General features: G+C 50.8%; 2 protein-coding genes and 1 long non-coding RNA gene across 3 annotated transcripts; 2 read left to right on the forward strand and 1 right to left on the reverse strand.

The window, feature by feature from the left end:
- Positions 1–26,473: 26,473 nt before the first annotated feature.
- Positions 26,474–28,724, reverse strand: CALML3 (calmodulin like 3). The gene has a single exon (XM_003257601.4). The coding sequence runs from the start codon at positions 27,649–27,651 to the stop codon at positions 27,202–27,204; it is 450 nt and encodes a 149-aa protein (XP_003257649.1). The 5' UTR covers positions 27,652–28,724; the 3' UTR covers positions 26,474–27,201.
- Positions 26,491–38,376, forward strand: LOC115836651. The gene is made up of 4 exons (XR_004031649.1): positions 26,491–26,604; positions 28,318–28,432; positions 30,555–30,767; positions 35,095–38,376. It is a non-coding gene; the product is annotated as an uncharacterized LOC115836651 (long non-coding RNA).
- Positions 38,377–53,259: 14,883 nt separating this feature from the next.
- CALML5 (calmodulin like 5) lies at positions 53,260–54,085 on the forward strand. Its single transcript, XM_030818474.1, has one exon. It carries the CDS (start codon positions 53,387–53,389, stop codon positions 53,825–53,827), a length of 441 nt encoding a protein of 146 aa, XP_030674334.1. The 5' UTR covers positions 53,260–53,386; the 3' UTR covers positions 53,828–54,085.
- Positions 54,086–70,423: the final 16,338 nt, after the last annotated feature.

The following is a 70,423-nucleotide window of genomic DNA, read 5'->3' on the forward strand; positions in this document are numbered from 1 at the left end:
TCAGCTGGGTAGAGATGGACAGTTGTCAGGGCACAGCCTGTCCTTAGGGGGTCCTAGGAATGGGGATTGGGGTGAAGAGGAGTTCAGGAAAGAGGGGTGAGGCATGGGGAACCTGCTGGCTTAGAGGATGCAAAGGGGCAGCTTTTATGGACACTTTATGCAGGTCCCTTTCATAAAGATACTTGCCCAGCCTGAGCAGAAACCCACACCCTGGAGTTTGTTCCTTCCCTGTGGGCACCCCCTGCTCCCGCAGCAGCGGCTCTTTTCAGTGGCAGAGGCTGACTCTTTTTGCAGCTTCTCCAGCACTTGCAAATGCTACTTCCTTGCACCCACTTCAGACACTTCACAGCTGGAACCCCTTCCTTCAAGGTTAGGGGCCCAGGCCCACAGCCTTTGCCTCCAAGTTTCCACATTTAAAGAATCCCAACCTCTTTCCTTTGCTTCCTCAGCCTCAGGAGTGACACCTCGGAGCTCTTGTTTACCTCTTTAGCCACCAAGTTAGTAATTTTATACCCAGGCAAATGTGTACAGGAATCTTCCGGATCCAAGTGGCTGGTGTGGGCGTTGTCTTCTGTCTGAACCCTGGCCCTTGCCTGTGCAGATTCTTCCTCTCCTGTCCGGGAGAGAAGAGACAGTTTCGATGTCATGTGGAGACAGGAGGCTGTGGTCAACGAGGGGAGGCTGTGGTGAGGGGTGGTGTTCTGAGTCACTTGGCTGGCTTGGGAATGTGAGCTGGGCCAGGTACACCTTAGAGAGCCTGGGTGGTGCTGGGGACCTTCAGGCTTTGGAGTCCTGGGTGACCCTGACAGGTACGTGTATCCACATCTCCTTGGCCCCTGTTTCTGTTGCTAATATCCCTGCACAGACGCCCCCGGCTGGCATTTACAGATTCCCAGCAGTGACGCACAGGGGCTTAGGTCTAAATCACTGAGCCCCTTGCACAGCGGCCTTCTGGTCCCCTCTGCTGTGAGGCAGGACCACCTATGAGCCCCTGTCTTCTGGGGGCCACACTAGGCCTAAAAGATGAGGCCGGCGGTGGGGGTCTGGCCTGGAAGATAAGTGTGGTGAGTCACCCGAAGCCTGACAGATTCACTTAGACATGGTCCTTCTGCTCCTAGGCTGAGCCCTCTCTCAGGGACCCTCCTGCCCTCCTGCACCTTTCACCTGGCCTGCCCCAACCTGTTCTCCAGGCAAGCCCAAACCATTTCCACCTGGTTTGTGACTGTACTTGCAGAGAGGGTCTTTGCCGAGGTAATTAAGTTAAAATGAGCTCATGTGAGTGGGCCCTGAGCCGGTCTGATGGGTGTCCTTACAGGAAGACATTAGGACTCCTAGAGGGTGACTGCAGGGGTAGGTGGCTTGGAGGACTGGCCGTGCAAGGAGGCAGCAAAAGGGCGGCCATCTGCAAGCTGAGGGCAGAGGCCTTGGAGGAAGCAGCCCTGCCACCCCTGGTAACTGTGAGCGCATCTGTCTCTGTTGGTCAAGCCGGCAGCCTGGGGCATTTTGCTAAGGCTGCCCCAGCTGCCTAGCGCAGTCACCAATATGTCCTCGAGGTTCTGGTGTGCTCTCCGGACTAGTTTCCTAGGGTGGCTGCAACAAATTGCCACAAACACAGTGGTTTAAACCACACAAATGTCGCTCCCACAGTCTGCAGGTCGGAAGTCCCAACCAAGGTGCCGGCAGGGCTAGTTCCTTCCGGACCCTTCAGAGGAGAATCTTCCTGCCTCTTTGGCTTCTTGAGGCCCCTTCCTGGCAGTGCTTCTTTCTCCACTGACTCCTACCATCAGCACTGAGTCCTGCCTGCTTCTTACAAGGTGCTTCTGGGATGACTCCCGGTGCACCCAATAATCCAGTGTCATCTCTCCAGATCCAGGTTCATAACCCAATCTCCCCACAAAGGGAGGTCACGTGTTCCCGAGCTCCAGGGATCAGGAGGAGGGCATCTTTGGGGGTGATACTATGCAGCTGACCACACCCTCTCTCCACCCGGGCTCCCACACCCACCCTATTTTGCAGAACTTCAGAGGCCACCTGGGATGTCAGAAGCTTCCAGGAACTAGGAGGTAGCTGCATCTCCTGTCCCCTCCCTGAATCACCTTGCTGGACTCCACGGTGTGGTGCAGACAAGAAGCTGCAGGGGACAACGTGGAAGGAAGCGGGGATGGAGGAGATGGAACAGGATGGGCTCTGGGCCTGGCCAAGCAGGATAGGGCTGAGAGTCATCTGAGCACAGGTGGTTCAAATGGCAGAGACGCTCCACAGTGAGCCGGGAAGAGCTTGGGCTTTCGGGCCAGAAAGCGCAGGTTTTGGCCATGGCTCTTCTGCCACTCACTAGCTGTGGGAGTTTGGAGGCGTTACCCAAGCTCTGAGCCTTACTTTCCTCATGTAAAAAATGGGAATAATGGTAGGGTTAAATTAAACTAAATTTGGTCTGAGGATGCCTCTGCACTTTGAGTCCAGCTGCAACCTTAGTAGCAAATGAACTGCAGCCCTAGCTTAGGAGTGTACTTTTGTAAGAAATAGCCGAGTCTTAGCCAATCACAGCAGCTGAGCTTCTATAAATTGCCGGCGGCTGCTGAGTAGTCCATGTTCAAACGAGGCAAACCAAGCTGTGACCAATGAGCCGTCTCTGCAGCTCACTTCCATTTTCTGTCTAGAAACACTCCCTGCCCACAGTATGGAGCGGAGCTCAGCCCTTGGAACCTCTTCTGGTCTGAGGGCTGCCCACTTCATGAATCCTTTGCTTAATTAAACTCAATTCATTTCAAATGAAACTCAATTGATTGCTAGATTAATTTAAACTTCATTCGTCTAAAGTTTTCTTTTAACAGTTCCTACCTTGTTGAGTTGTCGTGGGAATTAAGTGGAAATTTCTTTTTCACATGGAAAGGGTTTAGCAAAGCCTGGCACTTGCTGAGTGTTCAGTGCACACTGGTTATGATGACCACAGTTAGTATCTCCATCCTTGGTCTGTTCAGTGCTACAGTATTTGGGGGCCAGCTATGCAGTGCTGCAGCTGCAGCTCTGTGTGTGTGTGTGTGTGTGTGTGTGTGTGTGTGTGTGTGTGGAGGGGGCTGTGAGATTGGTGGGCCCAGGAGAAGATGACTACTACCTGCTGCCAAAGATTCTTTTCTGCAAGGGAAAGCCACAAGTCACTGGCCCCATTGTGGACTTTTAAAAGGCCTTCCTTCCTTTCTGTCTTATTTCTGGGGAATCCATGGATAGGAAATGGTACTAAACTGACTTCATCTCTGTACCCTGATGCCCCCATCACCCTTAGAGTTTACACCCTTGATGAGTCACTTAGAGTGAACTGGGAGCTGTGTACGAGGTGACGTCACCCTGAGATAGAGCTCTGTGGTCACTGGGAGGTGGCTGTGTGTGTTATCTCCCTGTGGCATGTGAGGAGGCGTGTGTACACGAGTGTGTGTGTGTGTGTGTGTGCACGAGTGTGTGTGTGCATGTGCGTACATGTGTGCATGCATGTGCATGTGTGTCTTTGTGTGTGCAAGTGTGTGTATGTGTGTGGATAAGGGAGAGGGAGGGAGGGAGCTGGGCTGTCTCCCCTTCCCCCCAGGTGGACCCTGCAGCTCAGAGCCAGAGGTGTGAGCTGAGTTTGGCGTTTGTATGTTGCTTGAGTTGGAATTTGAACTCACTCCTTATCCTCCATGCTGGGGAAAGGATGCCTGTCCCCAGGACTGACTAACGACATCAGGCCTGGCTATTGAACTTCCTGCTCTGCAGATCCCGGGTTCTGAGAGGATGAGGAAGGGATGAGCGAAGGCTGGGGGATCTCTGAGTGGGGGTGGACTCAGTGAGTGGAACGAGTAAAGGCACTGGGGGTGGACTCCCTATCTGTGTGACTGCTGGCAAAGTCCTTGACCTCGGCTAGTCTGCGTTGCCTGATCCAGGCAGTGGGGGCTCGGTCCTTTCCCTCGGAGGCGTGGTGAGGATTCAATGAGCTCCTTTCGGTAGAGCTAGCTCAGGAGCATCAGCCGTAACACCTGTCCTGGAAGGTGCTGGGTGCCTTCTCCCTTTATTGTGTGCCCCCCTCTCTCCGCCCCCTCTTCAGCCCGGGTGCAGACGAGGCCTGAGGAAAGTCTCCCAGAAGGCAGCCTGACCGGGGCGGTGCCAGCTGGGTTCCTGTTTGCCTAAACCCAAGCGGCAAGCTCTTGAAAGGAACCTAACAAACCGGACAGAGAGCTTTGTTTTTTTCCTCATAGCAAAGGAGACAGAGAAGTTTGCTGAGTAAGTCAGACACCATTAAACTCACAAAAAGGCTCTTTGTTCCGGCCTGAGAGGGGGTGAAAAAAATAAGCGCAGTGGGGCCGGGCGTGGTGGCTCAAGCCTGTAATCCCAGCACTTTGGGAGGCCGAGGCGGGTGGATCACGAGGTCGGGAGATCGAGATCGTCCTGGCTAACACGGTGAAACCCCGTCTCTATTAAAAATACAAAAAAATTAGCCGGGCGTGGTGGCGGGTGCCTGTAGTCCCAGCTACTCAGGAGGCTGAGGCAGGAGAATGGCGTGAACCCGGGCGACGGAGCTTGCAGTGAGTGGAGATAGCGCCACTGCACTCCAGCCTGGGCGACAAAGACTCTGTCTCAAAAAATAATAATGATAATAGTAATAATAAGCGAAGTGGTCGAAGGGCAGGTGTTTGCTTCCGTGTTCTTGGAATGTTTGGGTTGGGCTCACCCAGCTCACTCTTCCTGCTCTCCCCTATCTCTGAGTCCTCTGCCCCTGGTGATCCCACCTTTTATATCAAAAAATTGCACAACGGCCCAGCCAGAAGGAACGGCTAAGGGCTTTTAGTCCAGCCAGAGTTTCACTTTTAAAATGATGCTACGTAGTACTTAAGTTAGACGCTCCCGCAGGGCTTTCCTGTGCTTTTTCTTGTTGGGAGTGATGTGACCGAGGCTCTTGCCAAAGGTCAGTTAGTTGCTGTCTGAGCTGGGCTTGGGACCAAGCCCCTAGTACCCAGCCTGTTGTCATTTACTATCATCCCTAGTGCTAGCTGTGGAAAAGTCTGCTTGATTCTAACCCTTTTGTCTCTAGTACAGTGAGATCTATGCTAAGATTTGTTTGTCCTCATTAAATTATAAATTCTTCCAGGCAGGTCACTATGTGGCTGGTGCCCCCCTGCAGTTGTGCAGTGTGCAACCTGTCAGACAGAACATGGCAGCCCTGCTTCTGGGGTTAATCCAATATTATTGATTCATTCTTCCAGCAGATGGAACAATGCCTGTGGGGGGCAATTATGCCTTTGCTTCTAAAACTGGTGCTTGTAATGCCCAAAAATCCAGTGTAACTGAGCCCAGCTGTGCTGAGAGAAACCAGCAAGTGGGCCAAAAAGAAAGGGTCTCCTCCTCTCAGACACACTGGCTGCTGGAGGAGACCTGTGTGTTCTTGTGGCTAGGCTAGGTGGCTGCAGGCTCATGGGCAGGGGAACCAGTCCTTAGGTGGGCATTTCTGGGGGCTCTCATGGGGTGGAACTAACCAGCCAGGCCCAGTCCTCTCCTTTGGCAGCCAGAGAGGGGAGAATGTCAGATGTTTGTGCCTTGACTCAGCAGGTGATGTCGTGAACATTTATGAGCTTTTCTTCCTCTGGGCTCATTTCTTTATCTGTTAAAAGCAGGCAGGGCAGTGCCCGGCCTGCACCTGCCCAGAAGGACAGACAGAACATAAAAGGGTGGGGTGATTGTGAAATATCACTGGGTATTGTTCATGTCACAGCTCCTGGTGCAGTGTGATGCCCAGGACTTTGTGTGGGCAGGGCTGGTGCTGAAGTGCAGGAGAAGACTCAGCTGTGGCTGACCAGGCGCCGACCCACACGGCTGCTGTGTAACTGACACCATTAACAATGGAAAGCGTTGCCTTGTTGTCTGTTTTGTGCATCCATGTTTTCATTCCCATTTTTAGTCCACATCTCTGGAGGGCAGAAAATCCATCTTATGCTTCTTTTTCCTTCAACCGCATCCTTGGGAGGGTGGTAGATAGAAGACAGACATTCTTTACACAGGTGAGGCCTGCAGGAAGAACCAGGGCCAGTCCTCATGGTATTCACACACCTGGAGAAGGAGGCTTCTGTGACTTTGTGTGTGGTGACAACGCTGTGCTGCTTGGTCTTCCGAATGGTTGGACAGGCTTTGCCATGTGCTCCAGGATGCCCAGAGCTGCAGATTGGCCTCGACTCCTCTAGCCTTGCCAAATCACTCAGGTAGGTCAGCCCACTGGTACCTTTAGCCGGCCAGCACCGTCCTGCCCGTGTGGGGCCATGCCTCTGTTGGCTGCACTGTCTTTCAGGAGGGTGTCCTTGGCTCTGGCATGCTGGGCTCCCAGAACAGAACTGCAATGGTTTTCCTCAGCCTGCGTTCCTGACTTCTGTCCAGCTTGTGGTCTGCCTTGTGGCTCCCTTCCCTGGGGACTGTCCCCTCTGTCCCTCACCGGGAGGGTCATGCCTGCCACACACTGCTCCTAACAACCCACCCTGTGATGGCTCTGGCTGGTGACCCGCAGCTGCTGGCCAGGCTGGGCTGACCCCGGATGGCTGCAGGTCAGCAGAGCACACGCCCCACCACGTTGGGCCTGCTCTCAGATACGCTGCTGGTGGACTGACTCATAACTAGCGCTTCCTCTCAACAAAAACAAACACCCAGAGAGAGACTCAAGGGCCCTCCTTGGCTAAACAATTCTTGAGATTGAGTTGGAAGGGAAAACCCATTACACAAAGGGCTTTGCAGAGGAAGAGGGGAGAAGGTGAGAAGCCAGAATAAACACAAGAAGACCCAAGCCGCCCAGGGACCGGGAGAGGGACTCCAGCTCAGGTGGGTGGGGCCATGTCCACCTTTTTGGGACTGAGACACTGAGCACATTTGCTCAGCGCTTTCCCTCCTACAGCTGTTAAAGCTGGTGCTTTGAACCTAGCCCTGGGCAGGGTCCTTGCTGGCTCCGGGAACCTCCATTCTTGCTGGGCTGACCCTTTGCACAGCGGGCTAGGGCAGCCCTGGGTGTGGGGCTGCAGCTTACAGACAATGTGATCATGAAATGAGGAAAGTGTGGGTTTTGGAGTCTGCGAGACCTGGCTGCAAAGGCCGCTTTGCTGGTTCTAGCTTTATGGGCTCAGGCAAGTGACTTAAACTCGCAGAGGCTCAGTTTCTTTATCTGCGAGATGGGTGGTGATGCCTACTTGGGAGGTTGCTGTGAGGATTAAAGATGACCTATGTACAGTGCTGGAACACAGGAGGCACTTACTACCTAGCAGCTAATCTTACTTAATTAAATATCTTCCCCTCTCAAATAAACCTTCTGGGTCTAGTAAAGAAAGTTGAGTAAGATACAGGCCTTCTCCACTGGACACACACAGCTCCTTGGGGACCATCTGGTGGGATCTCATTCCCAGGCCCCAGGCTAGATGCTCGTCAGCACCCAGTGAGGCCACAGCCCTGATTCCAGGTCACTGGCCCACCTCTGGTCATAGTGGCCTCTTCTGTCTTCTCCTCATCCCAAAGTTAGGCAGGACCTCCCGTGAACCAATGGAAAAATGCCCAGTGGTCCAGATGCCAGCATGCTGACCAGGGAGCAGGCACAGGTCACCTTGGGCTCGGTGTGGGGTCCATCAGCTGGCCAGGGGGACCTCACTGTCCTCCTGGTTGCAGAGGAAGGCACTGGGCTTGTGGGAAGAGTCTTAGAGAAAAACTTTGCAATGGGGCATGGCCACAGGACTGAGGGCCAAGCAAAGACTACTGATGAGAATTTCTGTGGGGGGGAAAGTTTCATTTCAATGGAAGGAAGAACTTTTATCAGTAAGAACAAAAACTTCACTATTGAAGGATAGATTCAAGGGCACCTTCACCTTCTTTGTCCCTCCTTGACTTGGCCACTGGTGGTAGTGTGTGTGCACATGTACATGTGTGTGTGTGTGTGTGTGTTGTTCAGCATAATAAATAACACATCAAAATCATGCAGTGCGATCGAATTCATATGAGAAAAAAATTTGTTTGTTCTCAAGTTCTGTGAAAGTAGATATACCTGAACCAACCAACCACGGACCTCCAACTACCAAGTTCTGCCAAAAGTTGTGACACTCAGAGGACAAACCAGTTAAGCAGTGTTTGTCAAAAAATATTCCCTGGGTGTGTCCACATCACAAAAGCATGTCTACACCACATTGCTACATCGATCTTCAGAATGTCTGAGTGAAGTAGGCAGGAGGGTATAGTCTTCCTTTTGCAGAGGAGGAAATAACTTGCTCAAGGTTACATGGCCAGCAAGTAGCAGGCTTGGGAGAACGAGGTCTTCTGGCTCCTTCACAAAGCCTGATCTAGAAAAGGAGGGGGCTGCCTCGTGAGTCCCGTGGGCCCAAACTGAGATCAGATGACTGAAGATCAGATCATGGAGACCTTCTGGAGTTCATAATTGTACCATGAAAGCATCATCCTGCACAACAGTGAGAGCAGAAGTTGGCACAATTTTTAGATGTGTAATTCGGCAACATGAATCAGAAACCATAAAGGTGACTATGTGCTTTGACCAATTATTTTCATTTCTAGGAGAGCATCTTCAAGAAATAATCAGAAATGGGCACCAGGTTAAAAAGTTACACATAGGGTTACTGTATGACCCAGCAATTCTGCTCTTGGTGTATGCCCAAGAAAATGAAAACATGTGTCCACGCAGAAAAATTGTATGTGAGTGTTTATAGCAGTACTATTTACACTAACTGAAAAGTGAAAAGAGCCCAATATTCACCACTATTGAAAAAATAAATAAAATGTGATCTATCCATACAGTAGAATGTTATTCTGCTGTAAAAAGGTGTGAAGTAGTGATATTTGCTGCAACATGGATGACCCTTGAAAACACTATGCTAAGTGAAAGAAGCCAGGCACAAAAGACCACATCCTATGGCTTTGTTTATATAAATCCAGAATAGGCAAATTTGTAGAGCTGAAAATAGAGTAGGGTTGCTTAGGTTTGGAGTAGGAAAGTTGGGAAGATGCAGATTCACTGCTAATGGGTATGATGTTTATTTTAGCAGAACAAAAATATTCTAAAATTAGATTGTGGTGAGGGTTATACAACACTGAATTATTTTTAAAATGTTGAACTGTACACTTTAAATGAGTGAATTTTATGGTATGTGACTTATATCTCAACAATTTTTTTCTAAAAGAAAAGGGCACCAGGATGTTCTTCTCATCAGTTTTCATGATAATAAAAAAATTTGAAACAATCCAAACCCATAAGGAAAAGAAATAATCAAATAATTATAGTACACCCATAGTTGATGTATAAAGAAGTCAAAAAATATAATACATAAAAATATTTTAGACGATGAGAAAATGCTCATGAAATATTATTAAAAATTATAAAATACAAATGTATGTTTAGTGTGATTCCATTTTATTTTAATTTTTAAAAATTAAATGTTTTATCTTTTAAGAAAGAATTTTAAGAAAGAATGCAGAGATCCTGTGTATCTTTCACCAATTTCCCCAGATGGGAGCAGTTTGCAAAACTGTAGTACAAGATAGCAACCAGGACATGGACCTTAATACGGTCAAGCAACGGAACATTTTCACCACTGCGAGGATCACTTGTGTTGCCCTTTTATAGCCATGCCCCCTTTCTTCCTGCGCCATTCTCACCTTAACCCCAGGAAACAGCTAATCTATTCTCCATCTCTATGATTTTGTTATTTCAAGATTGTTATAAATGGAATCATATAGTGTGAAACCTTTTGGGACTGGCTTTTTTCACTCTACATAATTCACTAAGACCCATCTAGGTTGTTGCACTTATCCTTAGTTCGTATTTGTTTAAAAACCTGTACACAACGTGTATAGTAGCTTTATTTGTAATAGCCCAAACCTGGAAGCGATCCAGAATTCTCCAGGGAAACCATCTGGCCCTGGAGATTTCCTTTTTTAGGAGGTTAAAAATTACCAATTAAATTTCTTTAATAGTTAAAGGGCTATTCAAATTATCTACTTTATATTTGGTGAGTTGTTGTAGTTTACGTTTTTCAAGGAATTGGTCTATTTCATCTAAGTTGTCAAAATTTATGTGGATAAAGTTTTTTGTGGCATTCCATGAGTATCCTTTTGATATCCGTAGGGTCTATGGTAATATCCTTGTTTTATTTCTGATATTTGTAATTTATGTCTTTCCTCTTTTTTCCTTTGTCAGTCTTACTAGAGGTTTACCAATTTTATTGATCTTCTCAAAAAACTAGTTCTTGATTGATTTTCTCTATTGTTTTTCTGTTTTCAATTTCATGGAGTTTGGTTTTTATTTCCTTATTTCTGCTTTCTTTGGATTTACTTTTTTTTTTAGGTTCTTGAGGTGGAAGCTTAGATTATTTATTTGAATTTTTCCTTTTTCTAATATATTCATTTAGTGCTATGAATTTTCCCCTCAGCACTGCTTTAGCTGAGTGCCACAAATTTTGATATGTTGAATTTTCATTTTCATTCAGTTCAGTATATTAAAAAATTATCTGGAGACTTCCTCTTTGACCTCTGGGTTATTTAGAAGTGTGCTATTTAGTTTGCAAGTGTTATGAGATTTTCCTATCGTTTCTCTGTTATTGATTTCCAGTTTGATTCCATGTGATTGGAGAACACACGCTATAAGATGTGAATTCTTTTGAATATGTTGAGGTTTGTTTTGTGGCCCTGAATATATTCTACCTTAGTGTATATATCTTGAAGCATGGGAAAATGTTCATGATATATTATATAAAAATATAAATTATAAAATGTATGTTTAGTGTGATTCCAATTTTATGTTAACTGCCCTTTATTTTCCTCCTTATCCTCTTCTGAATTATCTAAAGTTAAGAATTCTACCTTTTATGATCAGAAAGTATTTTTTAAATAGAAACAGCAGTGGGTAGTGTGTCATAAGATATAAGTTTAAAAACTGGGCTCTCATTTTCTTACAATGTGAGCCAGGCACTGCATCTCATTTTAGCTCATTGAGCCTCATTTCTAAAAATCTATAAAATGGGAATAATAAAATGCCCACTTTACAGAGTTATTGTATTAAACAGTCGAAAGCCAGCATTTATTAAATGCCCAGGCAGTGTGCACATGGTATGGTGGTGTTTCTATTACAGTGAGGAAGCTGGACTCTTTTATCTCTTGGGTCCCTGGCAACTATTTGCTTTTAAGCCTCTGTGATTCTTTCACTGAGGAGCAGACAGAAGTCTGAAACATATTGTGTCTGTGGACAGAACTCTCCACAAATTGCTGTTCTCCAGATATTTCTGGAAGCCTGGGAGTATAATTAGGAGGTAACAAATTTGGACTTTTTAGCAATGTTCCAATTTCAAATGTTCTGTCCTCTTGCTCCCCTAGTATAACAGTAATGTTTTCACCATGCAATTTCATTTCTGGTTAGAAAAATGTGGATATTGGGTTAAAAGATTCACCTGAAAGGGGAAGAAAAATTCTTGGTTGTCTGCCATACCCTTTACTAGAAACCTTTCCCCTCTTCTTAGGCCTATGATCGTTCTCCAAAGCAGGTGATTGTAATCAAACTCCCAAGAACCAGGTTATCAGTAAGTTTTACAGCCCTAATTTCTCAATGGCAGGAAAGGAGTGGGGCCTGTAAGATGAGTCAAGGAAGGACAGGGTTTCCTTGGTATTACTTAATTTTAAAGTCCTTTTACCTGCCCACGCATGACTCCCAATCCACCGCTGGGCTGGCCTCCAGAAGAACCGCTGTAGGAGCTCTCACCCTGCTAGGGCCACCTCCGGTCTTCAGTCTGGGTCTTCCACCCTTCCTTGGCCAGCAGACAGTCTTCTGGTTTTAGAAGTGCCCTTTCTTCCTAATTGTGTGGTATTCCCTTCCAAATCCACCCTCTCCATGTGGATGGAGTCTCCTTGACCAAGAGATCCAGGGTCCAAGCTTTTCTAAGGATATTCCAGAGGATACTAGGGTCTATTCAGCCAATGAACCCTTAGCCCTGCTTCCAGACTCAGTGTACTACCATCCCTCTCAAAGCTCCCTGTTCATCCAATGTGTAGTATCTACTGATAATTCAGCATCCCGTGCCAACCAGTCATGCCTCCCTCTGTGATCTTAGGGTGGCAGATGCCTATTTATACATTGCACTTATTTTATTTTACACCCTTTATCACCTGGGTCTGTGAGTTTCTTGGGTTCAAGGACTTTTCTCATTTGTTTTTGTTTATTTTGATCAAGGTAAATATATAGCATAAAATTTACCATTTTAGGTACACAATTTGGTGGCATTAAGTATACCATAGTCTCAATGCCTTAGTCTCAACACTAAGTCACATGGAATCAAACTAGAACTGTCACAACCATCCATTTCCAGAATTTCATCATCCTAAACAGTAACTCTCTACCCATCAAACAACAACTCCAGCTGGGCGCAGTGGCTCATGCCTGAGGTCCTAGCATTTTAAGAGGCTGAGGTGGGCAGATCACTTGAGTCCAGGCATTCCAGACCAGCCTGAGCAACATGGTGAAACCCTGGCTCTACAAAAAATACCAAAATTAGCCAGGAGTGGTGGTACACGCCTGTAGTCCCAGCTACTGGTGACGGGGGAGGCCTGGGAGCTGAGGTGGGAGGATCGCTTGAGTCTGGAGAGGCGGAATCTACAGTGAGCCAAGATTGCACCATTGCACTCCAGCCTGGGTGACAGAGTGAGATACTTTCTGAAAAACAAAAAAACAAACCAAAACAAAACAAAACACCCCAACAAACCCATTTATTTTTGCATCTTCTGTCTTCTATGTGAGGACCTTTGCCTAGCACACATCCAGGCAGACATATTGTCCACAGACATGAGACATATTGTGAAGGTGCCCTTGAGTTGTGCAAGGCAGTGGTCAAGCTCCCATCCCACTTCTTAACACATGGCGGGAACTTAAATGTTCTTAAAATTGAACCAGCCGGAAAGCAGGATATTATGGGCATACTTTTAAATCCTTGGCTCTTGGGGTAAGTAAACTACCCTCAAGAAAGACCTTGAAGACTTTCACCCTGGGGAGAAGATCTCTCTTTCATGGCCTTCCAAATTCTGCAATCTGTGGCATTAATTCTGCTCAAATTGATTTCATTTGTCTAATATTTTCAGGGCGCCTAATGAGACAGTGGGCTGTGCTACGTGACTGAATCAGCAGCTAAAGCAACGAGGCCTTCCCCTTGGGGCGTCCATACCCTAGGGTCGGGCGATAGGAACTTCCTTCCATGTGACTGAACCAGCAGCTAAAGCAACAGGGCCTTCCCCTCGGGGTGTCCGTACCCTAGGGTCAGGCGATAGGAACTTCCTTCCATGCGTCTATGCAGCTCTTGTCTTTGAAATCATGACTTTAATGGTGGTGATAAGACCACAGAAACTTTTGCTACTTGAATCCTCTCAAGGGCAGGTTAGAAAAAGTCAATTTTGCTAGAGAAATGGGGAGACACAGAACTCCTCCATATGAAATACATCATCCATGTTTTAGGACAAAAGAGCAGGTATGTGGATATGAAGTGGATGGCGCCCTCCTCCCTTCAAACGCAGCCCAGCGCTCCTCTCCCCTCCTCTCCTGCAAGGCGTCTGTGATTCCTCGGGCTTGCCCTGGGCTCTCCCTTCTCAGACCAGACGCCTCTGTGGTCAGCGTTGTGCGTCTGGTTGCTTACATGCCCCTGCTTGTTTACATTGATTGTTTTGTGTCCACAGATCCTGGAGAATGAGCTATTTGAGGAACAAGACTTAACTTTGCTCTGCATAGCTCATCGAGGACTTCCCAGCAGAACTTACTCCCTGAGTGATAAAGCATACAGGGCATAGGTTTCTGTAGAAAGTCAGACAGAAACAGATGGAACTAAAGAATACACAGTTAGAGGGATCCCCAAATAATTGACTCGTGCCTGTCTCTTTGGCTTCTGCATTATGTCTGAGATACAGAATGTACCTGGAACATTCCCCTGGAGGGCAGGACCTGTGAAAACAGGAGCAGGAGGAGCTGGGATCAGCTGTGCTTGCTCCGGGTTCTGCAGCCTGAAGGGAAAAGGCTCCTGAAGCTTTCTTACCACAGGAAGGAAAAACAACTTGCATTAAGGCTGTGTCCCAAGATCAAAGACATTCTTAAACAATGAATGAGTAACAGGGAAAAATATGTTAGGACAGAGTGGAGGTTGGGTTGTATTTGGAAAGAAGTGGGAGGTACCGAGCAAAGATAGGGAGAGAGGGTCAGGAGTAGAAGAAACAGGCCAGGCACGGTGGCTCACGCCTGTAATCTCAGCACTTTGGGAGGCCGAGGCGGGTGGATCACCTGAGGTCAGGAGTTCGAGACTAGCCTGGCCAACATGGTGAAACCCCATTTCTACTACAAATACAAAAATTAGCTGGGCATGGTGGTGCATGCCTATAATCTCAGCTACTCTGGAGGCTGAGGCAGGAGAATCACTCGAACCGGGGAAGCAGAGGTTGCAGTGAGCTGAGATTGCGCCATAGCACTTGAGCCTGGGCAACAAGAGTGAAACTCCGTCTCAAACAAACAAAAAAAGGAGTAGAAGAAACAGAAGACACAAAGGCAGTAGTTATGGAGAGAGAGCAAAAACAGAGAGCAGCGAAAAAGAGAGAGGGCAGAGATCTAGATGTAGAGAGATGGTGAAAGGAAGAGAGAGAGGGAGGGTGAGTGAGAAGGAGGAGGAGGACAAAGGAAAAAGAAAATGGGAGAGGAGAGAAGTGGCAGAGCAACACAGGCTTTAAAGAGTGAAGAATGGACCAGGCGCGGTGGCTCAAGTCTGTAATCCCAGCAATTTGGGAGGCCGAGTGGGGAGGATCACTTGAGCCTGGGAGTTTGACACCAGCCTGGGCAACATAGTGAGACCCTGTCTGTGCAAGAAAAACTGTAAAACTAGCTGGATGTGGTGGCGGCGGCACACACCTGTGGTCCCAGTACTTGTGGGGCTGAGGCAGGAGGATAGCTAGAGCCTGAGAGATTGAGGCTGCAGGGAGCCAAGATTGTGCCACTGCACTCCAGCCCGGATGACAGAGCTACACCCTATCTCAAAAAAATTAAATTACCTTAAATTAAAAATTAAGAAAAGTGAAGACTGGAAAAACAACAATGAGAAGATTGACAAGAGAATTAAAGGCAATGAGAGTTGAAAATACAAAATGGACAGCATGAGAAGTCTGGCAGAGAAAAATTCCCATGTAGGGAAATTGGGTTGGGTCACAGAGAGGAAGGCAGGAGGTCAGATTGAAACACAGAAGAAAGGATTTAGCGTCACAGCATCTTTTATTGGCCATTATAAAGAAGCCTGACTTCAGTCTGTGTTTATGGCTCTTGAACACAGACCTGAGGCAGCCTCTAGGGTGCAGTATCTGGGCAGCTGAGATGACCTTTGTCCTCTACAGGGAAAATGTGGTCAAGAATATTCAAAGGGCTGGGCGTGGTGGCTCACACCTGTAATCCCAGCACTTTGAGAGGCTGGGGTGGGCGAATCACGAGGTCAGGAGTTCAAGACCAGCCTGGCCAACATGGTGAAACCCCGTCTGTACTAAAAATACAAAAAATAGCTGAGTGTGGTGACACACACCTGTAATCCCAGCTACTTGGGAGGCTGAGGCAGGAAAATCGCTTGAACCTGGGAGGTGGAGGTTGCAGTGAGCTGAGACCATGCCACTGCACTCCAGCCTGGGTGACAGAGCAAGACTCCGTCTTGAGAAAAAAAAAAAGAATATTCAAAGGGCTGGAAATAGGGTAGACATTCACCATTCCTCCACCTGACTATGCAGCCATCGTGATGAAAACTTGGCTTCTGTTTCAGACCTTCTTTTGTGGGACCCCTCCCGAGGCTGTGGGAGGAGCCCCACAGGGTATTCATATAGGCATATGTTTTTGTAAAATTTGCAAAACTAATGTTTCAACTGCTGTCAGCCAGACTGTGGTCCTGAGGCAGTCTGCAGTCTCTCCTTGTACATTTCTATGATCTCCAGAAGCTCCCGTGTAGACACAGCCGCAGGAATGCTCCTACCACACACGGGCACCGCGGCATGAGGGTCCTCTGGACCTGTGACCTTATTGTCATGGGATGCATCCCACAGTGCTGGGCCCTAGAAGGACGGTGGAAGTGGAAGAGAACTGAGATTTGAAATGTAGGCAGCCAGAGGCTGGACAGTGGAATTCTCACAACTATTAGACATAAGACAGCAAGTGGAGGATGTGTTTCCTGTCAAGGCCTGATAATCAATCACAGCTGAAGTTCTCGCCTGTCAGAGCCACAATAATGGCGCTTATACAATTACAAATGCACCGTGCACCGTTTTTGTCCTCTCTTGGATCCCACAGCCAGTACTGGAGTGATTTTAGTTCCAAGATGTGTGTCACACCTGTTTGTATGTTGTATTAAACAGCCCTGCCTGAAGGCAGGAGGCTCTCTGTGCCTGGTAAACAGCACAGGGCTGGGTCCACAGCAGATGCTCAACAAATAATTGTAAGACTGGCGAATGGATGAATGAATGAAATATGCATTGAAGTAAATCTCTGATTTTTCTTTTTTTTTGAGACGGAGTCTCGCTCTGTCACCCAGGCTGGAGTGCAGTGGCACAATCTCAGCTCACTGCAAGCTCCGCCTCCCTGGTTCACGCCATTCTCCTGCCTCAGCCTCTCCGAGTAGCTGGGACTACAGGCGCCTGCCACCACGCCTGGCTAATTTTTTGTATTTTTTAGTAGAGACGGGGTTTCACCGTGGTCTCAATCTCCTGACCTTGTGATCCGCCCACCTCGGCCTCCCAAAGTGCTGGGATTACAAGCGTGAGCCACCGCGCCCGGCCTGATTTTTCATTCTCTAAATGCCATCCATATATCTTTGTGTTCACTAAAGCAGAAGAGGCCATAGCAATAAAGATAGAATCACTACTTATGAGGGGGGCCATTCTCTTTTCACACCTACTACCTTCCCTTCCAGAGGGCTGATGCAGGGTTAGAAATGAGAATGTGAGGCCAGCCGCGGTGGCTCACGCCTGTAATTCCAGCACTTTGGGAGGCCGAGGTGGGTGGATCACCTGATGTCAGGAGTTCGAGCCTGGCCAACATGGCGAAACCCCATCTCTACTAAAAATACAAAAATTAGCTGGGCGTGGCGGCTGGCGCTGGTAATCCCAGTTACTCTGGAGGCTGAGGCAGGAGAATCGCTTGAACCTGGGAGGCAGAGGCTGCAGTGAGCTGAGATCATGCCACTGCATTCCAGCTTTGGTGACAGAACAAGACTCTGTCTCACAAAAAAAAAAAAAAAAGAAAGAAAGAAAGAAAAGAGAATGTGGAAGGGAACAGATTCCGGCATCACACTCTCTTTGCCTTGCTGAAGCCTCTGTGTTCTAGGTTAAATAAATCTCTTTTTAGCCTTCTTTGGAGTTTCCTGAGGTCCCTGCAGGTTTTTTTTTTTTTTTTTTTTTTTTTTTTTTAACAGAAGGCTTGGTTATTGCAAAACCTCTTTGCATGTTTTTGTTCCCTTTCAGTGGAGACTCTGTTTGCCAATAGAACTAAAGTTTCCTCACAGGTTTTGGGTTACAGATAGGGTCTTACTCCATCCCCGAGTCTCCTTTGGGAGCACAGTTTTTTAAGAGCTGTGACTGTGCAGAACCGGGGCTTGCATAAGGCCACCAAGACTGTGGATTCAGGAATGGAAAATTTCCTTTTAAAATTAGGTAGGGGAGTTTGGAGCAGGATTTTTATTTGGATAGCCTAATTCTTGGAAATGCAGCTGGTATCCCTTGGGATATTCCATAAAAACTTTCACGCATAGCTTCAGGCATTTACTTATTCCTCGTAAGCCTTGATGGGGAGAGGTCTCCACACAAAGCGCTGTGATCAGGACTTCAGGAAACACAAAGAGGCTTTTTCATTCTGCGCAGGCCGGGTTCCCACACAGGTGAACTGTTCTGCAGTTTGGTTGCCCCTGCAGACATCTCCAAATCTGTGCTATGGTGAAATTCCTCCTCACGTCGAATCAAAATCTTCTCTGTTGATGTTTAAGAACACTTTTTTGTTTAAGGCCATTTGGTTTTTACAGGAAAAGAGGAACAACTCTTTACCTTCTGCCTAATCTCCCTTTCTGAATTGAAAGACTGTAATCGAATTGCTGTGAAGTATTTTCTTTCCCAAGAGAAAGAATCACAATTCTGTGAGCTTCTGCGCTTTGGCGTGGTGATAACTACAGGCGGGAAGAGTGTTGGGGAGTGTTGAGAGTCTCTGGCAGGCTGACCACACACTCTGGGTTGTTAGAAGCTCTTTCCCGACTACATCCGTCATCTAGGCCGGGAGAGTTCAGGGAAAAGTTCTGGGGCTTCAAGCCTGCTGTGCAGAGGGAGAAACTGAGGACCAGGTCCAAGCCGAGCCCAGCCTGGCTGACGGGTCCTGTGGGTGGCGCAATGTGAGGCGTCGCTTGGTATCTGGATTCTCTTTGGTCCACGGGCAGCTGGCATCACTTATTAGTCACCCTTCATTCAGTGTGTAACCTGACAATATCAGCGGTGCTTTCTGGACAAAGAAGCTAACGGAAGAAAGCCAAAGTTGTGTCATCAGGCTGGGCAGAAACGAACGCCAGCCCATCAGCAAAGAGCCTGCTTTGATCTTCATCGTGGGAGGATGGAGGGTCTGAGGAAGCAGCGACACTCTGCGTCTGGGTGTGGCAGGCTCTGCCCTGGGAGATCAGGGGGACATGGTGAGTGGGGCAGGCACATAATTTGGGGGGCTTAGTGCAAAATGAAAATACGAGGCCCCTTGTTAAAAACTCTGTAAGAGTTCAAGACAGCAACAGCAGAGCCTTAAGCCAAGTGTGGGGCTTTCCTGAGAAAGGGCCTGTGCACCTGTGAGGGAGCAAGGTGGGGGCATGTGGTGACCTTCCCCGCTGTGGACCGTCTCTCTCCACGCTCCGCACCCTCCCTGGGGAACCTCATCCATTCTTCTGTTTGGAAATCCTATTACCTGAAAATCAACGAAAACCTAGAATTTATCATCTGATCCCTCCTCCCATGTCCTCCAACCATCAAAATGTAATTGCAACCCATTTTCCTTTTTCTGATGTCTTATGCCCCCGGTTGCAACAACCTTGCTTCAAGCCCAGCTCTCTCACTTGGGCCATTCCCAGGCTTCCTAATGAGTTTCCCTGTCTCACTCCGACCCTATCTTCATCCCCTAAGAGCTGCCAGCGTGCTCCCCATCTGCCTCCTGCACATGTGTGACCCACGACTGTCCACTGCCCCTGGAGTCGAGCCCAGGCTCTGCAGGATGGCAGCAGGTGGACCTCATTGCCCAGCACGCCTACCTCTCCACCGTCCTCACCAGCATCTCCTCCCAGAGCACACCAGGCTGCCCCATGCATCCAATCCACACACGCACTCAAATGGCCACTAAGCCAGCTTCCGCTTTAGATCTTCACTGTGAAGATGCCAACAAGAGGAGCTGATGCTTTGGTGGGGAGCAAGGTGGAAAGGAAACCCTCATTGGAATGGATCGAGGTGAGTGCCCGGGTTCCAGATGTGCAGGTGCAGGGTCAAGGCCGGAGCTCAGGGCTTGGAAAGTCAGGAGGGGCTTCCTGGAGGATTTGATGTAAGGACTGAGGGCATCAGGATGGGTAGGAAGTGGTCGCTCAAGAGGAGCCGGACTGCTTCGGGCCCTGCGCCTTTTCCCACACTGTGCTTCAGCCTGGGACACCCAACACCGCCTTGGCCTGGCTGCCCTGCAGACCCGGCGGGCAAGTCCCTTTTCTGTGGAGTCTTTCCCGGTACCCACTCTGCTCCCTCCATGTGCTGAGCCATGGCGGACACCTCCTCTTCTTGGCTCCAGGGCACTCCCCCAGCCCTTGTGTGTCTCATCCTCGTCTGTTCCCTGACCTCCCCTGTTATGTGTGAGTCTTTCTCTCTTGGCATCCCCTGAAGCCTCACACACACGAGCACATGCCCGGCACTCAGCAGCATCACAGAATATGAGTCTGCATTGCGCCACTAGCTTTAATCTTACAAATGCTGTATTATTCAGAGCAGGGGGAAGTAGCTCTGGCCACAGGCACTGGTCCCGTCTTCAAGGAGGACTCTGAGAAGCTGACACGTGTCCCAAGCTGAGCTACCACTGGGGGATAAGGGAGGAACCTTACCCACTGTCAAAGAACCTCTGGACAGAGCCTGGAGAGGAGAGGATGCCATGTGGGGCATGAGGGCACCTGCTGCTGCCGGAGGCACCAATACATAGACACACGGAGAGGGGCTGCTGCTCTAGACTCTCCCGGACGTAGAGAGAATAAAGGGGCCAGTGGGGGCAGTTACATGGAGGCACCTTTCAGACCTAAGGAAAAGCTTTCTGGGGATAGCAATTTTCCAACCTTTGGGTGACTTGCCTTGACCTCCCTACCATGGTCACATTCAAGGCCTTGTACACCTGCCGTTGCTTAGGATGTCATCACTCATAGGCCTCTCATCCTGCATGGGAAGTTAGGCCAGATAACCTCTATGATGCTGTGCAAACCTAGGCGTCTACAAGCCTAAACGTTGATCTCAGCCTGACTCTCACCCAGCCTCGGGCCCTGCGGTACCACGGCTGTGCTGTCTTCATGCCCAGGTTGCATCCCAGGCGGCTACACCTTGTGCATGGCTGTGCCGCCTCCAAGGATCCTTCACTTCCTCAGCAGAGCTGGGGTTGGGAGAGCGGGGGCTTTCCTGGGCTGCTCCGCTGCTCCTCAGCAGGGCCAGGCTTTGAATCGCACGCATCTACGGTCTGGAAAGACACACCAGAATTTGTCAAAAGACAGTTTCCCATATTCAAGGGATTATTTCCCTCCTTCTCCTTCCTTTACCCTTGGATCCTTTCCAGAATCAAGTGGATCTGACTCCCTGCATCCCCCCGGGAGTCACTATGAAGTCAGAATTGGACTCAGACAAAGGACGGCCCTGGACCAAGTCCCCAGCAGCCCTTGCAGACCGTGGAGCAGAGAGAGAGGCCGTGAATACACCTGACCCCCTTACAGTGGATGCTTGGGGGCTGCCATAACAAAGCACCACAGTCAGATGCTTCAACCACAGAAAGGCCTCATCCGCAGTCCTGGAGGCTGGAAGTCCAAAGTCAAGGTGTTGGCAGGGTTGGTTCCTTCCAGAGGACTGTGGGGAGGGGCTGTTCCAGGCCTCTCTCCTGGGCCTGTGGACGGCTGTCTTCTCCCTGTGTCTCCACACTGTCTTCCCTCTGGACATGTGTGTCCACGTGTCCCACTCTGACAAGGTTATATTGGCTGAAGGCCCACTCTCATGACCTCGTTTTAGCTTGATTATCCCTGTAAAGACTATCTCCAAATAAGGTCATGTTCTGAGGTCCTGGTGGGTAGGACTTCAACATATGAGTTTTTGGAGGTGGGGGGCACAATTCAACCATAATAGGGTCATGTGGCTTTTTCTGACTGCCCATCACCTGCACCCCAAGATGTGAGTTTGGATGAGAAGCTGAGAAGCCCGACACCTCCCCGCTGCTCTGCAATAATGAATGGCGAAGGTTCGTGCAGCACTTTGGCTGCAGACAGATGCACCTGTGCAGGGCAGGGAGCGGATTGGGACCTCCTGTCACAAAGATGTGCCCACTGCAGGATTCCCTCTTGTTTTCTGGGACTGCAGCAGCCCCAGCACCTGCATGGGTTCCAGTGGTGGGCCAGAGGGGCAGGAGACATCATGTCTCACGTGGCAAATGGGCAGTCCACCAGCACTCCCTCTGCAGATGCCCACACCCAGACACGACGGGTCCTGCGGCTCCTGGATGTTCCTGGCATTGATCAATTCCTTTTCTTTCCTCTAGGTCCTCTCTGCCCAGACAAATTCTGCCTGACAGCTGTTTCCCACTTCCAGGCCTTTCCTACCGAGCTCTCTCCAGCACTCACTGCCTCTGTGAGCTCAGCGCCTCTTGGTTTCAGGCTCCTTGCTCTGAGAACTCCTCTCTGGCACAGTGGGAAGGGCGCGAGCTTTGGGGTCGGTCAGACCCAGGGTCAAACTCTGATTCCCTAGATATACGGCCTTGGAGAAGTTATTCAAATTCTCAAAGTCTTAATCTTTTCTTCTCTGAAACAGGCTGAAACAAGCTACTGCACTGGCTTGTTTGGAGGATTAAAGGAGCTAATGAAATGCAAGACAGGTGCCTCCCAACAGTGTGCCCCAGTGAGGGCTGAACTTCTATCATGGGGGGGCCTTCAGACCCGAGTCTTCAGGGGTGCAGTGGGCTGTAGGTGAGACTGGTTTGGCTGGTGATGACGGGAGATGAACTTCACCATGGGCCAGCAGGGCCACATGTGGTCAGTCTTCAGGAAGTCACGCCCTGGATGTTCGGCTCCCCAAGGTATGCAGGGCCGCCCTGGCTCTCCGAGGCCTACGCCCACCTGATGTTCACCCTTCAGATGTTCCCCTCCTTATGTGCTAAGAGCCTGGCTCCTTTCCCCTCCTGGGTAGTTCTGCACACACTACACAGACATGAAAGACCTGAAGAAGGTGTTTAGAGGACTGTGTGTGGTTCCTTCTGTTATTATTCCGATAGGTACTTTCTCCTCTGATTATGGAAACCCTGCCATTGTTTCTAGGTCTGTTTCAAGCTTCTCACTTCCCTGCACTTTGAGGAAGGTGCTTGTCTCACCCAGTACTCAGCACCCAGCCTTGTCCCTGTTAGAAAGGGCTCAGAGGAGGCCTTTCCCAGACAGTTCCCTTTCTTGCCCAGTCCAGACCCCTATCTGAGAACCTGTTGCTATGGAAATGACTACCAGAAAAGCAAGATGGTGAGGAGATTGACACATGGTTTAGGGCCAGACCTTTCTCAGAGGTGGTTTTTGGTCTTGTCTTACTTTATGTAGCTTTGTTTTTTTGGTGGAGAAACACAGCTCATATTCCCCATTGCTACCATTCTCCATGGAGCAGTCTCACCCCATACACGAGTTTTGATACTACATTTCTCTAGCGGAAGCCATGGGTCATTTTTAGCTGGCTGGTTCTGGGAGCCTTTGAACAGGCCTTTGGAATCTTTGAGGATAAACAGGAGCTGGCAGGGCTGGGCTGCATTTGATTTAAAATTGGAAACACGGGAGTCAGAGGCGAGCTTTATATAGTCTGGGAGTGCAGGAGCCCCAAGTCCTGATTTATGAGGGAGCTCAGCGAAAGCACGTGGAAGCCAAGGTAATATTTATAAATTCCTTTCCCCTAGGATGGCTGGAATGTTGTTTTGAGCTGCAGTCAGATTGCACCTTTTTGGGGGATGAGGGCAGGTTGTTTAAATTAGGTTATTCAATGACTGAAAAGAAAGGGATATGCCAGTTGGGCAACTGCCTCTAAGTCTCTGCCACAGAAAAACACAGGGTGGAAGAAAGCTCCACCCGCAGGGCTGGGTCCCTCTGGGGAACCCTGTATGCCCGTTTGCGTGGCTCCTTCCTCCTGCTCCAGCCCCCAGGCCTCCCCTTGCCTATGTCCAACAGGTGAGCACCCACCCCTGGCAGCTGGAGTGACCACATTTTACCAACAAAAAAGTTTACCTTGACATCTGGGTTTGAGGCAGGCTCTTTGGAAGTGCTGACCAGGGTGAGAAAAAAGAAGGGAAAATAAGATAAAGGGAGATGGGAAGGAAGCTAAAGACAGGCCCAGGTGTGACCTAGGTAGACCTGGATCCAGAGGCTGTTGTGTGAGAGGACACATTCACTGCCATGGGTCAGAGTAGCTGATGCCAGGCTGTGGAGGTCAGCAATGCTAGCCCGGTGAGAGATGCATTCACACTGTGGGTTTGGGGTCCACTGGTGAGGGCAGGGGATGCCCTGGGCATCACACTCCGTGAGGCAGAAGGAGCAGTGTCAGAGAGCATTGTCAGAGCTGCGTCCCCCTCTGGCCTGGCCTTCCTTACCCCAACACAGAAGGTTGGGAGGGGGCGGAGCCATGTGGCAGCAGGCGGCGCTCACTGTGGTGAGGGCAGTGACCCAGCTTCAAGGAGAAGGGAAGACAGAAGATGTTACTGAACAATCATATTCAGGGCCGGGCGCAGTGGCTCGTGCCTGTAATCCCAGCACTTTGGGAGGCCGAGGCGGGAGGATCACTTCAGGCCAGGAGTTTGGGCAAGACTGGGCAACATAGAGACCTCACCCCTCCAATTTTTTTTTTTTTTTTAATTAGTGGGTCATGGTGGTACACGTCAGTCCCAGCTACTCTAGAGGTCGAGGTGGGACCACCACTTGAGCTTGGGAGGTTGAAGCTGCAGCGAGCTATGATTACATCACTGCACTCCAGCCTGGTCTACAGAGCAAGATCCTATCTCAAGGCAGGCGGATCACGAGGTCAGGAGATGGAGACCATCCTGGCTAACACGGTGAAACCCCGTCTCTACTAAAAACATAAAAAATTAGCTGGGCGTGGTGGCGGGTGCCTGTAGTAGTCCCAGCTACTCTGGAGGCTGAGGCAGGAGAATGGCGTGAACCCGGGAGGCAGAGGTTGCAGTGAGCTGAGATCACGCCACTGCACTCTAGCCTGGATGACAGAGCAAGACTCCGTCTCAAAAAAAAAGAAGACACCTCCATTTACTACTCTGCTTCTGAGGACTCCCCCTCAGGGAGGATCTGGGGCTGCCAGCTCTAAGCTGAGAGCAGGTAGGACCTTTCCACCACCCCAGCCAGTGCCTGCCTGAGCACAAAGAGCTCTTGATGAAAGGCTCCCAGCACCTGCAAAATCCAGGGCCAGGTGGCTCCAGAATGACTGGTGTGTGGGGTTGCAAAAAGACCTGCCCTGGCGGAATTGCTGGGAGGCTGGGAGGAAAACAAATAAAGACACTGGCGTGCCCTCCTAGCCCAGGCATTGCCAGTGCATAGGTCCCAACCTTTGTAAGAGCTTCCTCAAGCCTGCACCTGGGAAGAGGGGGCTTAGATGTCAAACCTCAGCCATGCGTATGACAGTGACGACAAAGACGCCCTGTGCAGGGAGACTTCGGTTTCTCTCCTTCCTGCAGAATTTAGGAGACATTCTACAAAAGGTGCTCAGGCCGGATGTCCTGTTCCTTTTGGCCGGCGATCAGCAGCCATGTGGGGGCTTCTACCTGCCCCTCCTGCTCACTGCCCCCCGCCCCCTGGGGAGCTGCTGCCCAGTGAACTCTAGACACTCTGTCCAAGTGTTTATGAGGCTTGTTCCCGAATCTTCCCCAGGACGTGTCCAATCAACCCCGACTCCTGAGAGTGGCAGGGAGGAATGGGGATTTGCTCGGCAAGCTGAGCTTATCTTGCCCTCTGCTTCTGTTGCCCTGACAGCAGTACCTGCAGTTACACCTGCCCTGGGCCAGTGCTCACCGGAGACCCCACCATCCAGCATCCCTTCGGGAATCCAGCCCCAGAGCACCTGCTTCTGCCCCTTTCTGCTCTTGTCTTGTTCTCGAGCTATGGAGAGGGGTGGCTACCCTGGACAGCCTTGCAGTATTAGAGCGGGAAGGGATCTTTAAGGTGATGGTAATAGTAGCTGTCATTATTAAGCACCTACTACATGCCAGGTATGTTAAGAATGTTGTTCTGGCTCCTCACAAGTGCTGGAGAGAGGCGCTACCGTAGTTACCATGGTGGAGGCACAGGTTGGTGGCAGACCTGTAGCTGAGTGGTCGGGGCACAGACCTGACTGAAATCCCAGGTCTGCCTCTTACCCACTGGCGGGACCCAGGGCTGCTTTCTGAAGCCCTCTGTGTCTCCACTTCCTCGTTTGTAAGATGAGGAAGGTAATAATAGTGGCTGCCCCATGGGGAGGTGCCAATTGTCTATGCAGGCCAAGTGCTTGATGGTGCCCTGAGCCCAAGCAGGTGGCACGAGGGTCCTGTCGTCCTGGAGGTCTCAGTGGTGCAGTGATGATGGCAAGGCCGGGGCTGGGGCCCAGCTCTTTGTTTTACAAAGGAGGAAACACGGTGGTGGTGGGCGGGGGGTGGGGTGTCAGGGAGAGAGGATGCATCCACCATAGCCTTTTCCGATGGGCTCCGTCTAGTGCCCATCCCGCAAAACATACCTCCCTTTAGTACTGAAGGGGTCTCTGGCAGGGCCACTTCGACCTCTGGGTGTTGCTGGCCGCTTGCAGGGCTAGCGCAGGACCAACACCTCTGAATGGCTGTTACACTGTGTGTGCCCAACTGCCCCCCAGCCCCTCACCATCTCTAGTGCCTGGCACTTCACAACCAGAGAGCACTTGCCAGGGGGAATCAAAGCAATCAGCAGGTCCCTTCTCAACATAATGGACTCGGGTCTTTCAAGTCCTGATGGACTTTTAACCACTCTTTGCTGCCAGCGTATCCATTTGATTGAGAATATTCAACATTTCCCTCATCCAGACTTCTCTCTCTCTGAGGCACCATCCCCCCTCCCCCTGTATAGGAATTCATTGCATTTTCAAAAAGCACAAAAATGGAGATTCCTGCCTCGTTTTAACCCTGAATTTAACAAGGATCATTTCCATGGGAACCAGAAAAAAGGAAATAAAATAAGAACGAATATCTCATTTATTTCCCTGCAGCTCTCATCCCCCCCTCATCCAAGCCTCCCTCCTTCCAGACGAATAGGAACAGGTTACAGCTGACCCGGTTTCACTCCCAGCTTCGGAAGATGAATCACGGTGGGTTGGCGGGCAAGGAATGGGGCAAGCTGGGGCAGCGTGGAAGGCAGTGCTGTTTTCAGGAGGCCTGACCTCTGTGGCCAAAGTCCCCGTCAGCACCGCTTACTGCAGGCCAAGATGCCTCCCACCCTCCAGAATCCGACCTCGGAGGGAGCCTCCAGTCCAGGAGCCTCCAGTAATCCTGGCGTGGGCTGAGGGCTGCAGCCCCCCTGGCCTGGGCATTGGGTGCCTGTTAGGGATCTTGCCTGGGTGCCCTAAGGGGTCACCCGGTGTCCGTCCTGGCAGGCCGCAGAGTCAGCGCAACCTGCCCTGGCGCTTGGTCCTAAGGTCAGCTCTGCTTCTCCCGAGTGGGGAGGGCTTCACGGTTTGCTTGGAGTGGGAGCGTTGCATGTCATTCAGATGAGCAGGTGGGAAGGTCGGCAGGAGAGCAGAGAAGAGATGCTGGAAGCGGGATGCGGAGAGGTGGGCTGAATCAACCACGCCCAGGAAGAAGCCACAGTGCCCAGGGGAGGCAGGGGGATGAGGGAGCAGGCGGGAGGCCCGGGGTTCTTGCCCCGTGGACCGCGTGGGCGCCCAGGAGCATGGCCCGCGCCGGCCTCACTTGGACACCAGCACACGGACAAACTCCTCGTAGTTCACCTGTCCGTCTCCGTCCGTGTCCGCGGCCCGGATCATCTCGTCCACCTCCTCGTCACTCAGCTTCTCCCCCAGCCGGGTCATGACGTGTCGCAGCTCGGCGGCGCTGACAAAGCCGTTGCCGTCCTTGTCGAACACGCGGAAGGCCTCGCGGATCTCCTCCTCGTTGTCCGTGTCCTTCATCTTCCTGGCCATCATGCCCAGGAACTCGGGGAAGTCCACGGTGCCGTTGCCGTCCCGGTCGATCTCACTCATCATGTCCCGCAGCTCGGCCTCCGTGGGGTTCTGGCCCAGGGACCGCATGACCGTGCCCAGCTCGCGGGTGGTGATGCAGCCGTCCCCATCCTTGTCAAACAGGGAGAAGGCCTCCTTGAATTCTGTGATCTGCTCCTCAGTCAGCTGGTCGGCCATGCCAGGGGTGGGGGCGTGGGTGGCAGAAGAGGTCGCGGCGGGGTCTCCCTCCCAGTGCCGCAGCCCGGCTGCTGTCCCAGCTCTGGGGTGGCAGGTGGAGATCCGGGCGGCCGGCGGGCTGTCTCGCCCTGGCTTGAGACGCTGGAGCTTAAGAAGCAGCAGAGTCCTCCCCCATCATTGGCAGACGCCCCTGCCCTGCGGTTGCCCGGGCCTGTCCTGTTTAGACAGGAGTCCAGGGCCTGCGAATTGAGCTGACGCCAGCACCTCTGTGCCTGCTTGCACCCGGACCCAGCAGAGCCACAGGGGCCCCCGAATCACACCTGCAGTCAGGGCGTGGTGGGCGAGCTTTGGAGCAATCCACGCTGGACTCCTTCCTCCTGAATTTCCCTTTCTCTCCTCCCTCCCCGTCTCCCACCTGCCGCTTGTCTCCCACTCAGTGAGCTCCAGTGCCCTTTCTTCCCTTGCGTGGAGGGCTTTTTGCAGGATGAAAGGCAGATGGAAGAAACTTCCTTGCCTTTGGTTTCTAAAGCCTTATATAGCACCGGAGGGTTTTTGGGGGAGGAAGGTTTTCCCTTCAGGTAGAAGCAGCGAGTTTTCTTATCTTCAGAATGGACATGAATAGGGAGGAGTTTCCTCCAACCCATTCACTCATCCACGCTTTCACAGATATTTATTGAGGGCCTACTACGTGCAGTGTCACTCTGGAAGCTGGGAACACAGTGGGACCGGCAAGCCACCCCCAGTCCTCATGAGATTAACTAGCGAGACAGCTAGTTTGCAGGTAAACTAATCAAGGAATGCAAACAAGGTAACTAGGGATTATTGATAAATGCTGACGGACATACAAGGGGGTGATGGACAGGACCCCGAAGTCACCTTTCAGCCTGGTCAAGGACAGACCTTCTGCTGAGAAGCAGCCGTCTAGGCCAGAGTGGGCATGGCGGCCAAGGGCTGGAAGATGATCAGTGGGGCTGCAGGCCCGTGAGGGAGGGGACAAGGAGGAGAGACAAAGGAGACCTTGAAGGGCTCAGCCAGAAAGTCCCACTATCATTCTGTGGTCCACGATGCCCCAGGAGCTCCGGGCAGCACGGAGCTGGGACTGTGGAGCGGCCTCTCCAGGAGGAGACCCACTCAGGGGGATGGTGGGGTGTTCACAGCACAGACTCGGCTCCCACTCCCAGGGGGCCTGGAGACATGACCCCCAGAGAGGCAGGAGCAGGTGCTTCGCCTGTGGGAATCCAGGAAATCCACACTGGGGGAGAAACGTGGAGCCCACTCTATTTTTTGCTGGGTGTGTGGGGGTGGGGTAGAGACCTGAATGGGAAAGAAAGTGTCTTTTTGAGGACCTGGACTTGCCGAGAAGAGACTATGGCAGGAGAAGGGCTTGGATATTCATGTTTTTTCTCTCTGAATTTCCTTCCCTTCTCTATTCAAGTAGAGTCAAGTGTGTCCTTCTGGTCTGCAGGGGGTCTGTGGTAGGGGGAAAATTGAAGCCACCTGCAAGACCCCTTCCTTCCTGCCTGAGGGCTCCCACACAGCCTGGGTCCTGAGGGTCTGGGCAGGAGGAAGCAGGAAGGTTGAAGAATCCCTCCATCCCCATGGAATCTTTTCCTTAGAAGAGAAGTTTGTGGACCCCAGAGCAGCAGGGCTCAGGGATATGGCGGCCACAGGCAGCCTTGGCAAAGAGCCCTGGGGCCCAGGGGTGGCGTGGAGGGAATGAGGTGATGGGCATCTTGGAAGCCACGTGTGTGGGTAACACTTTGGTGACCAGAGCCCAGCCTCCCCTCCTTTCCCTGCCCCAGAATGTTCGGCCTTGCCTGAGACCTCACACCCCAACAGCTCTAGGGGAGTGGGGAGATGGGCTGGCCAGGACTCCCTGGGGTAGTAGAGAGAAAAATGAGGCAGCATGTCCATTTGCAGGCTGGGAGTACACCCTGGGCCCAGGTTACAGCTCTGTCCATGGGGGGCTATGCTCCTGGGAGCCCCACCCCTCCTCGAATATTCTGGAGAACTCTTTTGTGGTGGGGAGACCCAGCAAAGGCTGCACACACAGCTTGCTCAAGGTCACCCCGTGAAAAGTGCAGCTGGGGATCAAGGTCCCTTTTTAATTTTGGGTTTTTTGGGGGCTAATTCTGGGACATGGGGACCTTCTGTCACCTTCTGAGAGGGCCTCTTGATTGTACACTGGTGCCTGATGCCTGAGTGTTAGAATTCACATCCCAAAAGCACTTTAAAAATATTTAAATATCTCCACTCTAGATCACCCGAATATCCAACAATAGCAGGTTAGTAACAAATACCTGAACTTTCCTCCACACCATGAAATAATACACAGCCTTTAAAATGAGGATGAGGATACAACAATGGAAAGCTTTCCCTGGAAAATTTTTAAAAAGCGGATAGAAAACTGTATGTGTGATACGATTTCATGTATTAAACATTTATATATTTTTATTTATATTCATTCACAGAAGAAACGTCTAGATAATCATGTACCAAGCTCTTAAGAGTGGTTACTTTGGATAATAGGATTATAAGTGCTTTTAATTTTCTTATAAATATAGTATCTTTGCTCATTTAAAAATGTTTTACATTTGCCATATTTCTATTATTAGGGGAAATGACTGAAAATTCAAAAACCATCCCAGATAAAAAAATATTCCATATCTTACTGAACCCCCAATATTTTCTCTTTCTCTGACGTTAGGTAATGCGGAGGGCCTGGTAATATGGTCAGCTTTGTATCTCTCAGAGATATGAGACTATGGTGAGCATAGCTATTATTATGTATAGAAAAGCAGAATAATTAATAGCCAATAACCACACCCCCTATTTGACTGCCAGAGTGACGATCTAGTGGAAAAGATGCTATGAAGCATTTTTCTTCTACTTTCCCTGCCTAGGGGCTGGAGGGACATCTTCATGAAGGAATACAGGGGCAGTCACAGGAGGCAGGAGTACCGAGGGGCACGGGCATGTGGCTGACACAGTCTTCTGGAGATCCCAGGAAGGCATTGGGGGAAACCTGGCCTGAGACGGTGCCCTGATGGACAAGGACAGGAATACGGTCATACCTCCTGCCCACTTGACCAACGACCAGGATGAGAAGCCAATAGGTAACTGCTGGTTTCTGGGTCATGGCTCTGTGGCTCAAACATTAGCTTTTACCTAAATGTCCTTCTCAAAAAGGCACATTGAAAGAGGACTCAGTGCCAGGCGCAGTGGCTCACACCCATAATCCCACCACTTTGGGAGGCCGAGGCAGATCACTTGAGGTCAGGAGTTCGAGACCAGCCTGGCCGACATGGTGAAACATCTTCTAAAGGTCTCTACTGAAAGTACAAAAAGTAGCTGGGCATAATGGCTGGTGCCTGTAATCCCAGCTACAGCTACTTGGGAGGCTGAGGCAGAAGAATCGCTTGAACCAGGGAGGCGTAGGTTGCAGTGAGCCAAGATTGTGCCACTGCACTCCAGCCTGGGAGACAGAGCAAGACCCTGCCTCAAAAAAAAAAAAAAAGAAAAAAAAGAGGACTCAGGATTTTCAACAGTGTTGCTTAGTGCGCAGTGACTCATAGAGGGCAGCCTTATGATGGGCCAGACTGTCGCAACTCGCTGGTTGGGAAACTGTGACAGAGGGAATGTTTTTTATTTTCTGTTTAACTCTCTCCCTGCAGCCTCTCACCCCAATATAGCAACTCCTTTCCCTACAGAATAGATGTTATTTTGGTCTCAGGATGCATTTAAACATTTAAAAATAATTGGGGACTCCAAAGAGCTTGTGTTTATGTGGGACATATATATATATACACACACGCATATATATGTGTATAAATATATATACATATAAATATATATGTATAAATATATATGTATAAATATATATAAATATAAATATATGTATAAATATTTACTGTTTGCAACTAAAACCGAGAAATACTTTAATATTTAAGTATATATATTTATAACTTAATAGAAATAAACCCATTACTTGTTCACATAAAAACATATTTTTCAGCAATCCCATTACTAGGTACGTACCCAAAGGAATATAAATTGCTCTGTTATAAAGACACATGCACGCGTATGTTCATTGTAGCACTATTCATAGTAACAAAGTCATGGAATTAACCTAAACGCTCATCACTGATAGACTGGATGAAGAAAGTGTGGTACATATACCCCATGGAATACTATGCAGCCATAAGAAAGAACGAGATCATGTCCTTTGCAGGGACAGGGATGGAGCTGGGGTCCACTATTCTTTCAAACTAATGCAGGAACAGAAAACCAGATACTGCGTGTTCTCACTTATAAGTGGGAGTTAAATGATGAGAACACATGGACACATAGAGGGAAACAACACACACTGGGGCTTACTGGAGGGTGGAGGGTGGGAGGAGTGAGAGGATCAGGAAAAATGGCTAACAGTACTAGCCATTAATACTTGGGTGATCAGGCCGGGCATGGTGGTTCATGCCTGTAATCCCAGCACTTTGGGAGGCCGAGGTGGGTGGATCACGAGGTTAGGAGATCGAGACGATCCTGGCTAACACGATGAAACCCCATCTCTACTAAAAATACAAAAAATTAGCTGGGCATGGTGGCGGGCGCCTGTAGTCTCAGCTACTTGGGAGGCTGAGGCAGGAGAATGGTGTGAACCCGGGAGGCAGAGCTTGCAGTGAGCAGAGATCGCGCCACTGCACTCCAGCCTGGGCGACAGAGCAAGACTCCATCTCAAAAAAAAAACAACAAAAAAACTTGGATGATGAAATAATCTGTACAACAAACCCCCATGACACAAGTTTACCCATGCAGCAAACCTGCAGTTGTGCCCCTCAACTTAAAAAAAAGTTAAAGAAAAACAACATTTTTAAATGAAAAATAAGTATTTTCCAAGACAAGTAATAGGGAGAAGAGTAGCGTTTTACAAAGTAGTTTTGCAAATATCTTTCATGCTTGGCTTTCCAGAAGCAAATCTGTATCGACGCTCAATCCGTGGCAAAATGTTTTGGAGTGTGTGATTATCCAGCCTCACACAGGTATGCAGCTGGGGAAGGAGGGAGCATCTGAATAGTCTTTTCAAAAAATTGTGGATATTCTTCTTTGATACTACATCAAAATTTGACAAGTGGTAGTTTCTGAAAGGTGAGTTGCAGTGTGGAATCTGAGACCATGTCAGAGACCTTTTCATACTGTTAAATGAAAATCCATTGGTCTCTTTTGCCCTTTGAACAGATCTGTTACCCATGCATGGCTTTGTTAACGCCATGCATTGGTCACTTGGAAAATACTGGCTCACTGGTTGAACAATTACATACATAACATTTAAAAATCACATTCATTAGGCCAGGTGTGGCGGCTCACACCTGTGATCTCAGCACTTTAGGAGGCCAAGGTGGGAGGATTGCTTGAATCCAGGAGTTCAAGACCAGCCTGGGCAACATAGTGAGACCTCGTCTCTACAAAAAATTGAAAAATTAGCCGGGTGTGGTGGTGTGTGCCTGTAGTCCCAGCTACTTGGAAGGCTGAGGTAGGGGGAGGATTGCTCGAGCATGGGAGAGAGATGGAGGCTGCAGTGAGCTGTGATCGTGTCAATGAACTCTAGCCTGGGTGACAGAGTGAGACCCTGTCTCAAAAAAAAAAAAAAATTCATTAATATCACCACCAATCTCATTAGAAAAGCTGCTAAGTACTGGAGAGGATCAAGTTCACAGTGACAAATACAAAATTTTAAAAATTCCAATTTTCATTCAGAAGCTCAAAAATTTTTAATGGCAAAAAATACTGTCAGTTGTTTTCCTTGAAGTGACAGGTTCACTTCATCCATTCTCGAAAAAATGTCTGCCAAATACTAGATCTGAGTGATCATGGTTTGTCCATCAGCTGTTCTTTCCAACAGAAAAGATGTTCTATGAAAAAAGCTTACCTTGCTACTCATTTAATCAATCACACAATGCTTTCCTCATGACAATCATCACACTTCAGTATCAGCAGACTATTAAAAATGTACAAGTAAGCTTTGAAATTTAATAAAAGTAATTCTGCTGCTCCGAAGATATTTTTAAGTGCAACCAGCTTTTTTGTTTGTTTGTTTGTTTAATAAGACAGTGTGGCAGTGGAGAGTGTCATGATGCATAGCACAGGGTTCCTAATTCATGCTAAGGCACTGGTTTTACCCCTGTTGCTTTTGACCTCAGCGCAAATATCAACACAGTGAAAAGGGCAAAAAACACTGGTTTATTGTGAAAATAGTTTTGACCTCTCAGGCCCTCAGTAAGGGTCTTGGGACACCCTGTTTCCAAAGAGATCCATGGAACAGGCTTTGAGAGCCGGGTGCCTGGGGTGCTGGGACTCAGGAGTGTGAACTGGGTGTAGAATTCCCCCGGCTGCAGGCATCAGGTAAGGACTCTGGAATTGTGGTGGGACGGTGCTGGCCTTGCAGAGAATAGTATTAACGAAGAATCCAATAGATACAGATCGAAGGAACCCCCACCCCACCCCCCACACACACCAACTGCAGCTGCTTTCTTTGAAAACTAGAAACCCTAAAGCCAGAAGGCCCAAGGTGATTTGCTTTCCCCCCCTCCCCGCCCACCACCCCCGAAGTGGTGTTGTAATAGCTTTTGTTAAGAAGAATTTGTTAAGTGTCCTTTTAAATGTGGCTCTCCTGCTGGGTGATATAAAGATATGAAGATTCTCCAATCTTTAGCCAGTTCCATTCCCCTGACCCTGCTGGAGTGGGTGTGGCTGAGTAGTTCTGAACTCTCTCTTTTTTCCTTGATAAAGCCACCCACCAGTCCTGACACTTGCTCATCAACTTCCTTCCTCCCCAGTGTAAATATTAGCACTTTTATGTAACTGAACCCAGCTTTGGCTTCTCACCGCTTGAAAGCTGGACTGAAGAGACAAGGGTTGGTGGGAGGAAAAGCAGGTTTCTCTGGAGAGCCAGCAAATAAAGGAGATGGTGGTGAGCTAGTGTTCTAAACCATTATACCATCTCCAAAATGTCAGGCTGGTCGGGGTTTTTTTTAATGGGAGGGGGATATGGGGGAGAAGGGAGGATTAGCATCAAGAGATGACTGAGGACTGCAGACATCTGGGTGCCCGTGAGGGTCCGAGGAGTTTGGGAACTTCTTTGTCCTTGGGGAGGTCACAAGGCTACTGTAAACCTTTAACAAAACATAGTTAATTTTTTATATGCTTTACCTTTAATCTCAGAGTGAGTTTCAAAAACTACATGATTTCCGTGTTTATGTATTATCTCAGTGCTCTAAAGTTATCCTAGCATCCATGCAGGAATGGGTAAAGGCCCCTTAAACAAAAATGGAGTTAGTTATGTTCGTTCTTTTACTGTTTCACGGTTACATTTATAATGTAAGACATGGATTTGCTTACTATCCATTGAGCAATTACGATCCTTTATGTTATGTCTCCATGTCACAGATGATGAATACGAATTAAAGTTGGACAACTAGCAAGTTTAAAACTTGGACTGGGACCTAAATCTTCCGATTCCTACAGCTAACCTCCTTTTCCATTTTCTCTGTGGTGATGACTAATGCAGTTTTTGACCGTCTTGTCCAGAAGCTGCAAAACAGACAACAGAAGCCAGGACTGGCCCTGCCTTAGATGGCTTTCAGCTCAAGAAAGTATCTAGACAGGCTTGTTCGTAGCATATATCTCTCTCCACCTTTTCTGCTAAGCACCTCATGTATGCAGCTGCCAATCTAACACCTTCATTTGCGTGTTTAATCACCAAGCTAATGTAACCAAGCAGACTTCTTGGCCTTCATGCCTGCCTCCTCTAGTCTTCTCATCTCTCTCTCTCTCTCTTTTTGAGACAGAGTTTGGCTCTGTCGCCCAGGCTGGAGTGCAGTGGCACCATCTTGGCTCACTGCAACCTCTGCCTCCTGGGCTCAAGCCATCCTCCCAACTCAGCCTCCCAAGTAGCAGGGTCTTCCCATCTCTTTAAAAAACAATCCATTCAATTGTTCAGAACAAAACCCTAGAGTCATATTTAATTCCTCCCTTCCTCTTGCACTTCTAAACCAATCGTTCAGCTCTACTTTGAAAATGTTTCTTTACTCATCCAGCAGACCAAGCCACTATCACCTCGAGGCGGGAATATTCAACGGCCTCATAAGTGGTCTCCCTATTTGTTTCATATTCAATGCCTGTCTTTTCTTACTCAAAATCCTATAAAGGCTTCTCTTCACCATCCATGACTGTTTCCCGCCTTCCTCACTATGATTCCATCACTGAGCCCTCAAAACTATGTTCGAGCCTACTTTCTGCTCCTTGAACAACACTCTTAGCCTGATACCCACTTTTGTGACTTCGCATGAGTCCCCTGTCTGCCCGGACACTCTGCCCCCAACCTTGAAGTGCTCGCCCTTCCCTGTCACTCAGTTGAAAGTCAAATTCCATTTCCTTGTGAGGGCTTCCCTGCATACCCACTTTTAGTTAACTCTCTGCCTCCTCCCATCACTTCTGTTTTACCCCCTCTTTTAGTTCCTTCCCATCTTAGTTTCACAAGAGCCAGGGCTGTTTCCGACTTCTTTCCCTGTCAAGCCTCCTTAGATAGGACAGGTCCTCTGCCTCGCTGACTTTAATCAGTATTTGCTAAGTAAAAAGAGCACAGGAGGATCATGTTGTCATCAAGGAGCAGCTCTGCCTCCAATTGCACAAGGATCATTGGAACCTCATTCTTCCTTCAAGTTCTGGTTCAAAAAATTCCATGCTATTCCTCAAATGGCCTTGCCCAGGTGCCTGTTTTATTTGCCTGGGTTGTCTGTTCTTTCTTCCCCACTGTCCTCGTTTGCCATGTGGCTCGGTGGTGGCTGGAGACCTCCATGCTGGCCCCTGGGAGCAGCTGCTAAGGCTCGGCGTCTCAGGACACCTTGGCATCTGTGGATATTGACCACCATGCTTCTCCTCTGTTCATGTCTCTGCAAGCATGAGAACCTGCCCCCACACCATTTGTGCTGTGTAGGCCTCAGGAGGCATGGACTCATGCACCCAGCTTCCTGCAAGCCCTCTGGTACATCGCAGTGTTCATTCAACCCAGCTCTCTATTACGGCCACCACCCAGGGACTCTGGTGCAGGCTCCTTAAAGAGAGGCCAGGAAACTGCCAAGGGGATAAGTGACAGCAGGTCTCAGGGGGAAGAGAGGACTTCTCTCCTTAGTAAAGAATCCGTGGAGGTCGGAAAGACACTCCAGGCTCAAAGCCAAATTTGAAAGTTAGGCTGACAGCCCAACTAGGGCAGATTGGAGGAACCAGGTGGAGAGAGGATGTGGGGGATTCAGGAAAGAGGTGGAAGAAGAAGCCTGGAAGAGCGGCCCCGATCCTGGAGCATGGCCAGCGGCACTTAGTCAGGACCTCAACCTTCACCCACTAGTGGGAGGATGTTCCTCGCATGACTTGTGGGATCACCTGGGAAACACACAAATGGAAGAATTTAAAAATATCTGCTAGGACCCCCCGCATCCCCCACAACTCATCACAGAGCAAACTCATCACAGAGCAAACTCCTTGGCTACTTCTTGTCCTGGGCCGTCTTTTCATCTGGCCTGTTTGTGTGACTGGACTTTGGGGTCTTTGTTCCCAGCATCAAAATTTCCTACCAGTGACTTTCCATCACAGCTCCCTTCCAGTCTTCTGGAAATTGTCAGATGTGCCTGGATTTGCAGGGCCTGCACAAAATATGTTGTCGATCTGGGATTTTTGGGGATTTTTGCAGTTCACACTCCAATGTGCAACAGCAACCAAATGGAGATGGAGGACATGAACATGAGCTACTGGAGATGCTGATGAAACATGTATAAGGACGGTAATTGTATCTGTGTCCTGCTCGTGAAATTGACCAGATACTGTGGCTTCCTTTTGCTTCCCAACGCCCGGATTGACCTGACAATTGATATGCTTTGCTCTATACTCCAACTCCCATTGACCATGGGGTGAAAGCACCCTTTCTCGGTCAGCCTCACTGCTTCCCCTCAGATGGAGGGATTTCCTGCAGGAGCGTGGGCCCTGGGCCTTCCTTTCCCACCGTCTCTTGAAAGCCTCCTCCAGATGTGCTGCCTGGCTCAGCTCTTTGGGTGACTTTTGTTCTGTCTCATGTGACTCATCAAGATTCACACAGGGCTGTGTCCCGGGCTGGGCTGGAGTTGCCATTCAGGGAGGAGATCACTGTTCTGGAACAGAGCAGTGATTGGTTTAATTGAAATCTGATAGATCATCATGTAAAAAGCTGGCATGTAAGCATGCTCCCTGCAGCCTGCAGCGCCCTGCGCGGCCTCTGGTCTGGTCATTACGTAGAGGCGGTCCTCTGGCATAGTTGGGGGCCTCACCTGCACCACGGGCCCCCAAGCCAAACAATGAGATTGTATGGAGACAGTCCTGGGCAGGTCCTCACGTCAGGTCTTGCAGTTTGCACCAGGTAGCCCTGGGCTATCCTGCCGTGCAAGAGCTGCCTTCTCAGCACAATGGAGTTCTACGGCTGCCTCAGCTGCAGAGGTCAGCTCCGGAGCCTCACTGAGCACCTCCATGGATGCATTTTGCAAAGGGCCGAGTAAGAGGCATTAACGTGGCCTGTGCTTAGTTCCTGACAGCAAGTGGGATTAAACCAGGATTAAAGGATCAGCCCTAAACCAAAGCAGACCAGTAATAGGTCTCATGATAAAAGCAGCCAAATAATAATAATAAAAATCTATTCTTGGACTTGTCACTTTCCTGGGAAAAGGGCTATTTCTTGTGAAATATGCAGGGATTGGAACTTTCCCTGACAGCTCGCCGTGAGCTCACTCACTGCCCCCGCCTGTGCTGGAGGGTGGTGGGTGGTGAGAGGCGAAAGTGAAGGGTCTGGACAGAGGCAGAAGGAGGAGAGGGGGCGGGGGGGATGGGGAGGGAGAATGGGGGGTTCACTCTGGGATAGGTTCATTTGTATGATCCACTGAACCTTTCAAGCTTGATGTTTGATGTTTTGAAAAAAAATGACAGAAAATATGGGCTGGGCACTGTGGCTCATGCCTGTAATCCTAGCACTTTGGGAGGCTGAGGTGGGCAGATCACCTGAGCTCAGGAGTTCAAGACCAGCCTGGCCAACATGGGGAAACCCCGTCTCTACTAAAAATACAAAAATTAGCCAGGTGTGGTGGCCCATGCCTGTAATCCCAGCTGCTTGGGAGGCTGAAGCAGGAGAATTGCTTGAATCTAGGAGGCAGAGATTGCAGTGAGCCGAGATGGTGCCTCTGCACTCCAGGCTGGGTGACAGAGTGGGGCTCTGTCTCAAAAAAAGAAAAAAAAATGAAGTAGGGGGATGTCATTGAGAGGCTTAGCCACATGCTACAGATCTTTTTATACCAAGATGCATTCAATGATTAGCTAACTGGGACAGGTTGTTACTTTAAGCCTCCACAACCAAAGGGGCAAGATAATTATCTCCCAGAGAACAAGTTGATCTTCCTTGAAGGATAAGGAGTTCCCCAAGCAGCAGGAAGAGCTTCTGTTCCCAATTCCAGCCTTTGAAGTTTATGCTTCGGAAGAAAACCTTAGCATTTAATACAGGAAGGCATGCACGTGCGTGTGCATGTGTTTGTATCCATACATGTGGCTCAAGCTTCCCTGTGACAATGGGTTGCCTGCGGGTAAGGGTGGGATGTGTGGAGAAGGCAGGAGGGTTTAGGGTGTGGGCTCAGTACCCTGATGAGAGATTTAAAGCAGGCAAAGGGATCCGGCAAAGTGCAGCTCCCATTTCATCATTTCTTCAGACCCTGCCTTAGTTATTTACTGCTGTGGTTTTAAACTCTGCTCTTCGAAACCCTTGGGTTCTGCAGAGGTCCATCGAGAGGTGTGTAGGGGCAAGGGAAGGTGAGGGGCAGGAGCCCAGGCCACCCAGCCTCCTTCCTTTCCCCACCTCTGCTTTCAACTGTTTCATATGCATCATGCAAATCACAGCTGTCATGGCTCAGGTCCTCATGTGTACAATGGGCGCCATGGCAGCGTCCAGGTCAGAGGGTGACCAGAGTGACATGAATTAAGACATGAGAGGACTCCAAAGAGTGGTCAGGCCTCTCACATCATAAGATCTCCATAAATAGTCACTATTATTTTGTGTTATTAGGGGTACGCTTTTCATTTGTAAGATGACTTCCACGGCGCCCCGCCCCTCATGACCCCGTCTCACCCCCTGCAAATACCATGCCATGGAGAGGCAGGACTTGAGCCTATGAATTTGAGGGGGACACGGTTCAGTCCAAACCTCTTGGTGTTTCTGTGTATCCATTTCTGCATGTGTAAAATGAAGAGAACAGACAGCGTCCGACCTCATCTCTAAAGGCACACGGAGGAGGTGGAAAGACCCTCGCCTGCCACTGAGCACTGCAGCCAGCACAAGGCCGGACTTGCTGCTTCCGCGCGGGGACGCCCTCGGAAAGGCGGCAGGTGCCCACGGCGAGGAAGGGGCGGGAGTGAGGGGTGCGTGGCCCAAGAGAACTCAGTGAAGAAGGCCATTAGAGAGGACATGAGGGAAATGGGGCGTGCGAAGCTCTGAGCTTTTTCTGCCGGGTTTGGCTGAGGACACGCCATGGGTGAGTATCTGCCGCGAGGGGAGCTTGGTGGGTGAGGAAGGAAGAAGACACGATAGAGAACTGGAGGCAAGAAGGGAGGAAACCAATAGGAACGGGGAGGAGAAAGGGCTTCTCTGGAGCTGCTTGCTTTTCCCAGATTCTCCTGCCATTCCTGGCTCCAGGGAGTCCTGAAGCAATGATGGTTAGGGCGGAGAATCCTGCAGAGGAAAGGAGAGAACCGACGAAAGCTCACACACGGCTTCTTGGAGGGGAGCGGGGAGCAGGGGCTCTGAGGCTGCAGGTCGCAGGCTCCAGGAAGGAAGCTCTCCATGGGAACCTTAGTATGAATTCCACCGAGGTGCGTCCCGGCACTGACCCGAAGGCAGCCACATTTGTGGAAATGAGGTTTGACGTGCATTTCGGATCCACAGAGAAGGTGGACTCTGTTTTGCAGAATGGACCAGCGGTGGGGGGTGGGGGGGCGGGAAAGGACTTTAAATGCTGGCAGGACTTTGTATTCCACTCATTCACGCATGCATTCATTCAGCCAGCCAGCCATCCTTTCGCTATCATTCATCAAATTAACGCGCACAGGCTGGGCGCGGTGGCTCACGCTTGTAATCCCAGCACTTTGGGAGGCCGAGGCGGGCGGATCATGAGGTCAGGAGATCGAGACCACGGTGAAACCCCGTCTCTACTAAAAATACAAAAAAAAAAAAAAAAAAAAAAAATTAGCCGGGCGTGATGGCGGGCGCCTGTAGTCCCAGCTACTCGGAGAGGCTGAGCCAGGAGAATGTCGTGAACCCGGGAGGCGGAGCTTGCAGTGAGCCGAGATCGCGCCACTGCACTCCAGCCTGGGCGACAGAGCGAGACTCCGTCTCAAAAACAAAAAAAAACAAAAACAACAACAACAAAAAATTAACGTGCACTGAGTCCACTTTGTGTCAGCGCAGCGCCTGGCCCGAGGACCTCAGGGTGGTTTCGGCAAAGATCCGCTACCAAGGAGTCCACAGGCCGTGTTACCTGCCAGGCCCCAGACACTCTCTGCGTGGAGCCCGAGGAGGTTCTGTGTGAGATCTCGCCCTGCAAGAAGAAAGAGGCGGAGGCTCGGGGTTTGTCCAATCACACCCCCGATGGTGAGACACGGGCGGGGGGCGAGGCCTGACGCCCACTCCCAGCTGGATGCCCCTCTCCCACCCTGCGTGTCCTTTCCCAGACCCCAAAGCTTCCTGCCTGGTCTCAGTTCTTCGGAGAAGAGGGATTAGAAGCTGGAACAGGTATTTCTGGTAATGGGACGTGGCAGATCAGCATTTGCGGGGGCTCTGTCACCCCGTGAGATGTCCCAGCAGGAAGCGTGGCCGTGTCTCCACTGAGACCTCCACGGAGCAGCTTTGGCTCCCTGAGAAATCGAGGTGTGAGCAGTAGCGGCCTATCCTTTGCAGAGAGAAGGCTTGGGGAGGGAAGACCCTGGTGCCGCCTTCATAGGAGGTGGAAAGGAAGCCGTATGACAGGAGAATGAACCAGGTTTGGGGTCAAGGTGCTGGCCACTGGGAAAAAGAGCTGCCCCGAGTTGCAAAACTCTGGATCCCCTATGTATAAACTATGCCCTGAGGAAGGAATCTCAGACGTATCTTAGAAAATGTTCTAGCTTGGGAAACAAACACAACAGGACCGTGAATCCAAATATTTCAAGTGGGTTTAGAGGACTGGAGTTCTAAACGCTGCTTTAACTGTGATCACACCCCGGAATGTGCTGAAGAAAGGAAAATGGGCCAGTACTGGCGAGGACTACGGGCAAGGAAAACGAGAGTGTGCGACGTGTCAAAGCAAGACATCTGTGTACGGTAATATAATCAAGTAATAGATAGTAATAGAATCAAGCTGATGTACTTGGCAGGGGTCGCGGGAGGATGAGGCAACTCCCATTAGATTAGAAAGATGTTAACACTGTAACAAAAGGGGGGCTCGAGGAAGGGGAAAAGCGCGGCTCTCTTTTTAAGACGCCAAAAAGTTGTCAGACATGCTAAGAACAAAACAAACACAAACAAAAACCAGCAAAGAAAGCTCTTCGAGAAGAGTAAGGCTACTGATCTTCGGGAACCAAATCATTATTTCCACACGTGTCACGAAGAACACAGACATTAAAGCACAAAGGAGAAACTTAAATGAAAGTAGGAGGGAGAAGTCAAAGCTCAAGTAAAGAGATTTTTAACCTAGAGAGGCTGAGTTATCAAGGAAGAGAGAAGGCCAAGCCAGCTTGTTGCAGAATGTTCCGGAAGATAAGATAATGATAGACTTAAATAAATAGGGACTGATCAAGGTGATAGCGAGTTCTTGGTGAAATTGCTTCCAAGGATTTTATAGCAGTGTATTTCATAGAAATGTACAGTAACCAGATGACTGTATTAAAATTTTTTAAACTGCTGGGTGTGGTGGCTCATGCATATAATTCCAACACTTTGGGAGGCAGAGGCAGGTGGATCACTTGAGGCCAGGAGTTCGAGACCAGCCTAACCAACATGGTAAAACCTTGTCTCTATTAAAAATACGAAAATTAGCAGGGTGTGGTGGCATGTGCCTGTAATCCCAGCTACCTGGGAGGCTGAGGCAGGAGAATCACCCGAACCTGAGAGGTTGCAGTGAGCCGAGATTGCGTCACTGCACTCCAGTCTGACTCCGTCTCAAATAAAATAAAATAAAAATATAAAACTGACTCATGCAGTTAAGTGTTTCCAAAGAACGTAATTGGTGGGAGGCAGAACGGGCCCGAATTGCCACCTCTTCCCGGCACAGCCAGTGCTCTTCCTCCCACTCCCGGCCACCTCCTCAGGCCCCTGCCTGTGCCCATTCACAGCCTGGGTGAAGCTGTGAATGTGCTTCTCCACTTGGGGGTGCGGGACAACGCTGGGGCCTCGGGCTGGGCTTCTGAGCTAGAAAGCCTCACCGTCGAGTCAGGGGCTGCTGGAGCCGAGTTTTGTCTTCAATGGCTTATGAAGGAAAGATGAAGCTATCAGATAATGAGCAGACGCTATGGTGCCTTGGATAAGAGCCTGGGTTCTGGCATCAGGCAAACCTAGATTCGCATTTCCACCTCTTTGATGAACTGGTTTTTTGACCTCACTAAGCCTCAATTGCTTCATCTGCTTACTCTTATTTTAATAAGAATAAAAGGAGAGGAAGAATGAGGTCACGCATCAAAGCCCTTAGCACAGCGCCTGGCACATAGAAAGGGCAGGTGCACATCGCCTGTCCTCCTCAGGTAACTGGGGCAGCGGTGGCTTCGATGTGGTTCTGCCCAGTTTGGGCACCGAGGTGTGGCTGGGCTGCAATGGATGTTTGAGTAAAGGATAAAGCTGGTGGCAGCAGACTTTACTGAGCCCTGGTGCAGGGGGTTCTTGGAAATCCAACCGCAGAGGGTGGCATGAACCCGTGGGCTGGGGTACATACAGCACAGAGTTGTTCTGTATATAGGGAACTTGAGGACATCACATCAACGTCCCACCCTCATGAACTAGTTATGAACTAGTGACTTCTCATGAACTGGCGAAAGCCAACTTGAAGCTCCAGCACGGGGAAGAGCAACTTCCTGAAAGAAGGAAGCAGGAAGGAGAAACAGCTCCGGTGCTAGGAATGCCATGGTTGACTGAACCAGATTGTGGGAAGGAGAGGGAAGGCAAGCTACAGTGGTACAGAAAGGGCTGTGGGCATCTTATCCCAAGGGAGGAGGAAGGAGGAGACACGGCCAGCCAGGTCCAGGACGTCCCAGCCTCTGGGCCAGCAGAAACGCCAACGCTTCTTAAATGTCACCCAGTTGAGGAGAAGGGGGTGTGGGAGTAGAGCCTGTCCTAGAAAAGAACAAAAAGAGTGAAACTGGAGTCGGGGGTGAGTGGCGGAGGACATCTGGGTTCATAAGAAAGTGGGATGTAGCAGCTGGGGAAGATTTAGTGCTGGAAAAGAACAGCAAATGTGTGTCTTTTACAATTAAACCTCCACCCAAGAGCCAGGGGATCCAAGAAGAGACCTGAAAACATATCTGTGGAAAAGGCGTAGAGTTCTTCGAAGTGGGGTTTTAAAGACATCCAAGTCCAGTGGGGATGGGCCCTGGGTAATGGTCAGGGGCGGGCGGGGAAAGAGGGGCCCAAGGAGCCGTCGACCCCAAGTTGGGATCAGGAGCCGAACATGCCTGAGGAAGCTCCTGGACCCAGGGGAGCCGGTGAGGGACGAACACCACGTGAGTCTCGGGCCTGTATTTTGATTCCAGCCTCCTTTCTGAGGGGCAGCTCCTTCTTTTCATTCCTTGGCTTCCCAGTCTCTGAAATGGGGTTAACCATGACGGCTGCCCTGGGCATGGCTGCAGGCATGGGAGGAAAGGCTTGTTCATGAGTGACTGGTGAGCGCGTCCACGTGAGCTGAGGGCATGTTTACCTGGAAGCAGGTTCCTTCTCCTCAACCCACTCACTGCACAGTCGGAAAATCCCAGGACCAAAAAAAAGGGCCGAAGGTTTCCACAGGCCACTGGCACTGAGCTCTGGGCAAATGTAGAAACTGAGCCGAGAGGAGGAGCAGGACTGGGTCTCCTGCCTGGAAGCCCTGGTTTGCCCCGCTGCACTTTCCCTGCTTTTAAGCCCAGAGCCCAGCACCTGCTGACCAGTCCACGTGCATTGGACCCTGCGAGGCTGGGCCTCGGGTGAAGGGTGGCTCTGCCAGGGGCCCTGTGAGGTTACTCAGTCAGTGAGCCTGACCCCTCAAAGTGTTGTCTGTGACCAGCCCTGACCAATTCAAGGGTGGCAGGGAGAACGCCCCTGCATTGTGGCTGGACCGCAGCCCGGCAGTTGGGGGAGGCGACAGGTACACAGACATCCCCCCCGGGAGGTCGGGGCGAAGTGCTGCAGGTGCAGGAGGGCAGTCGTGGCCCACGGGAGGGCAGAGCTGCTTTAGGGGGCTGCTTGCATCTGGATGGCCTGAGAAGGGTGTGGTAAGGGGGTCCTGGGAGGAGAGGATGCAGCGTGGGGGAGGCCCGGAGAGGGAGGCTGGGTGGGAGGGCAGCAGGGTGGTTTTGGGAGGGGGATCTTCCTGCCCTCAGTCCCCCTGGCCATTGAAGGCTTCACCTCCACCAGTGGCCTCTTGTGGGATTCAAATTCATTTCCACTATAGACACGGGGTCAGACTTGCTGGTAACCCAGGTTCCTGTCTCTGGGCTCCCCTCCAAGAAGCCTGCAAGGGCACGGCACCCCTGTGCTTTTCTCCCCCTTCCTTCTCTGGGGCAGCCATGCTCTCCTCCCAGGACGCAGCCCCACCCAGGGCACCCCGAAGCTGAGCTTGGTGCCTGGACCTGCTCTGACCTGGAGGGGACACACCTCAATCCCTGCAGATGGGCTGGCTCCCGCACAACAGGTTTCCCTTCGGAAAGAGCTCCTGAGAGGCGGGCAGCGGCCAACCCTCCCCTGGAACTACACTGAGGACCCTCCTGTCGAGGGGACTGAGCCCTATGGGGTCAGCAGGAGTGGAGCGTAGGCACTGGGCTGCTGTCGGGCCAGAGGGAGGAGGCTCACTGCTCTGCTGAGTCAAAGCCAGTGCCCTTCCTGTCTCTTCCAGGCCCATGTGTCCAACGGCAGGTGCAGAGGAGAGCAAGTGCCAGAGGGAGAGCACACTGTCTGGCCAGCCCTGTCCTCCACAGACAGCCCTATGGTCCTGCATGGCGCCTGCCTCCTTTCCTCTCTGACCACAAACTCACATCTCTCTTGCTTTCCTGGCCCATGTCGGACCCCAGGGCCGTCGTCTCCTTGGTTGGCACCATGACCCCAGGGCCGTCGTCTCCTTGCTTGGCACCATCCGGATGAAGAGGCATGACACGGAGGCGTTGCTTCCTGAAAGCCTCTGAGCGGCCACCAACTTACTGGACGGGCCACTGGCCAGTCACCCGCAGCTCCTGGTGGCAGGTGGGGTCTCAAGAGAGTGGAACTCACAATGGGAGGGAAGAACGGTCCCTCGCCTTTGTAGGGTGCCTTGCAGGCTACAGGCACTTTCCCATTTGCTTCTTGCAGCAGCCCCATAGCAGGAAGAGGTAGGGATTCCTAACCTCCTCTACAGTGGATGCAACCAGAGCTCCTAAGCCGAGGGCCTTCTTGTCTCCAGCTCCCCCTGGGATGGGCCCTACTCGGGAGCCTGAGGTGGGAGGATTGTTTGAGCCTGGGAGGCACAGGTTGCAGTGAGCCAAGATTGCGCCACTGCACTCCAGCTGGGGTGACAGAGCAAGACACAGTATCAAAAAAAAAAAAGGAAAAATAAAAATAAAAATAAATAGGAAATACTTAACAAAACAAAGATCCTTTAAAAATGTTTTCTACAGTTTCTTGTACACACATACACACAAACACACACAATGGCCGCATCATTCAGCCTTTTTCATCTTTTCACCCCCTTTTCTGCATATTGGTATATCTGCAACCCATATTAATATCGTAGATTTTTGTTTATACACGTATAGTCCTGTTATTAGTTGTAATACATGACACATTGCCAGATTACTTAGAATAAAGCTGTCACATTTGACCTTTTCACCAGCAATGTGGAATGATAACAATTTCTTCACATCTTCTCTAGCAGTAGGTATTTTAATTAATTCATTTTTTGCCAGCTAGATTGGGCATGAAATGACGCCTCATTACTATTTTAATTTGTACTTCCTCTTCTACCACTGAATTTTAGCATCTTTTACTGTTTGTTGGCCATTTGAATTTGCTCTCCTGTGAACTGGCTACTTATATCCTTGGCTTATTTTTCTATTGAATTGTTATTTTTGTAGTTTTAACAATTTTAGAGCTCTTTATATGTAAAATTATTTGTATATTTATCATTTCCTCCAAGATCTATCATTTTGCTTTATCTAGATACGGTGTTTTTTTGCTGTTCACACAGAAGTTTTTACCTTTTTTATAGGTAGTCAAATATACCTACCTTTTCTTTGAGAACTTCTGGGTTTCCAGGATTATTTAAATAGATTTCTCTCTCGCCTCTCACTTTACACATCCATCTACTTGCATTTAGTTGTTTAGGTCTAAACTTCCCCAAAAGGTTTTTGTACATATGTGTTATAGCAATGAACAGGATCACGATAATCCCTGATCTTGTCCAGCGTTCAGGCTCGTGACCATCTTCACGCTTCAGAATATGGTCCTGAATCCTGAAATACATCCGCAGTCCTGAGCACCACCCTCAGAACCACGGCTTTATTACTGATTTTAGATGAAAGCTGCTGATATTTTTTCCTGACAACTGAGTTATGCCTTAAGTTCTGCCAATACTAGCTGCGAAATGAAGAGGTGCTCAGAACATGCTGAGGAGACCCATGGGAGAGGGAGAGGGGCCTCCTACCCCATGACAGCAGGGGGGAAGGGTCACCTGGGGAATCGCCATGAACCAGGACCGTCTCAGGCATGCCAGACCCCACGCATACCTCTGCGCAGTGAATGGAGGGTCCTAATGTATCATTTTAAACCACTGGGATTATACTCCATGTAATTTGTTTAAAATGATGGGGAATAAAACATGTAATCCACCTTACATTTCCATCCAATATGGTCCGAGTTGAAATGTTTCAGTTCTCTAAAGACACTTCTCCAGGAGGTGCTGGGTAATCAGGGATGGGGGATGGGGACTGATGAACAGGCTCTGGGTCTGGGACACAGAGCCAGGTGTGTCCTGCCAGGTTGCCAGGTGTGTCATTGATGGGTAAGAGTCTGGGGGAGGACTGCTTTTGCCAACCAGCCCAGCAAGTCTAGACAGATTGCGGGCACTGGATAAATAGCAATCCACACCAGCCCCAGAGCCTCTCCTCACCCGAGAATGCACAAGCACCCTCTCCAGGAGAGGGAGTCGGGGGGGGCCTCTGCCCTTTGCCCAGGAAACCCCCTGGCGTTACTTCAGGTTGTTGTAGCCCAAGAATCACACCATTGATTGGACAGGAATCTAGATTGGAACCGAGCTCTCCACCTTCCGAGTTCTCACCCTGTGACGGTTTCCTGTAGAATTATGAGCCTCTGTCAAGCGTGTTCCACACCTGTGGACCATGTGGTGGACCCTAGGAGTGCCGTGGACAGCAAGGTCGACGCTGCCCATGGCATCAGTGAAATCAGGTGTTTCTTTACTCAGCTGAAGCCCTGAGAACTTAGAATTGCCACCCGGGTCTGCAGTGAGGATACTTCTGCTTTGGAAGTATCCTCCAAAGGATACTGGTGCCTGGCATGGCACCCAGCAGAGAGCTGGCGCAGGCCGGGGTGCAGGAGCTGGCGGGGCTCTGCCTACTGAGTGCTTGCTCTTGCCAGGTGCTGGGCGGAGGCTTTCCTGCAGGGCTTTGACCCTCTCAAGGCTCCTATAAGGCAGGTGCTAGTACCATCTTCTTCACCAGAGAGGCATGCGGCGTTTAAGGGTGAAGCAGCTCACCCAGGCCACACAGGTAGCAAAGTGCAGAAGCCAGGAGCTGACCCCCAGTGATCTGACCACACGCTGTTGGGAAGACGTGTGGTGTGCAGGGGAGGTGTGTGGTGTGCAGGGGAGGTGCGTGGTGTGTATGGGAGGTGCGTGGTGCGTAGGGGAGGAAGGTGCGCGGTGCGCTGGGGAGGGAGGTGCGCGGTGCGCAGGGGAGGGAGGTGCGCGGTGCGCAGGGGAGGGAGGTGCGCGGTGCGCAGGGGAGGTGTGTGATGTGTAGGGGAGGTGTGTGGTGTGCAGGAGAGGTGCGCGGTGTCTAGGAGTACCCAGGAAAGGGGGCTCAGAGCCGGCTGCTTGTGAAACCAGCACAGTCGTTCATCATTTCTATTCTCATTGCTGAGGCTAATCGCGAGGGAGATGAGCTCTGTGAACCTGGGTCCCCAGCGTTCTCTTCCACAGATCACACCCTCCACACAGGCCCTTCTCATTTCCCTAGGGCTGCCCTGTCCCCAGAGAAGGTCAGGGCTGTGCCAACACCGCGGAGACAGCACAGGTGCCAGGTGAGAACAGTTTCTGCAAACACAGAAGTGTGAGGAGTTTCTGCGCTGGTTGAGGCTCCAAGGCCTGTTTGACTGGTTTCTCCACTCTGAGGAGCCAAAGTGTAGTGGAAGTGCCAGAGTGTGTTTTTGCTCCTGGGGTGAGTCCGGTGTGAAAGCTAGAGTTGGTTTCGCCTGAACAGAAGGACAGCCACCCTACACCCTGCATATCTTCTCCCAACACACACACACACACACACACACACACATGCATGCACATTTGCACAGACATGCAAACTTGTGCTCAAATGCACGCACAAACCCACACCCACACACACATGCACACACAAATAGACATATACATACACACACAAAAACACATGTGCACACAGCTAATGCACAAGGCAGTCCCATGACTGATGGTAACTCTCCCTGCCTCTGGGGACCCGTCCGGCCACCTTGGAGAGGTTTTCATCCTTCCTATAGCAAGTTGCAGATGTCTTCAGTCCTCCTCAATGAAGGAGACTCCCTTTCTCCTCCAGGGTGGCAGGGAGAGTTGGCGTCTCCATGAGGGGCTCAACTGAGAGGCGTGGGAGAGGGGGAGAGCCTGCCTCCAGCACTCAATCACAAAGGTGTCATCTCCCTGCAAACCCCCCCCCCACCTCCCTCTTCCGTGCTGATCACGACCTTCTCTTTCTCACCTGGTCCCGGGATCCTTCTCTGCAAACTTCAGCCTGTCCCTCTGCTGCAGTTCTTCCCAGCCTCCTGCACCTCCCTTAGGCCCCTCGCACACAGCTCCATAGGCAGCCACCACATTAAGGCTAGCTGGGCCATCTTCCTTCCTCTCACTTCTCTGCTGGGTTTGCTTCTCACATGGCCCCTGGGTCGGGGGAGCTCAGCTGTGGGATGTGGAGCCAGTGGCTGGGTACCCCAGCTTTGGGCTCCTCATGGAGTGGGGGACGGATGATGCCCTTGGCCCCTGCATCACACAGGTATACACGCAGAAAGCATCGCCTGAGAATGCACCTTAGCTAGAAAGAAGGGTTTCTCCCTCCTCAAAGTCAGGCTCTGCACCCAGCTGCTGTGCTAAACCAGCCAAGGCAGAGGGGCCTGACCGAGCTTGCCTAGATTTGACAACAAATGCCGTCTTGTCCCTCTTTGGGCGCCCCCATTTGGGCTGTGCCAGGCCGTCTGTGGTGTGGGTCACTCATGCATGGCTGTCCTTGGTGTCCCTAGTGCTGAACCCAGAGGAGGGGAGTGGAAACTTCACCCACGGAGGCTGAGCCAAGGCCGCTGGCGGCTTGCATACTGTGGTGGGAGGCTGAGTGCCCCTCATCCTGAGGGGATGATGAAAAAAACTATCTCAGTGCTTGTACATGCCCTGAAAAGAGAATGTGTTAGGGAGGAAATGACCCCGGATGTGGAAACACCCAGCAGGAAGTCAGGGGACTTTCCCTATGGGACACTGCCTCTCTCCATCTAGAAAATGCACATCACGAGAATAGTGACCATCGTCCTGTCTCGTGATGAGACAGCCTGAGGCTTTTTCTAAATAGGTGCTTCTGCTCTGCATGGAACTGCCTCTGTTTGGAGCTGACACTGAAAAGTCAGCTAATGCTCTGAGCCTTGGCATGTTGGACTTAACTAAACCTCAAGGCTGACGCATTTAATTTTTCAGTTCAATCAAAAGAGGTCTAATCACAAAATTGTGAGATTCCCCTTCAAGTAGATGTTTTCCCGAGTGTTGGTTTACATCAAACATGAATCAGCTTGTTATTGACCATGACGTTTATCATAGAATAATAACACCTGCTGCTGGCTCTGTGCTTAATATTCTGATCCTACACGTTCCGATCAGATACGGTGGGTGCATCATCCTAGTTAATAGATGCGGATATTGAGACACATTTCCACATCACTGACAAAACTGGAACTGGGAGCTCAAGCCTCCTAATATTGTTTGCAAAGTAGTATTTAATACCCGGGGAAAATGACGTGAAATAATTATTAAGCATTTGGATTTTAATCACAGGTCCCATCAACAAGATGAGAAGGAAAGGAAATTTCAAATATAGATTTAAATCTTCAGGTATTCTTTAAGGAACTAAAACAAGGAGCTGGGCTGAATCCAGCTATTAAGAGTCTCACCCTCCCTGGGGCCCTCACCAGGCAGGATGCTTCTCTGTTCTCATCTCTTGGCCGGACCCACATTCTCCACCCCAAACCGGTTGTCAATTTCATTGAGAAATTGGTTGCTCAATATTTATTGAGGCCTCTGTATTATTCCACCACCGAGGTGAGCTAGAAAATCTTCAAGATGTCTTTACAAAATGAATTAGACAACTGGGACACTGCTCTCTGCATCTCTCTGTCTATGCTGGGTCCCCCTGAACTCCAGTGGGGTGACCCCCTTGCTTCCTTCTCCCTGCTGACCATGACCTTCCCTTTTGCACCTGGTCCACGGAGCTCCCTCTCTGCAAACCTCAGCCTCTCCCTCTGCTGCGGTGCTTCCAAGCCCTTTGCACCTCCCTCTGGGCCCTCACACGCCGCTCAGAGAGCAGCTGCCGCACCAGGGCTGGCTGGGGCATCTTCCCTCCTCTCACTGCTCTGCCTGGTTTGCCTCTTGTGTGGTCCTGGGGGACTGAGCTGTGGGTCATGGAGCGAGTGGTTGGGCACCCCAGCCTCTGGCTTCCCTTGGAGAATGTGTGCAGCACCAAGGGGCTGGGAGGTGTTTGTCTGGCTGCACTTTAGGGAAGGAGAGGGCACTTGGTCTATTTGATGGGCTGAACAGGAGGGAGGTGGAATGTATAAACTTTCTCAGGGGAATAAAGGAGTTTGTTCCCTGTGTACGGGCAGGGGTTGGGGAGAAGAATGGGAATCTATGGAGATCAGAGGGGACTTGCTTGAGAAAGGCATCTTGGGGACTCCAACGCAAATGTCCCCTCACAACTGTAGGTCATATCAGTGGAAGGACTTGGGGATGGTCCCCCGAAAGCTTAGCTGTTGCTCTAAAAGTTGCTCAAGGCAAGTGGCCCTGGGGGTTTCCTTCCAGAGAACAGATCAGATCGAGGTTCCCAGTAGGTTCCCGGATGGGTTTCTGTGCTTAGGGCTGATGCTTAGTAAAACCACAAGGAAGGCCAAATTTGATGGCAGCCACCTGTTCTGCATCCTCCTGCCCCTCTGCCTGCACCTTTGGGGTATGCTGGGCACTGAGGCCCCACGTGTCTTGCTGCAGCAAAACTCCAACTGTAGCTATTTGATGCCCTGTGAATGGAACACCTGCCACTGAGCTCCCAGGGTGTCTGCACAGGGAACCTTGGACTTGGCGATGGAACTGAACTGTAGGAATCCCTGAGCTAGAAGGGAGTATTCTGGGGAGACAAAAAGTCTTTCCCTCTCCCCTGAAATCACACATCACCTGTTCACTTGATAAACAATATCTCAGCGCCAGCTATGGCTCTGAAGGCAGCCCTGGTCCCTTGCTTCCTTGAAGTTAAAGGCAGTGAGCCCCATCCTCTGTCTCTAGACCCTGGACTGGGAATCTCATGATACCCACAGTTGTGCCCTGGCAGAATCAACGCTACCACCCGCTTCCCTTCCAAGAGCCCCAGCCTCAGGGCAAGAGCTAGGCAGTAGCACTGGAGAGAGGGGTACAGAAACACCAAACACTGGGGCCTGCTGTGCCCCTGAGGGAGCCCTCTTCAAGCCACCTTCCCCTCCAGTCTCAGTCTTTGTGAAGTTGGAGAAGCTGTCTTGAACCCGTTGGCTTGGTCAGGATCTCCGACAATCAGCTGCAGGGGAAACTATCCCCTGGGCAGAATGTTCCTGGAGGGAGGTGGTTGCTATCAAGGCCAGGAGGGGTTGGCAGGCTAGCCATCCGATACCCCGACCCCATGGCAGTTCCCACCTGGCGCCTGACAGCCCTCCCACTCCCATTCCTGCATTTCCTGTCTGCAGCTGATCTGTCCCTCCCTGGGAGGAGGCTCTCACCCCAGGGCATTTGGAGGGTGGGGAGCCTCCTCCTCCCTTTGTTCCGATTGCAGAAAAGGAGGGGGTTCCCCGGCCAAGGCAGAACTGTCTGGGACAGACGCTGCCCGGATCCCTGCGGCTGCCTGCACTCTGGACCACGAGCTCTGAGAAGCAGCAGGTTGAGGGCCGGTGGGCAGCAGCTCGGAGGCTCCGCGAGGTGCAGGGGACGCAGGCATGGCCGGTGAGCTGACTCCTGAGCAGGAGGCCGAGTACAAAAAGGCCTTCTCCACGGTCGACAAGGATGGAAACGGCACCATCAATGCCCAGGAGCTGGACGCGGCGCTGAAGGCCCTGGGCAAGAACCTCTCGGAGGCCCAGCTAAAGAAACTCATTTCCCAGTTGGACAGCGACGGCGACGGCGAAATCAGCTTCCAGGAGTTCCTGGCGGCGGTGAAGAAGGCCAGGGCCGGCCTGGAGGATCTGCAGGTCGCCTTCCGCGCCTTCGACCTGGACGGCGACGGCCACATCACCGTGGACGAGCTCAAGCAGGCCATGGCGGGGCTGGGGCAGCCGCTGCCGCAGGAGGAGCTGGACGCCATGATCCGCGAGGCCGACGTGGACCAGGACGGACGGGTGAACTACGAGGAGTTCGCGAGGATGCTCGCCCAGGAGTGAGGCTCCCCGCCTGCGTCCCCCTGGCTGCGCCCTGAGCCTTCGGGGCCACCGCCCGCTGCTGCTTTTGTGCTGGGACTCTCCAGGGAAACCTGGTCGGTGGATGGGAGACTGCCTCCCCCCGGGAGGAAGGCTTTGCGCTCCGGGGCCTGGATGCGGCGCCCTCGGGCCGCCTGCGAGCCCCTCTCTGCCTCCAGACCTTGGGCAGAAGGCGGCCTCCTTGGGCCTGGTTCCCCTTTGCCCTGCAGTGGAATGGGGCTCCCCAGCTCGGGGCTGCCCTGAGGGTCCCTCAGCCCCGCATTGATCTAAATAAAGGACTGCCGAGTCCCATATGTGCTTGGTGTTTGTGGGGCGGCGGCCTCTGAGGGCCCCCACCTGCTTCCAGGGTTCCTTCCAGCCCACCCCTCTCCCAGCCCACCGCTCTCACCTGCGGTGGGAGAACTGCCTGGAGCAGGCCCCAGGGGCACCTCCTGCCTCCCTTGACGCGGAGCCGAGGGCAGGTGGGCAGAGGATGTGTGAGGATGGTGCTGGGCGGGGTCTTTGGCTCCAGGTTCTGCCTGAGCTGCTGGTGAGGACCTGGGCACGTGTCCTGCACAAACAGGAGCCCGTGCCTCGCACGGACGGACGGAGCCCAGCTGCCAGCCTCTGCACGCAGCCTGCCTCTCTTCGGCTGCAAATAATATAGTGTATGTCTGTGTGTGCATCTGTGTGTGCATGTTCGTGTGTCTGTATGTGTGTCTGCATGTGTGCATCTGTAAGTCTCTGTATGTTTGTGTGTCTGTGTGTCCTTGTGTGCATCTGCATGTGTATGTGTGTATCTGTGTGGGTGTCTGAGTGTATCTCTGTGTCTGTGTGTCTGTGTCTGTGTGTGGCTTTGTGTGTGTATCTGTGTGTGTGTCTCTGTGTCTGCGTGTGTTTATCTGTGTGTGTCTGTGTCTGCGTGTGTCTGTGTCTATGTTTGTGTGTGTCTGTGTGCCTATCTGTGTATCTATCTGTGTGTCTGTGTATGTCTGTGTATCTATCTGTGTGTCTGTCTATGTCTGTGTGTCTGTGTCTGTGTATGTGTTTATGTCTGTGCATATGTGTATGTGTATGTGTATGTGTGTGTCTGTGTGGCTGTGTGTGTGTATCTGTGTGTCTAGGTATGTCTGTGTTCCTGTGTGTTCCTGTGTATGTATCTGTGTGTATCTGTGTCTGTATGTCTGTGTCTGTGTGTGTGTGTCTAGGTATGTCTTTGTCTGTGTGTCTGTGTATCTATCCGTGTGTCTGTGTGTGTCTGTCTGTGTCTGTGTGTCTTTGTGTGTGTCTGTGTGTGTGTCACTGTCTGTGTGTGTGTGTGTCTGTATCCGTGAGTCTGTGTCTGTCTGTGTGTGCATCTATGTGTCTCTGTGTCTGTGTGTGTGTCTTTGTGTCTATGTGTCCGTGAGTCTGTGTGTTACTGTGTGTGCATCTGTGTGTGTGTGTGTGTGTGTGTGTGTGTACCCGCGTGTGCGTCTCTGTGGTTAGGGTTGGGGGAGGTGGGGAAAGGGCAGAGCAAGGAGGAGAAGGACGGGGCTGAGCAGGAGGGCCCTCCACCCTGACAGGGCACAGCCCTGTATGGACTTGGGTTGTGTTAGTGCCCTGAGGTTTAGAAACGAGACCCAGGCTCGCTCATCACAGCCGGGCGTTCCCAGGGCTCCCTTTGTCCTGGGTCTCAGATGGTCGCACCCAGGCGTCTCGCTTGGCAGATGTGGAAACTGAAGCTCCAGGTGGGTACAGGAGCAGCCAAGGCCAACTTATGGTAGCATCGGGTGAAATCGGGCTTCGGGGAGGTGGCGGCCCTGGCCTTGGAGTCAGGATTCGTTACTTTCCCACCTGCCGTGCTCTCGGGTACGCCTGGGGGGGGGGCACACCTGTGGGGGGGCGCACACCTGTGGAGGAGCGAGGTGGGCCTGTCCACTTTATCTCGGCTTCAGCACAAAGCCTGGGGAGCCAGGGGTGGCCCGGGGCACTGAGGCGGGGCCTGGGCGTTTTCAGGAGTCACCATGATCTCTTGCGGTCACTCATTGCGACCTGTTCCTTCTTGCCCGGAGCTCAGAGCCTGGCCAGTGCCCCCCAGGCCCTTCCAGCCTCAGGACTGGGGCCAGACCTTCCCTCCTCTGCCTGGCCTGTGGGCAGGGCGCACCTGGGGCTAGGGAGAGGAGAGGTGGACACCCCAGTCTCCTCCCTCAGGGCTCTGAACAGGAAGGGCTGCAGAGGGGGTCCAAGAGAGAAGATGAGGAGGTGAGAGGGGAACAGAGCAGAGGCAGCCTCAGACCTGCCTGGCCGCCTGACCGAGCAGGAGGCCCTCGGCAAAGTCCATGCCCATCCCGGCTCTGCCTGGAGGTCCTCCAGGAAAGCCCCATCCTCTCAGGGACGCGGGTCCCAGAGGTCTCATTTCTGAAGTGATGATTCCTCAGTGCCAAGCTGGTCAAGAAGAGGTTTTCCAGGGTCTGTGTAGGAAAATAAAATAAAATAACAAAAGAAAAATAAAGGCTTTGCGTTCACTTTTTAAATTCTGAGGATATGCTGCATTTTCACCACTGAGTTCCTTTCTCTTAGGAAGCTACTGGAATCACAGGAGATTTTTTTTTTTTTTTTTTTTTTTTGGTGTTTCTTTTCCTTCGTGTTCTCACTCTGCAAAATGGGGAGTCTCACCATTACACAAATTTCTTTGGAAATGCTCCTGGTCCGGGAGGGTCCCAAAGTCTGAGGACAGCAGCTGAAATCTGTAGAGGGCAAAATCGATTTTCTTTTCTTTTAAAAAATACCTGATTTTGAAGACACATGCAGCTCATACATGGGGAAAATAAACTTCTAATTCAGGACTGACGCGTGCTCTGGAGCACGCGGGAGGGGTTTGGGGAAGGCATCAGAGGGGCCTCAGCTGGTTCTGAAGGTGTCATTTCTTTAGCTGATGATGTTGACGGTTATGTGGGTGTCCTCTATGTTAGTCTCTATATTTTTATGTGTCTGAAATGTTTCATACTAAAAATAACACGGGCGCATCACGGAAGGTTAGAAATTGCAGAGAGGAGCACACGGGGAACTCGACCCTCCCGCGTGAGGCCACGCCTCCAGAGACCTACAGCCCGAAGCTCCACCCTCCCGCGTGAGGCCACGCCTCCAGAGACCCACAGCCCGAAGCTCCACCCTCCCGCGTGAGGCCACGCCTCCAGAGACCCACAGCCCGAAGCTCCACCCTCCCGCGTGAGGCCACGCCTCCAGAGACCCACAGCCCGAAGCTTTGCTGGATTTTTGCCTGTGGGAAGGCCCTGCCCCACTGGCCCCGACTCCACAGTCTGTTGACCGACTTGAGAGGAAAGGGCTTGAGTTTTCCATGGAACTAGCAAGGCACCTGCCTGTCTCCATTTCTATAGTTGGGGGTTGGGACAGAATCTGGAAGGGCTAAAGAAAAACCAAAACCAAAAAGAAAGAAACAAACAAGGCATTTTTTTTCTTTTTTTTTTTGAGATGGAATCTCGCTCTGTCGCCCAGGCTGGAGTGCCGTGGTGTGATCTCGGCTCACTGCAACCTCTGTCTCCTGGGTTCAAGCGATTCTCCTGCCTCAGCCTCCTGAGTAGCTGGGGTTACAGGCCTGCGCCACCACGCCCGGCAATTTTTTTTGTATTTTTTAGTAGAAACAGGGTTTCGCCATGTTGGATAGGCTGGTCTCGAACTCCTGACCTCAGGTGATCCGCTGGCCTCAGCCTCCCAAAGTGCCAGAATTACAGGCATGAGCCACCACACCTGGCCAAAGAAGACATTTTCTACAGTAGCGTTACCGACTCTAGGGTCAGCATATACGTCCAGATTGGTCATGATGGTTAGATCTGGCCTCTCCTTGCAACCGTGGACCAAGTCCAACCTTTGAGAAGAAAATGCACTGGAATGGAAGTTCCTGGGTCCCAGGAAGGAAGGCCCTGGCCCGCCCTCAGAAACATGGTCCCGGTGCCGTCTCTGCAGGCTGTGGAGGCATCTGCTGGCTCTTCCATCCCCCTCTCTATCCACTCACTTAGAAAAGGAATCAGCTCCACGTGTAAGGGAGCAGGTGAGAGAAAGCAGCTCCGGCTGATTTGCTGCCGGGGGAGTAGCCAGGAGACCAGGCCTGGAGACCTGCAGTGTGGACCACACTTCTGTTCCTTTTTCTGGAAGCAATAGGGGAGCTCCCCTGTGGGCTAAGAGCTCAGGCAATGGGGTGGGCACCATCCTGACTGGCTGGAATGTAAGCAATCTTGGAATGCTGGGCTTGCAATGTTAGAACCGGGACAGTGGAGGGCACCAGGGCTGAGCTGATCGACCCAGATGAGGATGAGGGAATGGTACCCGGAGGCTAAAAACCTGTCCAGAAACCCACACACTTCGAGGGAAATGGGAGTCAGGGCCCCAAAAGCCTTGGTCTGATTGACTTTTTTTTTTTTGAGACGGAGTCTGGCTCTGTCACCCAAGGCTGGAATACAGCTGTGCAATCTCAGCTCACTTCAACCTCGGCCTCCTGGGTTCAAGTGATTCTCCTGCCTCAGCCTCCCAAGTAGCTGGGACTACAGGCGTGCACCATGCTGGCTTATTTTTGCATTTGAGTAAAGATGAGATTTCTCCGTGTTGGCCAGGCTGGTCTTGAACTCCTGACCTCAGGTGATCCGCCTCACAAAGTGCTGGGATTAAGGCAGGGCGAGCCACCCGACTGACTTTTATTGGGGGATCTTTTAATGGGGCAAGGAGGAGGGTTGAGGAGGAAAGGGCAACCTTCCCTGCAGAAAAGTCCCAGGAATTGCACAGGATGCCAGACTGAAGAAGGCTCAGCCTGGCATCCTGTGCAATCCCCGGGGCCTTTTCTGCAGGGAAGGTCATCCTCTAACCCTGGGCCATTTGCACATTCCTCGCTGACAATATTTACTTGTCTCTAGGTAAACGGCAGTTTCTCAATTTTTCTTCTCCCTCAGACCCAGACTGGAGCCCCTCAGGGCCTGCAGGGCAGTTCCTAATTCCTATACCTCCAGGGTGTAGCCTGCTGCACACAGAACGTATGAATTGCTTTGAATAAACAGGACCACTCCTCCCTCAGTGAATGTTTGCTGGAGGAGGGACCCCCTTGGCCTCCCTGGACCCCCCTGGAGTCTTAGCAAAGACAAGAAGCCTGAAGATGAGAGGAGGGGGCAGGAGGGAGGTCGTGGAGCAGGGAGAAAGTTCGAGAGGGAGCTTCGCCCGTCTCCTGAAGGTGAGAGGTCGTCGAGCAGGGAGAAAGTTCCAGAGGGAGCTTCGCCAGTCTCCTGTGCGGTGGGCGTTTCTAAGGTGAGTAGGGACCAATCACCTGCTGTTTCTGGGAATTCTGCCTGAGAGCAGGAATTTGCTGTGCCTCTTGGAAGCACCCATGGGTGTACGTCTCCCACCACATTCCTGCTTAACTTCCAGGGATGTGGCGACATTCCACACACTTGCCCTGGGCTCTGGCTGCCCAGGCCCCTCTCTCCCACCTCGGGTGTCTGCTCTCCCCGCCTTCCTGGTTTCCTGGAATCCATTTCTCCAGCTCTCCATGGAACCAAATCCTGCAGATCAGCCAACCCCCACCTCTCCCTCTTCTTGGGCAGGACCCCTGACCCAGCCATGGGTCTGATCCTCCCCGGCTCTGCATGGAGGCAGCACCAATGTCAGCGCACAGTTTGGGCAGGCATAGGGGGACAGGGTCAGGCCTGGGGAGTGTCTGCCGGCCAGTCCCTCCCCAGGCCATGTCAGGAGAGTATGGAGTGGACGGGAGTCAGGCATGTGCACTGAGGAAGAGACACTCACTCATGCCCACTCCACACACACACCGAGAGCCCTGGCTTGTGCTGAAGCTTCCTTGTCAGGGGGTCCTTGACTTCTTGGTCGAGCCCACCAGAACAGCTGCTGATGAATGATGAGCTCTGGTCTTGCTTAGAGGGATGCCGTAGTGGGGGTGCTTTAGGCAGCAGGGATTCCAGGTGGTGGGAGCAAAGGGGAAAGGTGAACCCTGGAGTCTCCTGCAATGGCCAGGCCATGCCCAGACCCTCCTCCTGGGCCACCATCAGCCTTTCTACCTAGCACTGGTATTGAAGGAGGGCCCGGGGGCAGCTGCTGCACAGGCTGGGGCACATTCCCTCAGGGAGTGAAGGGTCAGAGGCCTCACTGGTCTGGTCAGGTCCCAGGCCCCCGTGAGTGTGGAGTCAGGACTCCCGGGCTCCAGGCCTGAAGCTTGGGGTGTGCTCTGCTGGGTGGTTTTAGGTCAGTTGCCACCCCTGTCTGGGCTCAGCTGTATCTTGTGTAAGGTGGGGAGGCAAGGAGCAAGAGAAACGTAGTTCTTGGGAAGGAAAAGATCATGCTGGTCTTCAGGAAGGGACTTCAGAATTGTCAGTCCAATGCTCACCTACACAAGCATAGACAGCAAGATAAAATGGAAACAATTTTCTAAGCGAAGACCATGTGTAAATATTTTGGAACATACCCTGCCTTTTTTTTTCCTTTTCTATCCACTCACATACTTCTATTTCTACATACTTTTCCTTCCCAGAAATGGCATTGTGCAGATGACTCTGTAACCATTCTCTATTTAATGCTATATTGTGAACACCTTTCCCTGTGAAAATAATGGAGACCCACGCCATTGCTTTTAGTGGCTGATCATATTCCATTCAATGGTTGTGTCACCCCTGGAGCCTCCAGAATGAGATGGAGAAGGAATTAAATCCCAGATCCGCTGTCCATGTGGCCTTGAGCAAATACCTTGACTTCTCTGAGTCTTGGTTTTCTTACCTGGAAAATGAGATCAATAATAATGCCTGGGCTACTGGGTGCTGTGAGGCTAGCACCGGGCACGCTGCCGGCAGAATGTACTAGAAGGCACTCAGAGCCCACTGCAGAGCCCAGGCTTCCGGAGCATGCTGCCGTGAGTGTGTCCCAAGGTGGCCTTTGCCTGTGGAGTCCACACGTGGCCCAGTGCAGCCCCTGCCACGTAGCAGGTGCTTAGTGCTCACAGCAGGTGTGACTCATGAGTCCCCAGCCACACACACTGCCCCGGGTACGAGGGTCTAAGTGAAGAACGGTGAAGGAGAGATAGGATCCCGGGCCTGAGTTCGGCGATTCTGTCCCTCTCAGAACATCCATCATGTCGTGGGAATACAGTCTGGAATCCCAGAGCCAAGGCCTGCTCCAGGCTTGTGGCCGACGTGGCATCAGGGAATCTGGGTGTCCACGCCAGGGCTGTGGCCTTGGCAGTTGGAGCCAGGCAGGGGGCAGGGGCGAGTCCCCTGCAAAGAGGGCTGTGGCAGGAAGCTCTGTGCTGATTTGGAGGTCTGGGAAATGGGCAATCAGAGAGAAGCATTAAGGAAGGAAAGAAGTGAAGCCACTCGGACAGCCTAGGGAGGCAGACGACCTGTCTGGGGCAGACAGAATAACAGACAGGGTGTTCTAAGCCAGTTATTCATTGTTGTCGAGCCCATTCTTAAGAAGGGTTCTGATGGGGCCACAAAGCAATAAGAAAGCAGCAGAAACTTCTCTGAATCTGCTGACCCAAGAGACGAAGAAGGGAACCTGAGGGACTGGAGAGGAAGTGGCTCACTTCAGGTCTTAGAGTGAGGTGCTGAGAAGGACCTGGAGTGGAATTCAAGGGCTCAGAACCGGGTCAGGGGACAGCCTTCAAGGGGTGCTTCCTGGGCAGACTCTGCCCAGGGACTGGTTTTGAGGTGGGGGTCTGAGGGTGGGGTTGGTTGGGACCCACATGGTGGAATGTCTTCCAGAAGCTGGCGACTGTGAGTTACTGGAGATGCACAGACATGGCCTCATTGCCGCCTCTGAATGGCCTTGAAGGCCCTCAAGGGCAGAGGGCAGGCTATGCTCCACGTCTGGGTCCACAAAGGTGCCCCGTCTCAGCTCAGAACACCGAAGAGAGTAGACAGAGCCCAGGAAGCATCCGAGCAGCTGGCGCAGCTTCAGGTCACTTAGGAAAACCCGGGTCTTTGAAAGCTGCTTCTCTGAAAATTGACTTGCCAGAAGCTTAGTTCTGCAAATGGTAAATGTGCTGGTATTTCCCAACTTACTAAAAAGTTTTTTAAAAGGATACTTAATAAAGTTCACAGAAATTCATATTGGATGAGCTATTCTAACAGTTGTTGACTATTTCTTTGACGTTTTATTTACCGAGTTTAAATTTTTAGTTTTGTTCAGTTTTACTTTTAGTAAACGATTTTAGCAGCAGTCAGTTCACCTAACCATTGTACCATAACCTGACAGTGTTTAAAGTTGTCTGTTTTTATTTCGTTGTTTCACTTTTAGCATTTTGGTTCAATGGTTTTGGAGAAAGAGAGCTTCTGGTTCATTTCAAGATTCAGCCATTGGACACGTCTTCAACGTCCAGGATTTTATAGATTGGCAGGTTTCTTTCCCCTAATAGAATTTCAACTTAAATCTATTGCTTTAGTACTTCTTTCAATTCACTGATTTATTCACTGGCTCAATCAAACGGATATTTTGCAAGTGGTTGAAGTATTTGGTAAGTGCTTGGTGTCTGAAATATGAATCACACATGAAACTGACACTCAGCAGGGGAGAAGTGAACTCATGAAGCTACTGGAGCTGGCTTGGGTGGGACAGCATTGGGGAAACCAAAACTAATTTCAAGTAAAGCAAAACTTCCCCCAAATCTTCCAAGAGGTTCATCGGTAGATTGATTCATCGGTAGATTGAATTACTCTACTTCTGATCCAAATACATGTTTCAAATTTCATATATGAAATAATACATTTTCTTCATTGGATTGCCCCCTGGATCTTTTAAATCCTAGTTTATATCCATCCTGGTAGGCCTGGTGACCCAATCCTTCTGTTAAGATCCACATCAAATGCCTCCTGCTTTTGGAAGCTTTCCACAGCCGGGCCTGGCGCAGAGGGGGTCCTCTGCACCTCTTTTCCAAGCGAATGGCTGAAGGTGATCTCTCCCTGTTTGTACAGTTCTTTTCAGAGTGCACCTCTTACATCATTCCTAGTGGACAAGGCCTATTCTCCGTCCTCAGAACCCTGAATAGTGAAATAAAGCCCATCAATGCTTAAACTAGATGACAGGCTCCTCAAGTGTGTTGGATTCTGCATGAAACCCTCCACATGCACTGTGATGGCACGACCTGGCAGTCTCCTTTGCCGGGGAGGCCTCATCTCCAGCATGGGGGAGATGGCTTCCATAGTGCTGATTGGGGTTAAAGGAAATTTTCACAGAGTCGTACTCTGCAACAAGAGGGAGAACCAGAAACGCAACTGCAGAGAGAGGACTCCTCTCTTGTTCTCCCTTTCTGTTGTCCAAGAACCATGAAAACAGTCCTCGTATGATCACAAAATCCCAACTCATCCCCTCTTGGTCCAAAAATAGGCAGAGTCGAAGGCATGTCACCCTACCAGATAGTCAAAGATGTGGACTTCAGACTTCTAAGACCAGCTTTTAAGATTCTAAGCCATTGTTTCTCTCTCCACAGTGAGTCCCCCTTTTATAAAAACAAGGACAACAACAAAACTCATAAAGAACAGATTCCCAACAGTACGGTGATCACGTGTTCCAGAAACAGTCTAGGTAGAATATTCTATCTCAGTTTCTCTGAAAATGAGTCCAGCTTTTAGTTTTTGCACGTGAACCACAGCCGCAGTGCCTAGGCTGCGCAGGGTCGCCCTCCGTTCCCGCTGGAGAAGCAGGTGAGGCCTTTCCAGCCTGGGCCCAGTGAAGTCAGGCCCTGCCCAGCCCGCAGATGCCTGCACCTGGCTCCTCCCCAGCTTCCCTCTCACGTGGCTGCAGTTGGGGCAAAGGCCCAATGCCTCCTTCTGCAAGCTGCTTCTTGCTTTTGCACTGTTTACCATCTCCAGGTGTGAGCTCATCTCTTTCCCCACCGCAGGTGGCCCCACCCGATCTCAGCTCTGCTTTTCCCACCTCTCCACTGGGTTGCATAAGCCAGCAATTCCCAACCCTGGCTGCACCTGGAAGATACGCCAGGAGCTTCTGGAAAATGTGCCGTGTGAGCCATCCCCCTGCACTGAGCCCTGGTGGGTCAGCGGTGGGGACGCCCAGGCATGGGGGTCTATATTAAGCTCTCAGGTGCTGTGCGGCCAAGATTAAGAGGCACCGCTCCAAACTGTCCTGGAAACTCTGACTGTACCCGGCATTGCCCACGCCCAACCTCCCTTCTGCCCCTGGGCAGGTTGGCACCCCATGTGGGGGAGAACCCTGGAGGCGAGCACCAGCCTTATAGAGCCCCACTGGTGGGAGGCCTGCAGGTTGGACAAGGCGAGGTCTGAGTCACCTCGCTTGGGAACAGATGCTGCCCTGTTGGTGGCCTGCCAGCCTCTGTCCCCACCCCACCACTCAGAGACATGATGTGCCTGCACTTTCCTGATCCAGGAGCTCCCGCCTTGCTGCCCAGATGACCTTTGGCCTAGAAAGAAGTCAAATCTCAGTGTTTTGGACCGGGCACAGTGACTCACAACTGTAATGCCAGCACTTTGGAAACCCAAGGTAGGTGGATCACTTGAGGCCAGGAGTTCAAGACCAACCTGGCCAACATGGTGAAACCCCATCTTCACTAAAAATACAAAAATTAAGGCATGGTGGCAGGCATCTATAATCCAAACTACTCAGGGGGCTGAGGCAGTTGAATTGCTTAAACCTGGGAGGCGGAGCTTGCAGTGAGCCGAGATAGCAGCACTGCACTCCAGCCTGGGCGGCAGAGCAAGACTCTGTCTCAAACAAAAACAAAAACAAAACAAACAAAAACAAATCTCAGTGCTTTTGAGGAACAGGATTTCCCACACTGGGAGCCGTGTGGTTGTGGCTTCATGGAGGAGGTGTGGGTGACTTTCATTCATTCATTCACTCACTATTCTACAAGTGTTTCCTTGGGTGTTCCTCCTTACTGTGGGTCTGCGGGGGCTTGGAGGGAGACTCTGCGCCGGCCTCTGGGCCCAGGAGATGTAACATAAATGGCCGTGCAAAGACAGTGGGTCAGGTCCCTCGTCAGTGGATTCCCATTTGAGGAGGTACTCAGAGAAGGGGACAGACTTCTGGGAGGTGGCACTGCGGCGGGGGCAGATTTCAACAGGTTAGGGTGTTCTTGGTGAGGAAACTGCATGAGTGACGGTTTGGAAGTGGGAGCGTCAGTGTCTTTTGGGGAGCCCGCGCTGCCTGGGAGGTAAGGGAGAGGTCTGAATGCCATCGCAGATGGCCTTGATGGTTTGCCGAAGGAGTTTGGATCCTTTTCAAGTCCCAGTGAAGCCTGGTGGTGTGGCCTTGGGCAAGTCAGTGGCTCTCTGTCTCAGGCTCCTCAACTGTAACTGGGGGTAAGAGTGAGATCTGCCTCAACGTGGTTGTGAGGAGGGTGGGGGGGATGTGGAGAAAGTGCTAAGAACAGCGTCTGTGGGGCAGCAGAAGTGTTTTGCATAACGTCACCAAGATTAGTGCTATTTCTTCCCTAGAAGATCAGATGGAGACTCACGGAAGGTTTTTAACCCGTGGGGGCATGCGGCCAAATTTGTGCTTTAGGAAGATTGTGCTGGCAGTGATGTGTGGTATGAAGGAGGGCAGGGAGATGGGCCCTGTAGGAGGCAGATTCGGCCACCTAAGCCTGAGCTGATTAGGACAGGAGGGAAGGTGGAGGCAGTCGGCAGAGAAAGGAAGGGACGTAGGGGAGGGGAAGCGGAGAGGAAGGCGTTGGAGGGACAGGGCCTGACTTAGTAACCCCGGGGCCTTGAGCAGTTCTGGATGAGGTGGGAGGGGAGCGAGCAGGGGACGGGAGGGACCCCAGCCCCGCCAGGCTGAGCCGTGTCCGTGCCCTGCCGGGTCAGAGTTACTGCTGGTACCACTGGAAGGGTGGGCCAACCAGGCCCATGTGGCCTCTTGCCTGTCAGATGGTGGAAGCACGTCAGAGTTCTCAGAATCCTGGAGCCACTGAGAGCCCGAGGAGCACTTGTGCAAGACTCAGGCTGTGATCGGAACAGGGTAGAAGGTGCTGTTTCTAACCCCAGGGCTTGCCCGTCTCCAGAATTTGGAGAGAAGAAAAGCCCTGGACTCCCCTCAAGCCAAGAAGGTGCTGACCAGGAGGGAAGGGGTCAGGGAAGCGGGGAGTCAGCAGGGAGAGCTGCCTCTCCTCTGCCTGCAGGCCCAGGTCCTTCCTAACCTCCAGCTCCATCTGCTTAAGGCAGAATCTGAATCCACACGGAGTCTGAGGCATCTAGGAAACCCTCTCCTTCCCTCTTGGATGTGCAGACGGTCAGACATTGTGAAGAGGAGAAGGGGAAGAGGAAAGACGCTGCCCCCAGTATGCAGACAGAGAGCACCCAGTTCCGGAGAGGCCCGCGCTCCAGGAGTGACAGCTGCTAATGCCCTTCTTCCTTCAGTCTCCCTGCCCCAGCTGCCCTCTCCCTCCCTCCTCTCCCTCCTTCCCTTTCTTCCCGCAGCAAAACACACGGAGCCCAATGATCTGCAGGCACAGTGCCGGGCCCTAGCGCTCCATGGGCACAAGTGACGGCCGTGGCTGAGGTCAGGGAGGGTGCTGGACTGGAAGCCTCGGGAGGCTCTGAGCACACAAGATGTGGGGCTGATAGTATTGAGGGTCAGAGGCTGCTGGACTGGGTCGTAAAGCATCTGAGGCTTTGAAGACCATTTGGATAATTGGGTGTTGCAGGCTCAGGGTGAGTTTGGGGCTTCCTGGAGACTTTGGGGTGCAGAGTAACCCCTTCCCAGACCGGCTCTCTGCCTGCCTTTGGACCTGGGATTTTTCTGCTCGGAAGCAAGTGGACCGGTGCCTTGGAGAGGGATGCCTTTGGGGAGGGGCTGGACTGCTCACAGGGCCTCCTGATCCTCGTTTCTCAGTATCACTGATGTTCAATTCTGAAAGTTCTGCCTTTAGAGTTATCTCAATGGCCCAATGTGCCTCCTTCCTGGCATGGTTGTCCAGGGCAGGCACCCTTCTGGGGTTGGCCTGTTTGGGAGAAGGCTGAAATCTGGAGAGAAGTCTGCCAGGCGGCCTGGGATTAAAAGCTGCGGAAGGTGGGGCACAAGGAAGCGGTGGGCAGGCAGAAGCAGTGGGCAGGCAGAAGCAGTGGCAGGCAGAAGCAGTGGGCAGGCAGAAGCAGTGGGCAGGCAGAAGGAGTGGGCAGGTGGTCTGCTGCTGCCTCGGGGACGCAGTTTGAACTGGTCTTTCTGCCTGGCTCTCTCTTGTCACCGAGTTCACAGCATAAATGGCATCCCTCAGAGACGCTGACTCGATCTCTAATAAAAGCTGTCAGCCCATCCCCCTTTACTACGAGACCCCACTTAGCTCTGCAGAGCATCTATCATAGCCAGATATTTTTGCCCTTTTTTCCATCCACCCATGCCCCACACCCCACCAGGACGTGATCTTGGACTTCATCTTGTCATCCCAGCAGCAAGGACTCAATTTTGCGGGATGGATGGATAACACAGAGAGGACCAGCTTTTTCATTTCCGGGCACTTCACTTCTAACCTGGAACTGGTTCCGAGAGGAAGGACCAGGAAGACCCATGTGTCGGGAATGGTGGTCGGAAGGAATGTGCTCAGCTGCCGCTGAGAAGACCACACTCTGGGTGCTGGAAAAGAGAGGGGACCTGCTAGGAATCACGGTCCTGGGCTAAGTCAGGGATGAAGGCGGGAGCTGCTGTGCTGGGCTGCAGCTCAGCACGGAGACAGTGAGCCTAGATTATAGAGCTGCCCAGGGAGGGATGTCACCTTGGGGGATGGAGGCTGCAGGTGCTCCTCAGACCTTAGGGAAACATTTGGGAGGGAGCTTGTTGAGGAGATACAGGCACCTCAGGGTGGCTGGGCTGGATGGACTTTGATGGCCCTTCCTTTTTTGAGACCTGATGGTTCTCTAATTTGGGAATCATTTCCAAAGATGGGTCTAAAAATCCTTGTTTCATTGGAAATAATGAGTTTGCTGTGATGCTTAAGACTAAGCACATCACCATTCATAATTATTGCACTTTTCCCTGCCGTTTTCCTTTCCTTTTAAACAGATGATGTTAGGTTACAATGACATTTTATTTCTATATAAACATGTAAAGGTCTTCGTAAACATATAAATGTCTTCATACATTTTTGTTTGCTTCTAGAACAATGTGTATCCTGCTATTGTATTTTTGCTACAGTATATGAACGTGGAGGTGTGCATAAAACAGTAAAACACCATTCACCAAAAGATGAAAAAGAGATATTTGCAGGATGTGGAATTATGAACTTTTTTTTTGTTTTTGTATGTTTTCTAATTTTGCTTCAACAAGCACATACTTCTTCTTACAAAAGAAGAAAAACAGATGATGAATAACATAGGTGCATCGTTTATATCCATGATGAGCCAGAGCCAGCTCCTGACTCATGAGACTATGTAAGCTCTTCTCAACTGCAGGGAGACAGTTGCATGAAATACAGTGAATCAGCTGTATCATGCTGGCAACTTGAAACTGGTCCTGGTGGGAGTATTTACACCACAGCAACTGGCAAATGCTACAAATCAGGTCCTTCCCACCCACCCCCCCGCCCCAGAAAGCTGGTTATTAACCATGTACCAGTCCACCATTATTTATATTATTCATCAATCAGTAAAAAATATTTAAGCAGTAGAGAGGTATGGGGTATTTAAAATCTGTAAATGACATGTAAAAATAATTTGTTTTCAAGCTTTCCATAACTATGGAGCTTTACAGTTTCTATTCCCCACTCACATACATGATCTCATTTAATCCTTAGGACAATGCTAAAATATTCTTATTTTATAGATGAAATACTTATTTCAGATTTTATGACAGGTAAACTCTTTCTGGTAGAATTGGATTGTTCTAGATGAACTGGATTGAACTGGATGGAACTGGATGTTCTACTAGAACATCCATGTTGACTTTGAGAAATTCGGGATGTCTATCAAAGCCACCTAGAACTGGAGTTTTTGTCTTTTCTGAGAGTTTTAAATGTGTAGGAGACCTTTATGAAAATCCCCCATCAGTATAAAATGATTTCAATTGTGTTTCATGAGGCTGCAGTTGTGTAATTTTGACATTTCTTTCTCAGTGTCCACCCCTTCTTCGCTCACCCTAGCACCACGTGCATCCCACCCTCGTTCCTTCAAGACCTATCCTGTGGCCTGATTGATTGTGCTAAGGGCCCAGTCTGGTCTGGACAGGAAGATAACAGAAGGGAGTGAGGTCAGAGGGGACCATTGGATGGAGGGTTGGAATGTGAAGAGGGGTTACCAGCAGATTTCAACACAGGCACTTTTTGCCTGGAGCATTCAGGACCTGATGCATTCCAAATAAACAATAGGTTTTTGCTTTTGTTTTTGTTTTTCTGAGATACGGTCTCTCTCTGTTGCCCATGCTGGAGTGCAGTGGCACATTCCTAGCTCACTGCAGCCTCAAACTCCTGGGCTCAAGCAGTCTTCCCACCTAGGGCTCTTGAGTACCTAGGACTGCAGGTGCACACCACCAAGCCCAGCTACTTGTTTCTTTTTTTTTTTTTTTTTTTTTTTTGAGATGGAGTCTCATTCTGTTACTCAGGCTAGAGGGCAGTGGCACGGTCTTGGCTCACTGCAACCTCCTCCTCCCGGATTCAAGTGATTCTTGTACCTCAGCCTCCTGTGCAGCTGGAATTACAGGCCGGCTAATTTTTGTATTTTTAGTAGAGATGGGGTTTCGCCATGTTGGCCAGGCTGGTCTTGAACTCCTGACCTCAGGTGATCCATCCGCCTCAGCCTCCCAAAGTGCTTGGATTACAGGTGTGAGCCACTGCACCCAGCCTTGTTTCTTTCTTTCTTTCTTTCTTTCTTTCTTTCTTTCTTTCTTTCTTTCTTTCTTTCTTTCTTTCTTTCTTTTGTAGAGATAGAGTCTTGCTATGTTTCCTATGCTGGTCTTAAATTCAAGGCTCAAGGGATCCTCCTGCCTTGGCCTCCCAAAGTGCTGGGATTATGGACATAAGCCACCCTGCCAGGCCCAAATTTGATGTCCAAATGCAAACAATCCCAGTAACTGAAAACAAACAAACAAAAAATGTATTTGGAAAAATTGGCATGATACACAATTTAGGATAAAATGGGAAGAAATAAGCGAAAGTTGAGGATATGTTGCTGTCATTTGTGATGTTGGCATGAATGCCATGGTGGGTCTCATTCTGAGTTCCTTTAAAAGCCACTTTGTTATTTTTATGCTTCTGATAATTAGATTCCCAGAGAAATAATCATCTACTGTATTTTAGAAAGTAGAGTGGAAATTTCCCTTAACCTACGGAGGAGAAAAAGGTCAAACTTCAGTGTTTTGAGTTAAAGGTACACATTCATTCAGTAAATGTGTTTGAATGACTGTTGCGAAGGCTCTGATGATGTGATATGAACAGGACAGAAATGGTCTCTGTCCATGCAGAACTTACCGTTCACTGGTGAGGGGGCTGTGGGTTGAAGGGGCTTCCAAAAGGGTATGTTCACGCTCTAACATCCAGTCATGTGAATGGGCCCTTATTTAGAAATAGGGTCTTTGCAGATGTAATTAAGGATCTCGAGGGGAGATCACCCGGATTTAGGGTGGGCTGGAAAT

The sequence above is a fragment of the Nomascus leucogenys genome, chromosome 9, assembly GCF_006542625.1.
Source record: "Nomascus leucogenys isolate Asia chromosome 9, Asia_NLE_v1, whole genome shotgun sequence".
In the NCBI taxonomy this organism is placed as follows: Eukaryota; Metazoa; Chordata; class Mammalia; order Primates; family Hylobatidae; genus Nomascus; species Nomascus leucogenys.

What these genes read in the sequence shown, in the direction of transcription:
- CALML3 (XM_003257601.4), bottom strand. Translation starts at nt 27,651, where the DNA reads ATGGCCGACCAGCTGACTGAGGAGCAGATCACAGAATTCAAGGAGGCC.
- CALML5 (XM_030818474.1), top strand. Translation starts at nt 53,387, where the DNA reads ATGGCCGGTGAGCTGACTCCTGAGCAGGAGGCCGAGTACAAAAAGGCC.